Source organism: Meles meles, chromosome 14 (assembly GCF_922984935.1).
Source record: "Meles meles chromosome 14, mMelMel3.1 paternal haplotype, whole genome shotgun sequence".
NCBI classification, from domain to species: Eukaryota; Metazoa; Chordata; class Mammalia; order Carnivora; family Mustelidae; genus Meles; species Meles meles.
This window is the reverse complement of record NC_060079.1, coordinates 53868825-53930350: the sequence shown is the minus strand read 5'-3', so window position 1 is coordinate 53930350 and position 61526 is coordinate 53868825. Positions and strand designations below refer to the sequence as shown.

General features: G+C 36.8%; 1 protein-coding gene across 3 annotated transcripts; it reads right to left on the bottom strand.

Annotated features, from left to right (window-relative positions):
• Positions 1-7123: 7123 nt before the first annotated feature.
• On the bottom strand, positions 7124-60857 carry UCHL3 (ubiquitin C-terminal hydrolase L3). Of its 3 annotated transcripts, XM_045978375.1 has the most exons (10): positions 60571-60855; positions 60445-60456; positions 51120-51248; positions 48126-48282; positions 47687-47772; positions 45641-45688; positions 23331-23522; positions 18591-18666; positions 11569-11627; positions 7124-10729 (listed from the first exon to the last, which is right to left on the bottom strand). In XM_045978375.1, exons 1-10 carry the CDS (start codon positions 60610-60612, stop codon positions 10646-10648), a joined length of 885 nt encoding a protein of 294 aa, XP_045834331.1. In that variant the 5' UTR covers positions 60613-60855; the 3' UTR covers positions 7124-10645. The 3 variants fall into 3 exon arrangements, with proteins under 3 accessions (XP_045834331.1, XP_045834332.1, XP_045834333.1); XM_045978376.1 differs by lacking the exon at positions 60445-60456 and having other exon boundaries at positions 60571-60857; XM_045978377.1 differs by lacking the exon at positions 23331-23522 and having other exon boundaries at positions 60571-60845.
• Positions 60858-61526: the final 669 nt, after the last annotated feature.

The window sequence follows — 61526 nt, the reverse complement described above, 5'->3', positions numbered from 1 at the left end:
GGGAACCTGATGTGGGTCTCGATCTGAGGACCCTGAACCACAGCTCTGAGCCAAGGGCAGCCACCCTAACCAATTGAGCCACCCAGGCACCTCAGATGACAAATTTCTAACAAAGCTCATTCTTACTTTCATGCACTTTGAAGAAACCTTACAAAGAGCTGTGAAAAGAAGCCCTTGGCTGTTCTTCAGAGCTCCAGGATGGCCACGAAATCACGCCAAGACAGGTCTGGTGCTCCCTCAAGGATTGGAGATTATCACAGAAGAGGTCAGCCTCGGACCCAGCTCAGCCAGAAGCTTCCATATGAAAAGAGGTAAAGGGGTTTCCTTGAATGGGGGGGAGGGGTCACTTGAGAATGCTCCCAAGGATCATGAATGAAACCAGATGGTCTGTGATGTAAATCACCGAAGACCCTGGGAGTTCTTGCAGGAAGAATGCTCCATCCATGACTCTGCTGTCAACCTCTTTGGTCCCTGTGGACAAAACAGACCAGTCAGGCCAAACCATTCCAATCCTACATGACTGAATTCAAAAACAAAAACAAAAACATGACCTTGGGGCTTTCTCAGGACAGAGAAGACACCTACCTATCCCATTTCTGCTAACTAAGACAGTTACACTATGTTATGGCTCAAGGCTACACCCACATGCACACACACAAGAGCACTCCTCCACGGATTGTCCACACACGTGTCTCCTGCTGGATCTTTGAATAATTAAAGGTAGTGATTAGGGCTATGTGGCTTTGTTAACTTCAGGAAGTGTTATAATGGACTCCATTGTATTTTTGCAGAGATAGACCTCTGGGCATGGTATAGATAAGCAAAATATTATAGGGAAAGGCCTAACACTATGCTGTGTAAAATGTAAAGGGCTATTTATTGTAGACAGGAAAAATTCTTTACAAGATATATTAGCAATGCAAAATTAGCCTTTTCTAAAATTTGTACAATAAAATAATTATACGGTGATATTTCATCCCAGAAAAATTCCTTGCCAAAGAGGTGCTCTATTCATTGAAGAACGCTCATGGCCAGAGAAAAGTTTATTGGATGCTACATCCAAAGAGCAGGAGTTACTAATTTTTAGATCTGTTTTTAATTGGTATCCTGATATATTCAGCCAATACCATGAGAGAAAACAAGATTCTTCTCATGCATAACTGGATTTTTCAGAATCAGACATTAGTATTGTCTATGTTTACTGCCCTACCTGTCGACTAGATCTAATGTCAGGTTAGGGTAGTGGTCATAAATCAACATGTCACCCGCCATTAAGTATCCACTTCTAGTTTGGTCCCTTTGAAAGAAGTACTGGGCTTACAATTCTTAAAACTCTCAAAAGCATGGCTAGAGTAAGAGCATCAATTATGAAGGTAGTACTTACAGACAATTATAAGATTTAGAAAAAGAATGAGAAGAACTTTTCAAAGCTAAGTCCAGAAGGATCTTAATAACACTGGGCTCACAAACCTAAACTGAAAGTGGCTTTGAGCAGCTTGGTTGACATTTCTGCACGTCCTTAACACCGTGTATGTGGTAGCACCTTGCAAACTACAACATGCCTTATGCTACCTTAATGTCCTCCATCACCCAGACATATCCTGCCAGTACAAGAGGTCAGTAATGATTATAAAATTGCTAGGAGGGTGCTAGATATTTGCAGTAGTGTGGCTATGGGCAATAAAAGTTCAGATTGAATATGCCTGGAATAGTCCGTAAGATTGACTTAACTTTTTTTTTTTTAAGACTTTTACTTATTTATTATACAGAAAGAGAGACAGCGAGAAAGGGAACACAAGCAGGGGGTGCTGGGAGAGGGAGAAGCAGGCTTCCTACTGAGCAGGGAGCCAGATGCGGGGCTCTGTAGGACCCAGGGATCACCACCCAAGCTGAAGGCAGATGCTAAACGACTGAGCCACCCGGGTGCTCTGAGATTGATTTAACTTTATCTCAGTTGTAGTATTTACTTTCTAATCTCCTTCTGACTTCCTCTTTTCCAACTGTATGTGTTCCAGAAGAAAACCAGACAGAGGCATTACGCCTTAGAGCTTTCAAAGCAGCCATGGAGATGTAGTCAAAGAACTATTGATATGTCCTGTGCTGTGGACCCCTCTGTGGATCAGAGCCAGCCCACACCTACCCAGACGTGGGCACTCATCAGTTGCCTCCAAATTTCCAGCTCTCAGAGGTCTATTCTCAGCATAGAAAGCCCAACCGTAAAAAGTGGAAATTTTGAATATCCGAATTTTCTTTACAGGAGTTGTAATAAAAATTAACATAGGTTTATATCACAAACCCCATAGTGAACTTATCTGATCTCGTTTTGTTGCTCTAGCACCATACTGGAATTCATCAAAATTCAAATAGCTTGTAAATGAAGCGTAAGCAGTTATAATACCTTGAAATGTTGAAATAATTATTCAGGGTGATTTAGATTCTGTAAACATAGCTATCAAAAAGAAAAACAGCATTCTTGGCCCTCAAGAGTAAAAGATTCAGATAAAAATGTTTTCCTAATGAGCAGTATGCTTTGGTATAGTATTATTACAGGAAAGACCAAAATTCCAATCATCCTTGCTAAATTGCATGTCTGCTAACTTCAGCTATTTTGAGATTTTTTTTAAAGTCAAACCATTTCTGAGTTACAGAAGAAGTATGCACAGTTCCCTTGTGCATGGAAACGAAACGTGATCTATTCATTCCATCTTCTTATTCAAATTCTCCTGAAAATTAGGTGAGTCTCATGATTCATGACACAAACTTTAAAAATATGTTCAATACAGGTTATTGCACTCGTTGGGGGTGATTGTGATAATAATAACTATCTTTTTTGAGTAGGCTTTTATGTACTACAGTTACAATTCTCACAAAAAACCACATAAGGGTACTTTTATCTAATGTATTAATAATTTTCCTAAGACCAACCACACAGAGACAGAACTCAGAATCAAACCATGTCTGAAACCAGAGCCTGAGCTCTGTTCCTGAATCAATGACATTTCGGTGGGTTTTTGGTAGAACCAGTATATTTGTTGCCGCAACGTCAGTATCATGCTGTCAATCAAGCATTGTGAAAACACTGACATTCAACCTTAGTTTCATTTTAGAGAGGGAGTGGGGAGAGCAGCGGGAAAGGAAGGGAGAGAATCTCAAGCAGGTTCTAAACCCATCACAGTGCCCCTCACGCTGGGCTTTGTCTTAGGACCTCAAGATCATGACCTGAACCGAAATCAAGAGTCCAACACTTAACCGATTGAGCCACCCACAAGCCCCAAGAACACTGAGATTCTAAATTACCAAGGTCAGAAATTTTTTAGTGAAGCATTTCTCATAAAATAGCCATTTAGTGGGAAAGGGTACTAATTGGATATTAGGGGGAAAATTCTCCCTTAAAAAGTTCCATCAGGGGGCACCTGGGTGGCTCAGTGGATTAAAGCCTCTGCCTTCAGCTCAGGTCATGATCCTGGGGTCCTGGGATCGAGCCCCGCGTCGGGCTCTCTGCTCCACGGGGAGCCTGCTTCCTCCTCTCTCTCTGCCTGCCTCTCTGCCTAGTTGTGATTTCTCTCTGTCAAATAAATAAAATATTAAAAAAAAAAAGTTCCATCAGCTAGAATCTCCAAATTCCATAGGTATTTAATTCTCCTGCCCATGGTTTATCTCTTCAGCTGGGTTCTAGAATCACCCAACTCCAAGTGGGAGTCCTCAGACCGGCAGTTTGAGTGCTTGTTAGAAGTGCATAATATCAGGCCTTATATCTAATGGCTGAATCAGAATCTGCATTTTGGCAAGATCTGGCGTCTCCGATGCTCATTCAAGTTCAAAATGTTCTGCTAGATGACACATATCTTATCCCTGCCTCCCTGCCCACAGTTAGATCCCTCAAGCATCCCACTTCTTACCTGTGTTCTCAACTTGTCTCTGCTATTTTTTGTTTAGTATTGCTTACCTTCACATAGAAATACTCTTTTAAAAGTCCTCTGCTGGGCACCTGGTGGGTGAGTCAGCTGGGCATCTGCGTTCAGCTCCAGTTGTGATCCCAAAGTCCTGGGATCAATTTCTGTGCAGAGAGCTGGGGGTGTCCCTGCTAAGCGGGGAGCCTGCTTCTGCTCATGTGTTCTTTCTTTCTCAAGAAAATAAACAAAATCATTTAAAAAATTTTTTTTAAATAAAAAAACCTAAAAGTCCTCCACTGATCCTGATTCCACACACCTAAGACCTCATTTCTCTTTTCTCAGCCATGTGCCTTGAAGGAGGTGCCTATATTCCTTGAATCTACATCTTTGCCTCCTGTTTGTGTCTCAACCTACTGCAGTAGAGTCTAATAGAGTTTAGCTAAATGTCATCTAGTCCTCTTCTATTTGCCAAACACTGTGCCAGACTCTGAGGATAACCTGGTGTGTAAGAGACATGGTCCTTGTCTTCAAACGAGCATCTCTGAAATTGTTTTGACATGGGTAACCAACTGACTCTCTAAGTTACCAACTCCACTTTTCATTCATTATCAGATAGGAGGATTCGACCGTCTTCCACAAGTCAGAGACTAAAGAGATTTTGCAAAAATGTAAAATACTGACTGCTACTCTTCTTTTTTTTTTTAAGATTTTATTTATTTATTTGACAGACAGATCACAAGTAGGCAGAGAAGCAGGCAGAGAGAGAGGGGGGAGAAAGCAGGCTCCCCGCTGAGCAGACAGTCTGCTGTGGGGCTCGATCCCAGGACCCTGGGATCATGACCTGAGCTGAAGGCAGAGGCTTAACCCTCTGAGCCACCCAGGTGCCCCCTCTTCTAACTTTTTAAAGAAAATAGTTATTTTTAGAATATTGTTGTTTATGTTAACAGATGATGAGTGTATTTTTATTTGAAAATGAATTAATATTCTGAAAATGTGTTTTTATCTTTAATATTTGTGGGTCAACAGATATCATCCCTATAAAAGTTCTCTTTCTGGGCCCCACAATAATTTTTAAGAATGTGAAGGCGCTTCTGAGACTGCAAAGTTTGAGAGCAATTAGATCAATTTTGAAACCAGGTTCGTTGCTCAACAAATTGCTAAAATCTACATAGCTATCAACTCTACAGTTAATATCCGAAGGGTATGAACAAATTGGCGCAAGCATTTTCTATCCCGTGTTTTATTCATCTAGCTAAAGATGTCACTTTCTCTAGACATTTCATGCATATTAAGAAAACAGTAGTTGACTACTATCCCTGAAAAACAAAGCCTTCACAGGAATATTTTTAGTATCTGAGATATATGCTCTTGTCTCCTAAAAATGAAACAAGGTAAAAATTAAAACAGTAAGGTGAGCAGTTGGCTTAAAATATTCCTTTTCTTTCTTTTGCCTAAAGCAATATTTTCTAAAGGTCTTAGAATCAGTACCATTATGCTCTTATCTTGAATACTTCATGTGTCCCTGATTATCAAGCCATAGCAGACTATGGCTTTAAAAGCAATTCTATTTATCACATTAAAATAAAGAAATATTGGGGTGCCTGGGTGGCTCAGTGGGTTAAGCCTCTGCCTTTGGCTCAGGTCATGATCTCAGGGTCCTGGGATCGAGCCCCACATCGGGCTCTCTGCTCAGCGGGGAGCCTGCTTCCTCCTCTCTCTCTGCCTGCCTCCCTGCCTACTCTCTCTCTGTCAAATAAATAAAATCTTGGGGCACTTGGGTGGCTCAGTGGGTTAAGCCTCTGCCTTCAGCTCAGGTCATGGTCCCAGGGTCCTGGGATCAAGCCCCACATCGGGCTCTCTGCTCAGCGGGAAGCCTGCTTCCTCCTCTCTCCCTCTCTGCCTGCCTCTCCAACTACTTGAGATCTCTGAAATTTTTTTAAAAATTTAAAAAATAAATAAATAAAATCTTTAAAAGAAAAAATATTTAAGGCATTTGCATTTTGTTTATAAAAGAAATCAATTTCTTAGAAGAATGTGTCTTTTAAATTATGCCCAAACCATGAACTATGCTTTGGTCTCCACAGTAAAATATGAACAATGTAACATTCTCATCAACTGTGTACACTCTTATTAAATGCGTGTAGTCTTTTAGTATTGATGAAGGACAGGAGAAACTTCTGGTTCTAAATACTTCATGTTGGAGGCAGAATAAAGAAAAATAACTGTCTACTACTTCGCCCTAAAGGAAAATGCAAGTGTAACCTGTTGTCATCTTCTACTCCAGGCAGTTAAACTCTCAGTAGGCAGGATGATGTTTCAGCAGACAGGTTTTAGGACATTTTTAAATGGTCTGATTTACAACCTTTGCATGTGTTGCAAGTCTTTCATGTTTAGGATACAAATAAAACCTCAAGCAATTTTTCATCTTGTCCTCACAAAACATGTGCAGGTTGGAGACTTTTCCTTTCACTCTAAAGGGATACACTACTGAACATAACTGTTATTTAAGTACAGTTTTTAATTAAATTTAAAAATTTTAACTAAATTTAACTATACATGTTGATAAAGGGCAGACTTTGAATCAACTAAAATTTGGGATTTATTTGGGATTTATTCTTGACCATCCAGATTTTTATTCTAAATAATTCAATTTATACTCATAGCTGTCTTATGGATTAGAAAGGCTTTATTATATATCTCTAAGCCTTTTAAAGATTCTATGTTAGAGAGAGAGAAGAAGAGCTGGAGGAGGGAGGGAAAGAGAAAGATAACCTAGAGCAGACTGCTGAGTGTGGAGTCCAACATGGGGCTAGATCTCATGACCCCCGAGATCATGACCTGAGCTGAAATCAAGAGTTGGACACTTAACCGACTGAGCCACCCCAGGTTCCCTAAACTTTTTAAATAATTAATTTTGCAAAATAGCTCTTAGTATAGGTTATGTATATTCAAAGCCTCTAAACCAGGGAACCCAACTAGCCCATCAATTAGACAATGAGGTAATGCTCATAATATATAGCCTTTAGTGTCTATAGAACTTCCCACTATTATCTGGGTGTGGACAATGGAAATGTCATACTGGGGACTCTCATCTATCATGTAAGCGGAAGCAATAGAGAGGTTCAAAACCACTATCCTAAACAAAGAAGTCCAGAGAAAGACTTAGAATAACTTTTATTCAAAGGCAAAACAAGTAAAAATACACAGGAAACTAAGGCATGAGGATTGGTCTGATCCACGGGCACTGCTGGCACCAGGACACTAAATTTCTTCATTATACTGAATCATCTACAACAGGCCATACTCTGAAATCAAAAGAGGAAAAAAAAAAAAAAAGACAAAACTTACTTAATGGCTATGTAAAAACTCAGTATTTTCCACACTTGGTTTTTAGTGGTAATTTTGTTGAGAGTACAAGGAACCTCATTTTAAGATCTTACCAGAGAATCTTAATAAAGACATTAACTATTAAACTTCATACATGTGTGTGCAAATCCTTCTAAATTAGCTAAAAACCTTCCGTAATGATTACATACTTTTCAAAGTGATTTTACTTTAATTTCAGCCAAGGATTTAAAAAATCCACAGAGAATTCAGATCAAAGTTCTCTGCCTATTCTAGGTACGGATGTGTGAACCTGTGTGGATGTGTGCACACGTGCACTTGTGTATCTATATATTTGTTCCCAGATGATAGATACACAAAAATATAAACATATATGCAAATACATATATGTGTGTGTATATACACATATTTACGTATATGTGAGCTTTCTCTAAAGGAAATTTCTACAGATAGAAAAATGTTTTAGATGTGATGAAAATACTACTGTTTGCAATTTTCTCACAAGCACCAGTGTAAGAATCATAAGCCTAGAGATGCTACTCTGAAAGATATTACAGTAGACAGACAACAGCTGAAAATGTCTCTTAAACTATATTATTTTCAAAATGAGATAAACAGGTTATATGCTATACACAACCCAATTACAAAGCTTACCTAATAAGCACTGTCCACAAATCTAAGTTGGAATGAAACTACATTTAAATCATGTTTGAATAATTTTTATACAGTATTAAAGATGGTTTTCACTTAAGACATGTTAAAATTTGATTCACCACAGAATACAGATAACCTGTGTTTTAGTCACAAATGAACACGAAAAATATTAGAGGTTAAATATGGATATCATAAACTCTATTTCAGTACTTCAAAGTAAACCGTTATACCTGCTGAAAGGTGATGTTTAGTCAATTCCCAAAAGTCCAAGTAAAAACATTTAAAGTTTCAGTTCTCTTTAGTTCCATTTCCCCCAAATGTATTAATCATTAACAAGTTCCAGAAATGACCCATGACTTGACCACCCTGTCTCTCTATAAGTTTCTATACAAAATTAATCATCAATTTCTTCTGTAAGTGCTAAATTTTAAGAAAGTAGCTAAGCAAAGAATTATAGTTAATACAGTAGTAGGAACAAATCCTAGACATAAATCTAAGAAAAGAGAAAACTTTCAAATTTTGAGTTTCACAAGGGACTAGCATCCTAATGTGTGTGCAGAAGAATGCCAGTCCTCATGGTTGTTCCATAAAACATCTACAAAATGACATTCATAATACACAGATTTTTTTTAAAACTCTGAGGAATTCTGCAATGCTCCCACCCAAAAAAACTGTATTTTTGAAAATGACCCTTAACCCAATGTTTTCAACAGATACTTGACTTCGAACCCTTCTTGCCCGTTAAGTCTGAAAAATTAGTATTCATCACAGCAAACTTTGAGAAATGATGTAGATTTTTGGTAACAAATTAGATACTCGGAAAAAGTCAGCAAGGGAACCAAGAGCTGTTTAGGAATACTTGAAATTGTAAGATAATATACAAGACAGCTGGGAGCACAGAATGCAAAAAAATGATGGAACAGAAGAGTGGAACACTTGGTTTTACTAGCAGGACAGAAGCACCATTCCCATACACTACTGGTTGTTTCAGATGATTTCTTCATCCCTATTGCCATCACTTCATTCAAGCCTTATTCAACATAGAGAGTTTAAAGGTCGTCCAAAGGGACCCTCCACCTTATAGTCTATTTTTCTAATCCAGTGCCTCCCAAACTTAATATGCATATTCGTTACCCAAGGATCTTGTCGAAAACGCAAGTTCTGATTTGGTAGGTCTACGGTGGGGTCGGAAATAATTCTTCTTTAGCAAGTTCTCAGATAATGCTGATGTAACACTTCGAGTAACATAGATCTAATCCATTCTCTACGTCACTGCCCCATTACTCTTCCTGAAATACCACTTATCTCAGGTCACCGCCTCAGAAATCTAGGTTACCTCAGTGAATCAGGTATACACGTTTACACTCAATGATTGATCTAGATCGTCATTCCAGACCAATTTGGTCTTTCTCCTAACTGTTACAATCCTTCCAACCCAACTCTGGATTTTTTTTTTTTTAAGGTAAAATGAATATACAGTGAAGTACAGGTTTTAAATGAACAATTCACCGAGTCTTGATAATTACATACACCTGTGTAATTAATACTCCCCCCCCCCGGCCCCAAATATAGGGCATTGCCATCACACCAAACCTGTGTTTTGACCCAGCTCTATACTCTTCCACCTTTCCTCTGCCTTCCACTTCTCTTTTAAGACGCAGCTGAAGCCCTCCCTTATTCAGAACACACATTAAATTCACACACATAGCTGTCTTAATTATCACTTCTTTTAAGATTAAGCCATCACCATCTCTCATTGACCTCACAAATCTCTCTGCCTCCATTCTTACCTCCTCCCCAAAATATTATCCACAGAGGAGTCAAGATGATCTTCTGAGGTTATAAATCAAATCAGGCCACTCTCCTGCTTAAAACCTTCCATGGTCTACCATCACACTTGCAATAAATCCAAATTCCTTTTTCTGTTGTCCTGTATTACTCAGCCTCTCCTCCTACGACCTTATCTCTTGCCACCTTCCCCTTCACTTTCTATGCTCTGGTCTTATGAGCCCTTTTTCTGGCTCTACAACACAGTGAGATTCTCCTACTTGAGGGACTCTACATTAATTTTTCCTTTTGTTCTTCCCTACCACCTTTCTCGGGTTGGTTTTTTTTTTTTTTTTTTTTTTTTTTTGGCTATTCAGATCTCAACTTCACGTTACCTCCTCATAGGAGCTTACCTGACTACAGATTCTAAAGTAGCCACTCAGTCACTCTCTAACACAAATCTGACTTGGCCTAGCATCTATCATTGGTGTGTATCTTACTGATGTGTTCTTCATCTCTTCTCACAAGCACAAAGGCTCCAAGACTGAGGAACTTGTGGACTGTGTTCACAGCTTTAACTCCTGCACCTAGGAGCTGCACCATGTCCAGCTCATGACAAGTCAACACTCCACAACTGCTTGTTAAGGGAGTATGTCAAAATATGTGATATATCATATATTTACACTATGCAGATGGAAACTGTACCTGTGCCCAAGACAAAAATCTCCCATGAAATTTAAGAGAATAAGAAGCCTATCACTAGTCCCCAGACAAGGTAAGTCATTTACAAGAAACAAAGGGGAGAAAAGAATGACAGCTTTAATGTGGGACAAAAATAAAATGCAGATTAAGTCAAAGTTTAATTCACATAAAGTTTAATCAATCAAGTTAATGAAAATATCAAAATTTTTGAGTTAGTGTATGGCAGCAGAAATTTAATTTTTGTTGCAAATAATACAGTATTTGGTGTTTCCGTCACTGACAAGCTATGCTGCAGAGAGAGCAATTGCATTGAATCTCAGTTCATCAGGGTCACGTTCCATAAACTTCTTGCAAACTTCTATGGCATCCTATGGGGGGAAAAATGTGTAATTTTTCAGTTTATAAACTTGTGGGTTTTTTCAAATGATAAATGTTTCATATTTTCCCAATTCATACTAATCTAAGATACAGACATCTTTTTCCAAATGCAAAATTATTTAAAGCACAGACCAGAAAGAGTGAATGGTTGGTAGCCTAATTTCCTTAGTACAAAACTTGAAGATATAGTAAGTGTTCTTTCTTAAAATACTTAAAAAAAAAAAGAAATTTAACTTGAAAATTACTATCTCAGCCACACAATTTGTTCATAAATCTAAAAATCTCTAAAATCAGGATCAAGGGGCGCCTGGGTGGCTCAGTGGGTTAAAGCCTCTGCCTTTCGCTCAGGTCATGATCCCAGGGTCCTGGGATCAAGCCCCGCATCGGGTTCTCTGCTTGGCAGGGAGCCTGCTTCCTCCTCTCTCTCTCTCTCTCTGCCTGCCTCTCTCCCTACTTGTGATCTCTATCTGTCAAATGAATAAATAAAATCTTTAAAAAAATAAATAAATAAAATAAAATCAGGATCAAGATCAAGATGGTGGTATCTTGGAATCACTGAAATATGGGAAGAGATCTGCAACTCTTTCAATACTATTCTTATCTTTTTCACATTTGATACTTGTTCACAAAAAGAACTCTGAAACTCTCTTCATTTGGTGTAAATTTTTAACACTAACTCAGACTTTTCTTCTTGGATTTTCTCAAGAGGGTAAGGACATGGAAGCATTCAAATGCTGAGAAAATGTTATTCAAGTGATCTTTAGAAATATTTTAAAGATAACAAGAACACTGATAACACTTAAAGTAGGCCAACAAGTTTTGTTGTTACCTCTAATAAAGTTTCATCACTAGTTTCCCCATGGTTAATTGGAAATGGTTTCCGTCCATCTGTGGAAAATGAATAAACAGTTGAAGGTTTAGCTGCTTATACAGATTAATGTACTTCCAACTTCCATTTTCCTCTTCCCACAAGTGAGGCAAAAGTTAAAAGATACTGAAAATGATATATCCTAAAGTAAATATTTTAAACGTGCTACCTATCAGTACTCTTTATATTAAATGTTATTAGAACCTTGCTTCTATGTTTGAAAGCCTAAATTTTCTTCATAAACAGAATTTATAAGAAACATTGGCTTTAATTTCTTGAAAAGATGCAAAATTAATTAAGTCAGTTTTTAAAAACCAACAACCCTAGTTTCTACCTTCAGGAATATGAAAAATTTATTTCAAATCAGAAGGTACCCAAGACTGACATGCTTATACCAATGAAAGGGAACCACCACAAGATTTATATAGTAACATATTTTTAATATATATATATATAGTAATATATAATAATAATTGTGTACACCCAACGCAGTAGGCAGTATAGACCAACAATCTAAATAACCTAGGGTTATTTCACTGACCACCAATGTTAATTAGACACAATTATAAACATCTTGAATAAACTACTACTTTAATGAATGCTATGAAAAAAGGAAAAAGGAACAAGTCCAATATTATATAAACTCATCCTAACCCAAAATTAACTGATACTCTATATGCAAATCTTAATCTCCTGTATCTCATAAGTGGCACTTCGTGGGGCAGCTGCATGGCTCAGTTGGTTAAGTGTCTGCCTTCAGCTCGGGTCATGATCTCAGGTCCTGGGATCGAGCCCCTGCTCAGCGGGGAGACTTCTTCTCCCTCTCTCCACCCTGCTCCTGTTCTCTCTCTTGCTCTCTATATCTCTCAAATAAATAAACAAAATCTTTAGAAAAAAATAATAAAAGACATTTCAAGTTCAATCCATAAAATGCAATCCCTTCTATATTTCCATGGCTTCCAAATGTAATAAAAATGTCTGAATCCATACACATACACAGTGATAGAGCTGGACTGATACCACTGTGAAAGAAAAATATGAGGGAAGATTAACCAAACAAACCAAAAGGCAAAATGAGACAATTATTAAAACTGGAGAAATAAAAATTTATTTATTTTTATTTATTTGAGAGAGTGTGAGTGTGTGAGAGAGAGAGAGAGATCACAGAGGGAAAGGAAGAGGGAGAAGCAGACTCACCACTGAGCAGGGAGCCCAATGGCGAGGCTCAATCCCAGGATCCTGAGATCAGGACCTGAGCCATGACATTCAACCAACTGCGCCACCCAGGCACTTCAAGGTTTTTAAATAGTACATTAATTATATAATGTTTCTGTGGTCATAATACTATAACTCCAGCAGAACTGGGAGACTAGGAGAAAGGAAAGATTGGGAGGGTGGGTCAGGAACAAGTGTGACACCGGAAAGCTAAATTCTGATCTTCCTTGTGGGAAGTGAAGAAATAGCACTGAGGCTACTTCCATCTCCAGCCAGGCTGGAATAACTGGTACTGGGTGAGGCCTTCCACGAGAAATAGCTGGAAGAAATAGCTGAAACAGTTGTTCTTAGACATCTGGAAATTGGTAGTTTGTATGTGAGTTCAACAGTAATAGCTTTCTGCCAGTTCACAATGGGAAACCCACAGAGCACAACAGTCTTAATGAGGAGACTGAGGGGCACCTGGGTGGCTCAGTGGGTTAAAGCCTCTGCCTTCGGCTCAGATTATGATCCCAGGGTCCTGGGATCGAGCCCCATATCGGGCTCTCTGCTCTGCAGGGAGCCTGCTTCCTCCTCTCTCTCTGCCTGCCTCTCTGCCTAGTTGTGATTTCTCTCTGTCACATAAATAAAAAATTAAAAAAAAAAAGTAATTAATGAGGAGACTGAGGAGAAAGCGCAGGATTCAGGAATTTGCAAAACATCAGAAAGAAGGTGGCTCCCCACTTTGCAGAGCTGTTGCTCTTTGTCTGGACTGGGTCAGGCCAGGATCAGTGTGCTGGGGGAGGAGGGGAAAGCTCAGGGAGCACTGTATCTGGGTCTGATTTTTAGGCTGGGGTGGCTGAGAGCCTGTTTATATACAAGAGGAATGGGTAAATCAAGAAATACACAAAGGGTAATGGAGAACACTAGAATGAACTATATACTATTAGATTTAGAAATGCTACTGTAAGTGAATGCTCTTTAATATATAAACAGATAATTGTGGGTATGTTCATACTCATATTCATATGTATGTACGTGAGTGTATTTTTTTAATACATACAAACATTTCCTACCTCTGTCCTCTGAGAGGGCCTAGGAGCAATGATATCTTAGTAGCAATGAGCACACCTACCACCCAGATATTGGTTCTAAATACCATTTTCCACTAAAAGGAACCAGCGCTCTATGGAGAAGCAACTGAGTAACAGGGCCAGGGCACAGAAAATCAAAGATGAATCTAGAATATCTTTTTCTACCTGACAGAAAGCACTTGAAGAATGACAGAAACCTATCAAAAGGTCAAAAGGGCCAGCTTGAGGGGATTCCCTTCAAGGCCAAGTCTGGGAAAATTTAAGCATCAAAATAAATGATGATGATGAACTGCATGTACCCTCTTGTGTAAAATATGAATCCATGAGTCCATTTTCACCTGAATGAATGAATGAGGGGGAAAAGGAAAGCTTCTAATGTTGGAGGAACTTTTTTTTAAACACCATTTGGCAACCATCATAGTGACAATTAATTAAAAATCATCAATGGATGCTAAATCTGATAAAGGCTTAATGAGAAACAGTACATTTACATAGGCTCAAAGTATATCCCGATAAAATATCTATTCATTACTTATTAATTAAAAACTATAACATGTTGACATATTAATAAGTTTAACAAACTCATTAACTTTATAGTGGAGAAATGCAGATGAAACCTAGACCAAAGGATAGAGGTCACCATCACCAGCCATGGGACAAATCAACATGACGAGCCACCTGAAATGATGCCCTGAGAACACAGTGCCACTTCTGTGGTGTATGTGCCAGAAATAGATAAATAATGAGGAAATATCAGATAACCCAAACTGAAAAATAATCTCTCTTAAAAATAAATGTACACTTTAATGTACACTGTACACTTAAAAATAAATGTCAAAGACAGGGCGCCTGGGTGGCTCAGTGGGTTGAGCCTCTACCTTTGGCTCAGGTCATGATCTCAGGGTCCTGGGATCAAGCCCTGCACTGGGCTTTCTGCTCAACAGAGAGCCTGCTTCCCCCTCTCTCTCTGACTGCCTCTCTGCCTACTTGTGATCTCTCCTCTGTTAAATAAATAAATAAAATCCTTTTAAAAAATAAAATAAATGTCAAAGACATGAAAGAAAAGATTGAGGAACCATTCCAGATTCAAGGAGATAAATGTGACAACTGAATACAACACATAATCCTGGATTGGATTCTGAACCTACAGATATTGTAAAAATTAGAACAATTTGAATAGGGTCTGTGAATTCAATCATAATATGGATTGATATTAATTCCCTGATTTTGCCAGTCACTATAGTTATGTAGGAGAGTATCCACTGATTCTAAAGAAATATATACAGAAATATTAAAGAATAATGGGTCATTGTGTCTGCAACTTATTTTCAAATGGTTCAGACACATTAATTGAATCTGGGGAATCTTGAGTAAAAGGTTTATGGGAACTCTATAATACAATTTCTATGATTTCTCTAAAAATTTAAAATTATTTCAAAATAAAAAATTTTTTTAATGTTTCAGAGTATTCCTGTCCAGGTAGAAGATAAATTGTTAGTTATCAGTTTTCTAATCTGATGATGCAATCAGTTCTGAATTCACTACCAAATCAGTGTTCTAATTTATCCATAAAGAGTAATTATATCTATTTGAAAACATGTACTTTTCCTCCCCTACATATGCCATTAATGACATGAAGCCCTAATGAAAAGGAAGGGGTAATAACAAAAAGATGAATAACTCAGTTCTTTTCATCAGTTAACTTTACAATTTAGTAGGGAATAAATATATTAAAGATACCCAGTATCCTTTGTGGAATAATTGTCCTGTAGGAATTAACTTGCACATGTCTACAATCACATAGCCTTTTTAAACAAATAAGCTACTTCAAAATGATTTTTTTCCTTAAAAACCTATACTGTTCTCTTAGTCACTGTTTTCTACTGACTAACTCAATAGTCTTCTTGCTCAACATTCCTTTAGAATTTATTAGGGGCCGCCTGGGTGGCTCAGTGGATTAGGCCGCTGCCTTCGGCTCAGGTCATGATCTCAGGGTCCTGGGATCGAGCCCCACATCGGGCTCTCTGCTCCGTGGGGAGCCTGCTTCCTCCTCTCTCTCTGCCTGCCTCTCTGCCTACTTGTGATCTCTCTCTGTCAAATAAATAAATAAATAAATAAATAAATAAATAAAAAGAATTTATTAGGAATCTGTGTCAGTGTTTCTGCCAATCTCCCTTGCAGTGAATCAGCAACTGCCCCGCTTCATTTGTCTTGTACCTTGCTCTCTATAGCATCTAAAAGATTACTGCTATTCTTTAGAACTCTGAAATTCTTTAAACTCATTTAAAGAATGTAATCCCCCAAAGGCTCCGATTCTCTAGCAGCCATGTTGATTCTTCTTGCTAAAGAATACCTGACCAGCAAGACCTCAGTAGTTCTGTCTTTCTTTTCTGATGGTCTTCCTTTTCTGGTGTTCAAACCAATTTTAAAATCCTTTAGTACTGATCTTGGCATGGTACAAGAAAACCTTTCTTCATAGAAGGCTTCCTCTTGATATACATCTTCCCTTCTCACTGTCCTTTCTAGCCTCTGAGCTCAGGGAACTAGCTAACCAAATGGGTTAGTCAATGCCTTCCCATTAAGATGATCAGAGATTTCTTCTTTCTAAATATCTTTCAGATGTTACTGTTTGTTCTACTGATAAGTCTCTCATTCAGAAAGTCATCATCGTTTCCATAGTTTCCAGTTATGGCTCATATTTACCGTTTCTCTGGCCTTTCCTAACTGTACTTTCTTAAAGTCAACAAAGTGTGTCTGGCAAGTCTCAGCACTCCCTTTACTTCCCTTCCCACTAGTTATTCTTTATTATTCAAAATTCAGAGTAGGAACTCAGCTTCCTACAATCAGGCAGATGTGTGAAATTCCCATCACTATTATATCTAATCTCTAGATACAGACTTTTGTAGACTGAATTCACAGAGCCGGTCTTCCACACCGCCTTGCAGGTCTGTCATATGTGTCCATAACGATGTGTTCTTTTCATTTCAGTTTGATTCCAACTCAGATCACTCTACTAATGTACAAAGCCCGTGGGGTTGTAAATTTCACAAAATTGTGTTCTTTATTTTCCTTGTCCATTTAATAGAGCCATTTCTTTTTAATTAAGTGTATTATTCTGTTGTTATATTCCAAACATAAAATCTATCTAAATTTTATGGACCTCATTTACAGTCACAGAAGTTCTTTCAGAATTCTTTTTTTTTTTTTTTAAGATTTTATTTATTTATTTGACAGAGAGAGATCACAAGTAGATAGAGAGGCAGGCAGAGAGAGAGAGGGGGAAGCAGGCTCCCTGCTGAGCAGAGAGCCCGATGCGGCACTCGATCCCAGGACCCTGAGATCATGACCTGAGCCGAAGGCAGCAACTTAACCCACTGAGCCACCCAGGTGCCCATTCTTTCAGAATTCTTATGCTTTTAAATAACCTGAGGAAAATCAAAGTGGCAAGTGAATACAGAGACAGCAAGTAAGAAGAAAGAGAACTAAAAATCATGGTACATAGAAACTGAAAAAGACTTCTCTTTTTATTTGGCTTTTTAAAAATTTTTTAAATTGAATTAATTTCTCTTCTTTTCTTTCCTTTTATTTATTTTTCAAGTAGGCTCCATGCCCAGAATGGAGCCCAAAGCAGGGTTTGAATTCACAATCCTGATATCGAGATCTGAGCTGAAGACTGAGGAGCAGATGTTTAATTGACTCAACTACCTAGGCACCTCTTATTTGGCTTTTTTTTAAAGATTTTTCTTTTTTTTAATTTGATAGACAGAGATCACAAGTAGGCAGAGAGGCAGGCAGAGAGAGAGGGGGAAGCAGGCTCCCCGCTGAGCAGAGAGCCCGATGCTGGGCTCGATCCCAGGACCCTGAGACCATGACCCGAGCCGAAGGCAGAGGCCCAACCCACTGAGCCACCCAGGCGCCCCTATTTGGCTTTTTTTTAACCTAAGAAGAATGTCTCATGGAAAAGGACAAAAAGGACTCACAATACTCGCAATAAGTACCATATACCAGCCTTAAAGAATCATAATAAGTTTGTTATATCTGAATGGATCGATTAAAATTATGAGGATCTCCTCCAAACTCCCAAAATAGCCTACCTACAGTTAAATTTCTAAAAAATAGTGCAGGTTTAGGCCAAAATGCCAAATAATTAATCACAACTACTTTGACATATGCCTTAGGGAAGTGCTGCCAGAAAACACAGACTTCCGTAAAGTTAAAAAATCAGATGCAACACAGAGAGAGTACAAAAACCTAAAAACTAGTGATACTCATTAGTGATTACAAAAATTAGTCTTTATGAATATTATTTTATATTCATATTCATATATTAAAATATATATATTTTAAAAGTTGTTTCCAGATCAAGATAGTTCATCAGATGTTGATGATAACTAACTTAATAATTTAGTGAAGAATGCTGAAGTGATTTACAGGAGTTTCCTATGATTTTTACTTCCCTGCTTTGCTTGAAATACAAAGGAGGTATGCATACTTTCTTGAATTATAACTTCTTTAAACATCAAAAAAATTTTATTTTTTTTTAATAAAAAATCTTAAATGGAAAACTTTCATTATGTCTATTCAATGTTATAGGGCAATTAATATTAAACACAATAAACATCAACAGTCCTGTGAATCATAGAGACTTTCCCATTTATCATTTCCCTCCTCAGAGTAAATTTAAATAGTTCTTACCTAATTCATAGAGATGCCCATCTACATGAACTAATGCAATAAAATGAAGATCTACTTTTTCATCTATACTTGGTGCCTGAAACAGGAGGGAAAAATACATACGATGCACGTTAGTAGTCAAATCAATGAAGTTCATGTAAACACATACAAATATGAAATGATATGAGAGAACATTTAGCCAATATAATTCAAAGTTTATTAATCTTTGATATGGTAGACAAAGAATGAACACAACCACATTTATGACAATGTCCTCAGGACATCAACCAGGAAAACATTGACTAAATGCATATCTTTCTTAATCTCAACTGATCTACGAACCTTTAATATTGTTCAGCCTCAGAAGCCCTGGTGCCTAGCACAATGCCTGAAACATAGTAGATGCACAATGCATACTTGCTGAATGAAATGAATGCATGAATTCATTTGTCTAATTTTTGATATTTGAAATAACAAAGTTTAAAAAAACTAATAGTGTAGGGGCGCCTGGGTGGCTCAGTGGTTTAAGCCGCTGCCTTCGGCTCAGGTCATAATCTCAGGGTCCTGGGATCGAGTCCCATGTCCGGCTCTTTGCTCTGAAGGGAGCCTGCTTCCCTCTCACTCTCTCTGCCTGCCTCTCTGCCTACTTGTGATCTCTCTCTGTCAAATAAATAAATAAACTCTTTAAAAAAAAAAATTAATAATGTAAGGGCACCTGGGTGGCTCGGTTAAAGCCTCTGCCTTCAGCTCAGGTCATGATCCCAGAGTCCTGGGATCGAGCCCCGCATCGGGCTCCCTGCTCAGCAGGAAACCTGCTTCCTTCTCTCTCTCTCTTTTTGCCTGGCTCTCTGCCTACTTGTGATCTCTGTCAAATAAATAAATAAAATCTTTAAAAAAAAATTAATAGTGTAAGAGTTAAACTCTTTCCAAGCTAAATTTTAAGACATCAAGAAAGTGAATTCTTAATGATTTGAACTTGATAATCTCTTTTTTGAAAAATGTAATACAGTCTTAGAATAAAATAAGTCTCATTGTTCATCATAGATTCAAAAAATTTAAAAATGAATAAATGCAGGAAACTAGCCCAAAAGAGTAAAGGGGTGGAGATAAAAGCAAATTAAAATGCAATTAACTGTAACCTATGATTTTTTTGCCTGCTTTCTTAGTGAACTACTTAAAATTAAAATTACACCTAGTTTTTTTTTGTTGTTTTCTTTTTTTTTAGTTTACCAAATTCTATTTGCATTAAGCAATATCTGCTACATTTCTTAGAAATGTAAATAAGTTATCTAAAATCAATACATGATTAAATGGCACTATGGTATGCAGTAAACTGCGCAGTTAACACTGTGTGTTCACTATATATCAAATCTTAAATGGTCTGGAATAAAATACAATCACTGTTAAATGCAAGCAGAAATTTTAGAGGCAAATATTTTAAAAAGGCATAAGTCAAATCACATCTCATATTAACATCCTATAACACAATAGTGTCTAAAATGTAAAGTTCATACTTTTTTCACCTTCAGATAATTTTATAATTTTAAGTAGTTTTTTAACAATAGCTTTAAGAAGTGTTCAGATGCGAAAAATTGAAAGCGACAGAATAAACATTACTATTTTGGATTTACTGAATATTTCTAAAACATGTACAGATAGAGGGACTCATCTAATCTCATATTATTCTGCAGAGATGATTTCCTTCCATTTATGAATGGGAGAATCTCAATATAACATTAATGTGGCAAACTAGGTCTTCCTAACTTCAACTGAAAATGAAAGAATTCCACTGTTGGCAGGAATCAAAATGGTCTACTTTTGTTGCTGCTCCAGTAGTAGCCTCCTCCCCGGTGCAGCCCCATTTGCAGTGGCCCCTAGGAGAACAGGAGACTGCCACCAGGTTCTGAGGCAGTCCATTCCATCTTTGGACAGTTTTGCTGGAGTTATCCTTCATACTGAGGCTAATACATGTCTCCCAGTGTTTTCCATTATCTTAGAAAAAGCCTAATCCCTCTTGAACATGGCATTTCTTCAAATATTTAAAGATAGTGATAATGAGTTCCCTTACTCTCCTGGTCAGAGAATCAAAAAATATTACTGATCACTCAAATCCAATATCCTTATTTTACTAATGACCAGAAGAGAATCCAATTTTTCAAGGCTAAACCTAGGCAATTCTACAAACTATAAATTCAATCTGTACAAAAAAATACTAGAAATTATTTTTTACCCAACTAAAAAAGAGTTCTGTTTTACTCATTACTCATTTACTCAATTTAAGACAATTCTCCAAAAGGATATCAAGTATTTTAACTTTCAAAAATAATAAACTATTTTAACACCATCTCTTCTTAAAAAAAAATACATCTTATAGCTTCTATTTTTCATATTTTGTTAGTAAATACAACCATGCTAGAGGAAAAAGGAGTATAAGTGGGGTCAGAGACCTGAATATATATCAGACCCTGTGTACACTAGGTTTTTAAATCTGTTTTAAAGTTTAAATGAAATGTATGAAAGTATTTTGTAAATTGTCAAGTGCTATAAAAGCATTATGTAACGATGCAATATTAATACTACATTATCACAAATATAAGAAATCACTAACGCTAGTGACTCATAATGGTGAGTCATTATACCTTTTATTCAACAGTGCATACTAAAAATATACAGCTCTAAAGAGGGCATGAAAAACTTTCAAACTATTATTATAAAAGGTAAGTAAAGCTCAAAACTTCTAAGCCTTCCACAGAACCTTGGTACCTATTGTGAGCCTTTCCCTTTGATCAAATTCATTAGTCGGAGAGTCTGAAATCTGCAATTATCCAACTGCTTCAAAATTGTTCCACTTCATACAAGATCAATTAAGTCAAAGTCTTCCATTTCAAAACATGACCAAGAAGGCAGAATCCAGAAGCTATAGACTGGATCATGATGCCTATGCTTATTTTATATAATTTTTTTTTTTTTACAAAGGTCCCTAATACAATACATGTATTATTATCTCTGACAACTAAAAATAATATAACAAATCAATTAGAAATAAATTAAATACTAAATATAAATTTCAAATTGTTGAAAATAACATTTTAAATTTAATTTATACTTGTAGGCACTGGCACTGTTTTAAGTGCCTTCAAAGTACTGACCAACTCATCATCATATAAACTCTATGAGACAGGTAATATACTCATTTATTCTCAAGAAAACAGTTTAACAGCTAGTAAGTGATAGAATCTGGTTTCAAACTCAGGTGGGGTAGTTTAGAATCCATGCTATGCTACGAAAATACTTATGAAGCTATAAAGCAACAGAATTAATATGGAGAGCAAAGATCAAAATTATGTAAAATCATATAAAACTGGAAACACCAATTTTATGATATGTTCACTTATATTTAGAATATTTTAAAAGTACTAAGGAATCAATCATATTTAGAATCAATTTTGCCCAAAATAGAATTTACAAAATTGGGATTTTACTCTGATCAATTCACCTTTTATCTCCTATTATGCCAAACAGTGTATGGCACAGTAGGGAAGCAACAAATATTAAATCGATAAGTGAATAAAAATGGCAAATGCATGTTGTGATCCAATGAGGAAAATGAAATAGATAGCAGTTTATTGACTGATACTCAGCATAAATGAAAGGCTATTTTGATGACCATACTGACATTTGGTAGAAACAAATATTTAAGGAAACATGTCAAGACTACTTCAGTTTGAGTCTAGCTCTGGAAGAGTAAATAAAGGGAAAGAAAGAATGTTTGACACCTTTTAATTTTTTTAGCATTGAATGTACGAGGTATCAGACTTCCTCTGGCTTCAAAAGTTAGGATTTCCAGAAGCATCAAGTTTCTTATAAATGGATAGCATACATCAAATCTTTCAAACACAGCATTTCTAGGTAGACTCTGCCAAACCACAGTCATTGCTATTAACAATCTAAAACATCAGAAAGAAAAGAGCTGGAGTTGCCTAACCCTACAATTTATTTCAATCATGAGACTTATTAGAATTCCATCATCAACCTCAACATTTAAGATAATTGGCAAGATTTTAAGAACAAATGTACTTTTTAATAGTTTTTAATATTATCAACCTAAGAAGGAGAAATCATAAAATTTGTGGGAAGCAATTCTCAAGGAGAAAATCTTCACCTCCTACTTGGAAAAAGATCTTTAGAAACTGAATAGGTAGGGAAGATTGGATCAAGATTAAACCAAGTACCTGAGACACCTCAGGGAATAAAATAGCTTAGATGAAACACCCTACACCATGAAGGATTAGGTTAAGGATAGAGTAAGTAAAGTGACCCCAGAGCATGACAAAAGACTATAGTCATGTTTAGAAACATGAAAAAAATAAAGAGATGGCAAAGAACGCAGAAGGTACACAGCATTTGTTGACTTGGGTCAACTAAATGAAATCAGAGAGATGAAGGTTAAGAGAATACATATTCACTTTAACAACAGACAGGAACTTAAACATTGTCATGAATGTCGATCAGTATTCATCAAAAGGCAGGCATCCTAATGCTGGTGGGATATGGAGTGGGAAGATGAATGTTCCCCGAGGCACTGGTGAAAGGCAAGCTGGACTGCAAAGCATAGAGGTATGCTTGCAATCTTATTGGGGGAGAAAAAGCTAATGGTTGAGTGAACCAAGAGAAAAGCACTTTGAAGACTGAAGAAGTGTAAGGAAAAAAATGAACTATCCTTGTCACTGGAAGAAGAGATGGAAGATTGACTACACTTACAACAGAATGGAGACCCATAGATGGTAGGCGTAAGAAGGGTCGCCAGCGACGAAGACGGAGAGATGGACTGGTAGCTTTTGCAGGGCCTACATGGTTACGTTTGACCCAGGGCAGGGATGCATGGTGACACAATGATGAGGCCTTCGTTCTGCAGTGGCTAGAATGAGGCTGTGATGAGGATGGCGAGGAGGACTACATAATTAAAAAAGAGAACATTTTACTTAGACCACGTTACTGGGCGATCATTTTTTTTCTTAAAAGCAACGTATGGTCATACTTGTCTTTATATGGTCTAGTACTTTTAATCAACCATAATCTAGAAAAGGATCATATATGAATGTTGGTTAAAACTGGATAAAGTGGAAATATATAACTAAGGTATAAGGTTATATGCCATAGCTTCTGTAAGGATACATCTAATATATTTACCTACTCTCATTTGTGTAGCACAGTCTCATGGAATTATTTAAAAGCCACTAATAATGGAATTATCACAACAAATTGTTTAAAAAACAGAACACACACACAGAACACACAACATATAACACATACAAAACACAAAGAATACTGTGTAGAAGAAAACAATAGGGTGATAGGCAGTGATGAAAAGAATTCTTCAGTGGGAATAAGCTCTAACGGGGAAAAAAAACCTTTAAAATATAAAGAGGAGTAGAGCAATCCTCTGAAGCTGATAACCTGCATTTAAGTATTCTCTTACTTACACTGACAAGTTAAATGGAAACTATCATAGCCTATTAGCCATCTTTCACTAATCAATAGTGTTTCTTAAAATATGTACCATTTATTTTGTCCTGGGCACTCTTTTAAGCACTTTACACTATCAGTTCATTTAATTTCCCAGCAATCCATGAGATAGGTACCATATTCCCATTTTACAAATGAGGAATCAGAACACACAGAGGTTAAATAATATAACCCAGGCCATTACACTAGCAAGTGGCAGGGTTAGGATTCGGATACAGGAAATCTGATTGTTTCGGATACAGGAAATCTAGAATCCATTGTGTAGAATCACCTTGATGTGTACCCTCATTTTCCATGGGAAAGATTTTACAACTAACTTAATAGACCAGATTCTAATGAGGAGAGGTACAATCCTCTTAAAATTAGATATTTGGAGAATCATGCTTTCAAACATAATTACACCACAAAGGTTGAATCTGGCCTAACAGTTTTGCACAAAATGCACGTGCTTACAGTAAGTAACTTACTAATGGTAATCCAAATGATAATTTTATGATTGCTACCTCCAATAAATATTACCAATACATGAAATAAAAGTTTAAAGCAGTGTGAAAAAATTATAATCATTTATAACCATAGTGAGAAGCAGCAATAAGAATAGTGATATGAGTCCTTGGGAAGCAATAATGATCACTAAGCATGACTTATTCTCTTTAGGAAAATGAAGGGTTTTTCCCCGAATGATTTCTAGGACTCTTTCAACCCTGAAAATTCTGTGATCCTTCTTAGTATTTTCAATCTATGGAAACAGTACAGTAACGTAAAATAAAGCTATCACTGTGATAAGGGTTTAAAAAACTAGTGGCTCTTAATAAGAACCAGTCAACCAGAAATACATAAATAATCCTCTTGGCTCTATACAGGAGTAAATGGTCTGCTCCCACAGACACAGTCTAATCAGAAGTTTGACATATTCAATCTGATTTCATTAAAATAGGAGAAAGGGAAGGAGAGAATGGGAAAAAGAAGAAAAATGGGTGAAAAGAGAAAAGAAATGGAGGAAAGAAAGAAAGGGAAGGAGAGATGACTAATGAGCAGGGGAACAAAACAACAATCTTCTGAGCAAGAAGGAGAGATTACTAAGCTAGAAGTAGAACTGGAAGGTGAATACCGAAAGAATGTGGAAGGTTTGGGGGGGGGGGGTGAAATGGGAAAGGAATTCCTGGCCAAGATTCAGTGTCAGAAAAAGAACAGAAAATCGGGACAAGGAAGACATATTCACAGAACTAGACCGCCGGGTCTAGGATTTGATTTTACCCCTTCAATCAAAAGAGCTGGCCTGTTACTTTTCCAGGGATGCTGGAAGAAGACTTGGGATGCCTGGGTCAGAGAAAAGGGACTTGACTTCTAGCACAGCCAGGAGCACGATCATCTACAGGTCTGCATGCGCTCACGCTCACGGGAGGGCGACACAGAGGGCCTAGATGGATGGCTGCACACAAGGAGAGCTGCATTCCAGGAGAGGAACATTGAGTTTGCGGAATCATGTTTTATAGCAAAAAGCAAGCAAACATTTTCTTTCCTATAGGCAGACCTTACCTAATCCCTTACAATTTCCTACTGGGAGAAAAGCAGTTTCCCTTCAACTGTAATGGCCTTCTTCTTTTGTCATTTTTGAAAAACCTTTTAAGAACTTTTTTAAAAAAAATCAAGTTTATAAAGTTGCAAAAACAAAAATAGCACAGGAAGCACTGGACTCTGCCCACGACATCCTAGCCCCCATTCGCTTTGCCCTCTAGCATTTATGCTCTCTTTCTATGTAATTTTTTTCCTGAACCATTTGGGGGTTTAGGGTAAGTTACATATATCATGGTCCTTTACCCCTAAGGTATTTCCTATAGACTAAGAGAATTCTCTTACATAACAGCAGTGTAGTTACCACCTTCAGATTTTAGATTGCTGTAATATCTTGTCTAGTCTGCCCATATTTTAATTTGTTAGTTGACCTATTCATTTCTTTTAGAGCATTTTCCCTCGTGACCTAGGAACAGGCACACTGAATTTACTTGTCCTGTCTTTTCAGTATCCTTTAACTTGGAATATTTCCAAGTCTTTCCTTGTCCTTTATAACATTAACATTTCAACAGTCTCTATCCCCCATTTTTATTTTTTTATTTTATTTTTTTTTTATTTTTTTTATTTATTTGACAGAGAGAGATCACAAGTAGGCAGAGAGGCAGGCAGAGAGAGAGGAGGAAGCAGGCTCCCCACGGAGCAGAGAGCCTGATGTGGGGCTCGATCCCAGGACCCTGAGATCATGACCTGAGCCGAAGGCAGCGGCCTAATCCACTGAGCCACCCAGGCGCCCCTATCCCCCATTTTTAAATAAATAATTTTCTACATAAAAAAATCATGCTATGAATGCAGACACTTATTTCTTCCTTTCTAACCCATATGACCTTTCTTCTTCTTGCTTTCCTGCCAGGATCTTTAGTATAATAATGAACTTCATGGATTTCTGCTTTTTATCTTTATTATTTCTTCCTTCTGTTTGACTTGGGTTTAATTTGCTCTTCTTTTACTACGTTAAGATAAAATGTTAGATTACTGACTTGAAAAGATCTTTTCTTTTCTACTATAAGCGTTTAATACTATGAATTTATCTTGAATCCTTGCCTTTTCTACTGTAAGCATTTAGTGCTATTGATTTTTCTGTAACTCCTGTTTTTTTCTCTTCCATAAGCACTTAATGTTAAAGAGTTCCAGTTCCCGCTATACCTGAAACCTGTATATTTTGATTTTTTTTAAAATCTTATTCAATTTAAGATGTTTCCTAATTTCCTTTGTGACTTCCTCTTTGACCCATGAACTATTTAAAAGTATATTGTTTCACTTCTAAATATTTGGGAATTTGTCAGATATTTTTCGTTGCTGATTTCTAATTTAATTTCATTAATCTAGAAAGCATTCTTTGTATGATTTCAACTTTTTAAGAAAATTGTTAATTTCCTGATCTGGGGTATGGTGTATCCTGGTGCACATTCCATGTGTATTTGAAAAGACTGTATATTAAGCTGTTTTGGGATGGAATATTCATAAATGTTAATAGGGCCAAGTTGTTTAGTAACATTGTGAAGGTCTTCTATGTTAAGGTCTTACTAATTTTCTGGGTCTACTTGTTCTACTGATGACTGAGGAGACTGCCGAAATATCCAAATACTCTGCATTTGTTTATTTCTTCCTTCAGTTTTCTCAGTGTTTGCCTCATATATTTAGAGGTTCTATTTTCAGCTACATACACATACTTTATGTCTTATTGGTGAATTGATCTCTTTATCCTTAGAATGTCCTTTATCACTGTTAAATATTCCTGGTTCTGAAGTCTACATCATCTAATTTCAATATTATTCCAGCTTTCTTTTGATCCACTTTGCATTGTATATCTTTTCCCATTATTTTAATTTTAAGCTTTCCAAGTCTTTACATTTAAAGTGACTTTCTTGTGGACACATATAATTGAGTCTTGCTTTTTTACCAGTTATAATCTTTCTTTCAATTGATGGGTTTACATTAAGACCATTTATATATATATATATATATATATTTTTTTTTTTTTAATTTATTTGACAGAGAGAGATCACAAGTAGGCAGAGAGGCAGGCAGATAGAGGGGAAGGAAGCAGGCTCCCTGCTGAGCATAGAGCCCGATGCAGGGCTGGATCCCAGGATCCTGAGATCATGACCTGAGCCGAAGGCAGCGGCTTAACCACTGAGCCACCCAGGCGCCCCGACCATTTATATTTTATTAATTTCATTTATTCATTGATATGGCTGACTTAAAACCTATCATCTTGCCAGCTCCCTACTTTCACCATCTGTTCTTTGTTCTTTCTTTGCCTTTTTTTGGATTATTTCTATGACTCCATTTTATATGTACTATTGTCTTATTGTTTATATTTCTATCTTTTCGGTAATTGTCCTTGGGTTTAAAATATGTTTCTTTCATCACGGTGCACCTTCAAATAATATTACACCATATGTCATCTAAAAGCCTTATGTCAGTTTTCTGAATTCTTTCTCCCATCCTTTGTGCTAATGCCATATATTTTAATGTATGCTATAAATTTATAATACATGGCTACTACTTTATATTTAAATAATTAATTATCTTCTAAAGCAATTTTTTTTTTTTTTAGATTTTATTTGTTTATTTGACAGAGAGAGATCACAAGTAGACAGAGAGGCAGGCAGAGAAAGAGAGAGGGAAGCAGGCTCCCTGCCTAGCAGAGAGCCCGATGCGGGACTCGATCCCAGGACCCTGAGATCATGACCTGAGCCGAAGGCAGCGGCTTAACCCACTGAGCCACCCAGGCGCCCTAAAGCAATTTTTTAAAAGAACAAAATTTATTTTACATTTACCTTCCCTTGTTCCATTTCCAGCCCTCCTCAATTTTTTCTGTAGCTCCAAATTGTAGTACAGGTAAGCTGCTAATGAATTGTTTTGGGTTGTTTCAATGTGTCCTTTAGTTTTGAAAGATATTTTTGTTTTAATTCTTTCAACACTTTAAAAATATCATTCCATGGTGTTCTGGCTTGCATAATTTCTCATGAGAAGCCTGCTGTAATTCTTATCTTTGTTCCTCTGTATCTAACCTATCTTTTTCTTCTGGCTACCTTGAACATTTTCTACTTATCTTTTGTTTACAGTAGTTTGAGTATTATATACCTCAGTTTATATGTGTGTTTGGTTTTCAGAGGATAGAGGTATTATCCTACCTAGTGCTCTTTGAGATTCTTGAAGCTGTGATCTGAGGTCTTTAATTATTCTTTGAAAAGCAGCCATTAGATCTTGAAATATTTTTTCTGTCCCATGTCCCCATCTCACCCCCGCCTCTTCTTTCCTTCTAGGATTTTCTTTACATGTATTAGATCATTTGAAATGCCCTACAACTCTTAAGATGCCCTGGGTACACCCTACCACCAGCAGTATATTTTACTTTTGCGGTCCAGTATGAGTATGATGTGTCTTCACATTTACTGATTCTCCCCTCAATTTTGTGAAGTCTACTGGTTGGTGGACCCATGAAAGGAATTCTTCATCTCTGGTACCATATTTTTCATTACTAACATTTCCATTTGATTCTTATAGTTTCCAGAGACATTTACTGATTCTCCCCTCAATTTTGTGAAGTCTACTGGTTGGTGGACCCATGAAAGGAATTCTTCATTTCTGGTACCATATTTTTCATTACTAACATTTCCATTTGATTCTTATAGTTTCCAACTCTCTGCTGATATTCCCTCTTTGTTAGTACATGTCCACTTTGTTCTCACGAGTCTTTAACATATTATTTACAGTTCTTTCAAACTACATCTGACAGGTCCAATATTTGGATCATATCCGACTCTGATTCTATTGACTGGTTTGTCTAATAACAATGTACTGTTGTTTTTCTTGTTTCTTCTTTGTCTTGTAATTTTTGGTTAAAAGTTATACACCCTGTGTAAGAGCAGACTGAGGTAAATACTTTTTATGCCTGAGAATGGGCATACCTCTTCTGCTACACCTTTAGTGTGTGGAATTGAATCAGTCTAGTCAGGAATTGAGCTGTTTTTTGTTTTATTGTGCTACGGTTAACCTCAGCAACTTACCAGCTTAAAATTCGTCTAGCATTACCTTGTGCTTAGGGTAGCAGCTAGGCTGTTGGATGCTTTCTTTTTCAGTGTTCTTGTTCCACCCACAGCTTTAGGCTTTTTCTCAGAGCATGGGCTCAGAGGTCTCTCTCCTTGTTCTTGACTCACTCACACACTTTTGACACTTGTTTATTGGTGCTTACTGGTCTTTAATGGTGGGAAGGTAGAGATATTCTTTATTGTTCTGGTTTAGCCATTGCTTCTACCATTATAGCTAGGCCGTCTATCCCTGATATCAAGAACTAGACTTTCCTCCTTCGACTATTTCTCTCGTTGTTTTCTGCCCCTTCCCTAAAATGTTGTTTTATCTATTCCCTTACCCAAAGAAGGTGTTTTGTCCTAGCATCTTTAGGTTTTATTCTGTAGGGGAGAAGAACCAAGGCTTGGAGCCTTAAGCCAAAATAGAAACTGCTCCCTTCCTCAGGTTTGTACCTTAAGTCTCTCTCTAGTCTTGTCCTTAGTCTATCTTATAAGTACCAGTGAGGTTTGTGGAGTGAATGAGAGCTTCCCTTTTGGGGCCCCTTACAGCAATTTTATAATTTCATACTAGTCTATACTTGGCCTTTAGCAATTTGTTAAAATTTTTTAGCATTTTGGTTTTTTTTTTTCTCTTTACAAAAAGGGATCATACTCTTCATGCTGCTTTTTTCACTATCCATATAATTTTGGGCATCTATCCACCCCAATAAGTATGTATCTATATCATTTTTCCAAGGCGAGATATTATTTTTTAAATATGGTTAAACAGATGAACCATAAATATATATATATGTATATGTATACATATATATATAAATTGTATATTTAGGTTGTTTCTAGTTTCTACATTTATAGACTACATTTATAGACTATGCTATAAATATGTTCACACAAGTATCTTTAATATGGTCACCAATCAATAATAGTAATAGCTAACATTGTGTGACTATCGTTATATGCCAGATGTTCTAAACTATAGATGACATAGATCCTCACAATAACCCTATAACGGAAAAATTATGATCATTTCTATTTAAAAATGAAGATACAATTGTTGTCCAAGCTCTATCAGATTATCTATAGGTGATTTTAGCCTTTTTTACTCATCACATCTTCCAATGTAAACTTATATAGGAGAAAAGAATGAAAAAAGTACACCGTGCTGAATGAGTTCCACACTTTAAATTTATATGTGTGTGTGTCTATATCTGGCTATGTTTTTATGTTGTAGAACATAAAAAATAGGACGGAACAATACTATATTATGACTATTTTTTTTTTTTTTTAAAGATTTTATTTATTTATTTGACAGAGAGAGATCACAAGTAGATAGAGAGGCAGGCAGAGAGAGAGAGAGGGAAGCAGGCTCCCTGCTGAGCAGAGAGCCCGATGCGGGACTCGATCCCAGGACCCTGAGATCATGACCTGAGCCGAAGGCAGCGGCTTAACCCACTGAGCCACTTTTAACCACCTTGTAAAGGTCTTAGGCAGGAAAGCTGTTACTATTTTATAGTCCTAGTGCCAGTTTACTATTATTTTTAATAAATAAGTGAACATGTTAAGATGTTAAACGTTAGAAGCATTAATTCTAAATGTTTAGTCTAGTCATATTTATTTCTACCTAATGCTAAATGAATACAATATATACATATTTTCTCTAATAATCTAATTCATAATTTAGACATAACAGTATACATCATATATATTTTCAATTCTAATAAAAATTTATATAATTCAGGAAAAGGCTGTCAAGTGATATCATTTCAAGAGATGAAATACCTTTGACATGCAATTACGGATTCTTAAAACTCCTAGGCTTTCTTCGTAGAATTACAAAGAATTACACCAACTTTTAAATTTCATATTAACTGTCAACACAAATGCTTAAGAAGCCAAGATAGGCTTCCTTTCAAGATATGAAAATATAATCTGTAAACTGAATCTTGAGACTAAATATCCAATTTTTCATTTGTCTTCCATACTAATTGGAAAAGATCAAATATGTATAATTTATTCTTGAATCTTTCAAAGAGTCATAATACGGAGCTCATTCCCTCAGTTTTTCAGTTCTGGTAGAGGAATCCAAAATTGCTAAAAATTACGTATTTCACTAAAATTACTAAAAACATCAACATTTGCCAGGACTTTAACATTGAACCTGCATCCCCTCTGCTGTGTGGGTAATGCAACTGTATAATGTGCCTATATATAGAACACTTCACGTATACTATAAATCTATCTCTTTACTACATGATGTTTGGAAACATCTAGAATAGACTTTTCAGAACCCCAGGCATTTTAAAAGCAGAGTAAATGTTTTGCTCTTTACAAAACTCTTAGGAATTTAATAAATTAGAATTAGGTATAAACATTCATCTTAAGAGATTTTTAAGCATTCTCATTCTGACTTAAATCCTCAGAGTTAAAAATAAAACACCAAAATAATATAATAAAATACAGAGAGTGAGTTTATCATGACAATGTTCGGATTTTTTAATATTCAGAAGCAGAAGGACTTAATTGGCTTGCCGAAAGCATTCAACTAGTGACTGCCAAAGCCAGAGGCAGAACACATGACTCCTGGCTCTAAATTCAATGTTTTCATTACATACAAAGCCACTTACCCATCAACTGTCAACTAATTTATCTGATGCAGAGAGGGAAATCTACTACTATCTTTATCTGTATTTTCCAAACACAATTCAAGAATTTGTTTTCCAAAACTTATAACTAGTTCAGAAAAAAAAAACAAAAAAAACAAAGGAAAACCCCAGAACCAAAATTCCTGGGTCCTACAAAGCCAAATTACTTTCCTTCACAGGTAACATGCATGTTACCTTGTATATGAGAAAATGAGTCAACTGCTCCTTAAACTGTTTAATAACAATTAAAAAATAGAAATACCATGAAGACCAAAAAGAAATGATCTAAACCTTTAATAAAAAGGTGGAGAGTGTGTGTCCCTTTAAAAAGGAAAATTACCTTCTTTCAACTAACACCTGTCTCTGTGTGTAGGAAAAATGAAGACTATTCTTTAAACTGTTTAACATTAACCAAGGAATTAGAAATACTATAAAGGCTAAAAAGAAATGATAGAGACATTTTTTAAAAAGGGGGCAGAGGGTATGCCTAAAAGAACTTGTCTATTAAGAAATCAAGGTTTGGTAGGTTATTTAAGTGCTCAAATCTGAATTATTCTAAAATGCTAAAATAAACTAAGTAGATTTTGGCTTACGCCCAAAACATCTTCTCATTTTAATGGGCATCCTGTTATTAAGAAAAATATCATTATAACCATGTAATTTTCTGAACATGAAGGAATCATTAGCTGGTAGATACTTAAAATAATTACTGTTTTCTGAAATATACATAATATGATAATCAAAAGACTGTCTTGGTTTATGGGTGAGATTTTATGTTTAATATAAAGAAATATCTACTAAGAGCTAACTTAGATATAGGGGTAACAAGGAATAAAGTATTCGGCCAACTCTGGACAGTTATAATGCATTACATATTTGTATTAATTGGCAGTAGAAATAAGTCAATTAGAGAAAGACAATTATCATATGGTTTCACTCACATGTGGAATTTAAGAAATAAGACAGAGGAACAAAGGAGAAAGGAGGGAAAAGCAAAAGAAGAAATCAGAGAGGGAGACAAACCTCCAGGGTTGCCGGTGGGGAATGGGGTCATTTGGTGATGGACATTAGGAGGGCACATGATATAATAAGCACTGAGTGTTTAAAACTGATGAATCACTAAACTCTACCTCTGAAACAAATAATACACTATATGTTAATTAATTGAATTTAAATAAAAAAATATTTTTTAAGTTTAAATATACTTTAAGTTTGCTTTTAGGACAAAAATAAATATTTAAAATTTAAAATCCTCCCTTTCTTCTTTTTTGTGTTAGGATTTTGATTTACGTACACATTCTGTTGCCTTCAGAGCATGGTTACTTACTACCTACGTGACCCTGAACAAGTAATTTCTCAGATTTCCCACCAATAAAATGGGGTAACATATATAGATCTTAAGGAATTTAGAGGATTATTACAGTATAACTAAACTAATCATTAAAATAAGATGGCAAATATACTGTCGAAAGCAGTGAGAATTAAGATGATGAGAATATTTGGAAGCTACTAAGCACCTCAATTTCTATTTTTATTCACCCATAAATGACACTGAAGAGTTACAAAGAAACTTCCTCAATTGACACTGCAGCACCCAAAATGATGCCTAACTCCAAGCATCCCCAGTCACCTCACAGCGAGAATTTTCTGGCTTTAAAACCTATATCTGTGCTTGTCTAGTAGATAACAATGTGTACTCTGTTTTTTTTTTTTTTTAAAGATTTTATTTATTTATTTGACAGAAAGATCACAAGTAGGCAGACAGGCAGGCAGAGAGAGAGAGGAGGAAGCAGGCTCCCCGCCGAGCAGAGAGCCCGATGCGGGGCTTGATCCCAGGACCCTGAGACCATGACCTGAGCACAGTATCTCCTTCTCTTCACAGGGTAGAAAGTGGAATAAAATACTGAAAAAATAAATGAAATTCAACTTCTAAAAATAATTTTAGCTTCTCATTATATGATCATTAGAAATCATGATTCCTTTTATCGACCTGTTGATAAAATATGTACTTGATCACAATCAAATTTCATAGTTATTTCCCGAATGTATGTACATGTCCTTTCAGATGTATGACCTTTCAGATGTTAGAAATATCACTGAGTTTAAAAAAATGGCCCACGGACAGAAAAAGAATTAGGAACTTCCCTAGGGCTGCCAAATGCTATGAAAAGAAGTAAAAGATAAATGTGTGTGCATACAGGTATGAACACATGTGTGCACATGTATGAGAACATGTACGCATATATAAACCTGAGAAGTCTAAAATCAAAATTATAGGGGCGCCCGGGTGGCTCAGTGGGTTAAGCCTCTGCCTTCGGCTCGGGTCGTGATCTCAGGGTCCTGGGATCGAGTCCCGCATCAGGATCTCTGCTCGGCGGGGAGCCTGCTTCCACCTCTCTCTCTCTCTGCCTGCCTCTCTGCCTACTTGCGATCTCTCTCTGTCAAATAAATAAATAAAATCTTTTTAAAAAATAAATAAATAAAAATAAAATCAAAATTATAAATTAAATCTAAATGGAGTTCTGTAGATTTTTTTAGTAACTGTCATACGATACATTGGATTACACTAAATGTAAGGTCCAAATTTAAAATAGGAAAGTAAAACCAGATTCATGCAAAAGATGCAAACTTTCCTACAGAGTATCCATGTTTAGTTGGCAAAGCAGTCAAAGTGAAACATGGGCTAGATATCAAAATACACAAAATACCATCACATAGTCCATGGAAAATCTGCATGATGGCAAATGTATTCATTTTGCTCACCTAATAAATTAAGATGCCCACATTTAAGAATGTCTTAAAAGACCTTTCCTCTATTGGTTTCAACAACTGTGTTTTCTCATTTCAATTTACAATTCTCCACGGCAGAAATCTCTATTAATATAATGACTTATATCTGTACATGTCATGTTAAATTCAACCTTACCATTGTTAAGCTGGCCAAACAAATTCTCAGAAATTCTTTCTTTTTTTTTTTGGCAATGTGAGAATAGGTTTTCATTTATTACAAATGAAAAGAATCTTAAATCCTAGCATTATCCTCTGTTTGGAAAGCTATGGTTTAAAACAAAACAAACAGAAAAACCTCACCATCCCAAACCTAACCTTGGCTCTAATTTATTGCTGAAGACATTTTTACATAAAGGGTTACGGCCAGTCAGATCTGAAAGAGTACACTCCCGAGTTCAGTTTAAGAATTTTCCTTTAAAATAAGTAATAGCTTAGGGCACCTGGGTGGCTCAGTGGGTTAAAGCCTCTGCCTTTGGCTCATGTCATGATCCCAGGGTCCTGGGATCGAGCCCCGCATCGGGCTCTCTGCTCTGCAGGGAGCCTGCTTCCTCCTCTCTCTCTGCGTGCCTCTCTGCCTACTTGGGATCTCTGTCTGCCAAATAAATAAATAAATAAAATCTTTTAAAAAAATAAGTAATAGCTTAATATCTCGATTTCCAAAGCCCTCATATTGTCAAAAAACAATAAATAAATAAGAGGATGAAGAAGGAAAAGAATATTTTGATCCATTTTAGGACAAAGCACTTGTTAACCTAATAAGGGAGGAAGAAAAGCATAAACAGGATAGAGTAGTAATTACATTTCTTACCCTTCAACAACTAATTTAATCTATTTATAATCATTTTTTAGTGACAGTAAATAACTGATTACATGATTGGAGACATGGTGTTAGTGTTTGAATATTACTTAGCTATCAAAAAGAATGAAATCTACCAGGTGGTGGGTAATAGGGAGGGCACGTACTGCATGGAGCACTGGGTGTGATGCCAAAACAATGAACACTGTTATGCTGTAAATAAACAAATAAAAAAATAATTAAAAAAAAAAAAGAATGAAATCTTGCCATGTGCAATGACATGGATGGAATTAGAAGATTATGCTAAGTGAAGTAAGTCAGTCAGAGAAAGACAAATACCATATGATTTCACTCATATGTGGAACTTAAGAAATAAAACAGTTGGACATAGGGGAAGGGAAGGAAAAAAAAGATAAAAACAGAGAGGGAGGCAAACCATCAGAGACTCTTGACTACAGGGAGCAAACTGAGGGTGGCTGGAGGGGGTTGGGTGAGAGGATGGGGTAACTGGGTAATGGCATTAAGGAGGGCACTTTATGTAATAAGCACTGGGTGTTATATGCAACTGATGAATCCCTAAATTCTGCCCCTGAAACTAGCAATATACTTTATGTTAACTAAATTGAATTTAAATTAAAAAAAAAAAAAAAGATAACAGAGGAATGAAAAGAACCACTCCAATAACATTTTCCCAATTATGACTAAATCTAATTTGTACTCCCTCCCTCAAATTCAGCTCCTCCACTCAACTTTACATATACTTTTGAATCATGCCTCTATCTGGGTAATGATATGCAGAAGGAATGACAGCAATAAAAAAGATGGGAGATGGAGAAGAGAGATGGAGGCAGAAGTATAAGAAGTTAGGATAGGCATTCCATAGAATTTCTCAATTTTAAGAATTAAATAAAATGAAGTTGCCCAAAAGATTAACCTAAGTCTTGTTGGAATGGAATAAAGAAAATGAGGTGTGGAAAGTAAATGTAGAAAAAAGATCAGAAAGTGCCAATTTCAGATTTCTTAACAAAAGTGAACTACACAGCTTAAAAAGCATACTTTTCATCAGAGTTCCATTTGTTTCCATCTGATTCTTCCAAGAATATGAAGAACTTAAACTGTACATTATATAAGAACTAAGTTTCTTCCTAATTGGTTTAGCTTCTTTCAAAGACAGGAAAGAAAAAAAAAAAAAAAACCTTAAAGAAGAGAAATAAATGTGAATATCTTAAGTCACCTCAATTCTAAGAATCAAAATCACTCAAAACTGTACTGCAGTGCTCGCTTCGGCAGCACATATACTAAAATTGCAACAAAACTGTACTGCAGAGTAAAATGAAGTCATGGAAACCATACTTCTACAATAATGAAAATGAAACCTGACACTGTTTTCCTCCACTGACAGTCTGCACTGATTGGGCCAAAAAGCAAATTAAATACACACACACACACACACACATATTTTATTTTTAACTATGTATACATATATGAATACATACCTGAAATCACAAGTTACCCTTTGCTTACCTTACCTAACTTTAAACTTCCTCTTATAGAACAACAACACTAACCAGAATATATTATTACATATTTCATCATAAATAAATTATAATTTAATTTCACAATTTAAATTCATTCTATAAACTTTTTCTAAAGATCTCTGAACTGTCATTAGCAATCAAACTTATTATTTTCCTCTATCACAAATGATAAAATTTAAAAATAGAATTTAACCCTGGCAAGGGTTATTTTTGAGGCTATCTCCTCTGAAGTGAGAGATCCTTAAAGACACAAAATGTGTCTTATTCATCTTTGTACATATAGCTCCTAGAACAGTAACTGGCATTATAGGTGCTCAGACAGGTTATGTGGTTGATCAAATGAAAGAAAGACAATTTTATATTCTGTAACAAGAATCTTAAAAATGTTCATCCCGGGGCGCCTGGGTGGCTCAGTGGGTTAAGCCGCTGCCTTCGGCTCAGGTCATGATCTCAGGGTCCTGGGATCGAGTCCCGCATCGGGCTCTCTGCTCGGCAGGGAGCCTGCTTCCCTCTCACTCTCTCTGCCTGCCTCTCTGCCTACTTGTGATCTCTCTCTCTCGCTATCAAATAAATAAATAAATAAAATGTTTTAAAAAAAAAAATGTTCATCCCTTTGTCTCAATAATTCTACCTAAAAGTAACTTAAAGAAACTACAATGAGGGCGCCTGGGTGGCTTAGTGGTTTAAGCTGCTGCCTTCGGCTCAGGTCATGATCTCAGAGTCCTGGGATCGAGTCCCGCATCGGGCTCTCTGCTCGGCAGGGAGCCTGCTTCCCTCTCACTCTCTCTGCCTGCCTCTCTGCCTACTTGTGATCTCTCTCTGTCATAAATAAAAAAATAAAATCTTAAAAAAAAAAAAGAAACTACAATGAATACTTGAATAAATATATTTAATGAAATTATAGTTTTAACTTGAAAAACTGAAAACAAAACAAATATCAAAAGTTTAAAAAAATGCAAAGTAAATCATGATTCATTCACATGATAGTACACAGCCACCAAGAATTTTTTATGAGGCGGTCTTGAAGAGACAAGAAAATGCTCAAGATAAAATATAAAGGAAAAAAATCCCACAAAATTCTTTTTTTTTTTTTTAAAGATTGTATTTATTTATTTGACAAACAGAGATCACAAGTAGGCAGAGGCAGGCAGAGAGAGGGGGGGAAGCAGGCTCCCTGCTGAGCAGAGAACCCCATGTGGGGCTCGATCCCAGGACCCTGGGATCATGACCTGAGCCGAAGGCAGAGGCTTTAACCCACTGAGCCACCCAGGCGCCCCACCACACAAAATTCTTTGATCTTAATTATTTTATTATTCTTTTTGGAGATTAATTACATTTATTTATTTATTTATTTGACACGGGGGCGCAGAGAGAGAGAGAGAGCGTGTGCGCGCGCACACACGCATGCACAAGCAGGGGAAACGGCAAGAGGGAGCTGCAGAGAAAAAGGGAGAAGCTAACTCCCCACTGTGCAGGCTCCATCCCAGAACCCTGGGGTCATGACCTGAGCCGAAGGCAGACACCCAATCGACTGAGCCATCCAGCTGCCCCTTAACTGTTTTAAAGATAAATTTAAAAGGGGAGTACCTGAGAGGCATCTGACTCTTGGTTTCAGCTCAGGTTATGATCTCGTGTGTCATGAGTCAAGCCCTAGAATGGGTTCTGCACTCAGTATGGAATCCACTTGGGATTCTTTCCTTCCATTCTCCCTCCACCTTTTCCCCTACCCCCACTTGTACACACACACTCTCTCTCTAATAAATAAATCTTACCAAAAAAAAAAAGGATAAATTTTAAAGGGGCGCCCGGGTGACTCCCTTAGTTAAGCATCCAATTCTTAATTTCAGCTCAGGTCATGATCTCAGGGTTGTGAGATCAAGCCACAAGTCAGGTTCCATGCTAGGCATGAAGCCTGCTTAAGATTCTCTCTCCCCCTCTCCCGTTGACTCTCCCCACTGCCTCTGGGGCACCTGGGTGGCTCAATCAGTTGGGTGTCTGCCTTCAGCTCAGGTCATGATCCCAGAGTCCTGGGATCGAGCCCTATATTAGGCTCCCTGATCAGCAGAGAGCCTGCTTCTCCCTCTGCCGGCTGCTCCCCCTGCTTGTGCTCTTTCTCGCTATTTCTGTCGCTCAAATAAAATCTTTTAAAAAAGATATATCTTAAAGAAAAGATTGGAAGTAAAGCATTTTTTGCTATACATTCCATATTGGCATGCTTATTTAAAACCATAAATAAAACAACAGTGCCACCTTCTATTACTTTTCTTTATCATTGTAAACTTGAATGGAGGGTTCTGAGCAGTAAAATAAATTTATTCTTTTGTAAAAAGTTAAATAAACAATAAATTATCAGAAGATCTCTACTTTGATCTGGACTGGCTCCCAGACTAATATGGACAAATGACAAACTTTAGAAAGTGCTTTTTAGATAAGCAGCAACAAAATAAAAGTACAGTTTAAAGGCAAATTAAATACCTTTTTGGATTTTTTTCTTTTCTTCACATTGGACTTGCAGATTGCTTCCATTATTGTATCACTGATACTTGTTCACAATTTTAAAAACACATAATTTAAGTTCCTCATAGCTCATTGTTCTTTTATCTTAAGTGAAAAATGAAAGCAATAATTTTCAGTATAGGTTAGTGAAACATAAGTGAGGTGGGGCTACTGTCTAAACTTCTGGATTAGCCAAAGTATGCCTAAGTATCACAGTGGGATGGTGCGATGGGGAAAACCATACAAGAAAACAGACAACTGGTCAATAGTATCATATTAAGGCCAATCTTCTGAAAACATTATTGCATCTGGGTGGTTTGACTTACTGATCTCTCATTTAGTCTACAAATCTCTACATGCACTAAGGCTCCTGCCTGTCCTACTTCCATGAACATGTTCTGACAGAGTACCAACGATGTCAATGACGACTACCATTGCAATTACATATTATTACTGGCTCCTATTCCTCTAACCACTTCCTTTAACACCAACATGCCCTGGGGATTTATTGTGGTCCACCACTATTCTCCCTCTATAGAATTCTCAAGGTTCTAACTACTACCCAAATACAAAAGATTTCAGATATCTCCCCAAAGCTTTAGGTTCCATATCCAACTTCTACACAGATGACCCATAAATTCACCTTAAACTCGATATGCTGAAAACAATGCACCATCTTTGGTGGCTCCCCATTGCCTATAAAATCCAAGCCCCTACTTGATCTGGCTTCACCTTATTACTTCTTCCTCTGCCTCATCTGAACCATATTAGAGCCTCATCCTCCACTATCCATATTCATTTTTCTGAATGCCTAATAAAATACCTAATATTTCCTGAAGGTCCATTACATGCCAGGAACTATTCTAAACACTTTATCTGATTAACCCATCAATCTTCACAGAAATCCCATAAGAAAGATGCTACTGTTTCCACTTTACGCTGTGGAAAGTATCTTGTCTAAGCTACAAAGTAGTGGAGTCAGCATACAAACCTATGTCCTGTGTTCCTTACCTTTGTGTATGTAATTTCTCATAAATGCCTATACATGCCAAGCACTGTCCTGGGTATTCAAGGTGAATGGGACAAACAAGGCCCATGACCACATGGGGCTTATAGTCTAGTAAGCAAACAAAAAACAAATAAAATACCTTATTATAAATCACTTAAAAGTTCCATGAAGAAAATAAATAGGATTTTATGACAGAAAATTCAGAAGTGGATATACTTAACAGTGATAAAAGAAAAGCCTCTTTGAAAAAATGACTTTTAAGAAGCGACCTCATGGATAAGATTCTAACTACACAGATAGGAGGGATATTTCCAGAAGAGTACTGAGTCAATAGAAAGCACTAAGATAGTGTTATAGATGAACTGCATTCCCCCAAAATGCTCATGTTGAAGCGCTGACCCCCAGTTGGAGTTAGGGTCTTCAGGGGCATAATTAAGGTTAATAATGTGGGATTCCAACTGGATAGGACTTCCTTACAAGAAGAAGAGAAGATACCAGAGATCAGTCCATCGACAGATAGATCGATCAATCTCTCTCCCTCTCTCCATATGCACACAGAGGAAAAGCCAGGTAAGGACACAAAATACCCATCTACAAGCCAGGAAGAGAGGCTCACCAGAAACAAACCCTGATGGCACCATGATATTGACTTCTAGCCTCCAGAACAGTGAGAAAATAAATTTCTGTTGCTAAGGCCACCCAGTCTGTGATATTTTGTTATGGCAGCCCAAGAAAACAAATATGAATCAGAAAGACTTAGTTGTTTTCCAGGAACTGGCAAAAACCAGTGTGCTAGAATACAGAGACAATGGAGATAATAACATGTCAAAAACTCTTAAGCCCATAGATGGCAGATGAACCTGAAATGAGACAATCACAAAAATAGTATCTGGGGCAAAAGTTTTAAGCTGGTTCATACTGGATTTGAAAATGTATGCTGTGGGTTTTTGTTTTCTCAGTGACTAGGAGTGACTAAAATACAGTAATTTATTGTCTACCATGGAATGCACAAAACAGCCCCCCAACAACAAAGAACTAAAACCCTTCCAAAAATGAGAATAGTGCCCTATTGAAGAAAAATGGATAATGGGGTACGTCTTGTTTACACAGAGAACTATGGAAAAAACGAGGGGTGGTGTTGTTTAGTTCTTATATCACTAAAGATAGTTCTGAGGGAATTATGGTGAAATAATAAGTATGTGTGGTGGCCACGTGCAAGGAATGGTGTTGGATATTTTGGAGCATGTCCAAATGAACCAGATACCAATCCTAGGTCTAAGAGCCACAGTAATACGGTAGATATGACACTCCATTTCATCAAATGTAAGGTACCAGTCATTATATGATGTGTCATATTTTATGCACAGCTAGGCAAGTAAATTATGACATTAACTGTAAAATTACAACCTAATTTCAGGGCTGTTAAAATGTAGTGAAAAAGTTTACATCTTAAATAAATGAAAAAGAACATGAAAATAGTTAAATGCAAATAATAGAACTCACATAAAAGAGCCCATAGAAGGAATGGATTGTTTCATGCGGAAGGTAGTATTTAAGCAAAATCTTGAAGAATGGGTAAAAGAAGGAAAAGCAGAGATTGATGAAGGAATTTTTTTAGCAAGAGTAAACTGCAAGAGGTAAAGCATAGCAACAATTGAGTGAAGGATGGCTAGAGAGAAATATATAAAGAGAAAACACTGATGAAAAGTTAGAAGGATAGGGCTAGGAAAACCTTGAATAGAGCTAGGCTAAAGAGGCTGAAATGTATTATATATGCTTGGGGAATGGTTCTCAAATGCTTTTCGTTTTTTTACTCAATACACATTGGGGCTATAGTATACATTAAAAAAAAAATAAGGTCACTCTAGCAGTGATCCCCAACTATAGGAGATGCATAATGAGCAAAAGCAATTAATTCTTCTGAGAGTAAATTTAGAAAAAGCTGTCCAGAAAATCCTAACTTCTACCCCTACCTCACCTTGAAAATCACTGCTTTCTACACACTAAAAAAAAAAAAAAAAAAAAAAAAACAGAAAAATCTGAGTACCCATAGTAATCAAGTTACATTTCAGGAAAAGTAATCCCGGAGAACTGTGTAAAAATAAATGAGTATTAAAGATTAAAGATTGAGAATCTACATAAGAAGCTGATCTTCTGAGAAGAAATGAAATAAATTCATATTAGATTAGTGATAATGGAGAAAATGTATGATGCAACTATTATAAGAAACAGGAAAAATAATAGGAAGAAAAAGTTTAAAATACAACATAATAAGCTCAAACAAGGACTAATGCATTCTAAAATACTGGTGGCTATTCAGATCATTCAGGTGATGTCTAAAAGGTTAAGATTAAGATGAAGAAAAGTGGAGGGGTGCCTGGGTGGCTCAGTCATTAAGTGTCTGCCTTCGGTTCAGGTCATGATCCCAGGGTCCTGGCATCAAGACCCCTGCGCAGCAGGAAGCCAGCTTCTCCCTCCCCCACTCTCCCTGCTTGTGTTCCCTCTCTCCTATCTCTCTCTCTCTCTGTGTCAAATAAGTAAATAAAATCTTAAAAAAAAAAAAAAAAAAGAATGTGAATCCTTTAAAAAAAAATTAAGTTGAAGAAAAGTGGAATTTAGGTCTGGAAAAAAAACTGTGAACCTCATCTAAAAAGAGTTACTGAAGCATAATATGGATAAAGCCATGAAAAAGACAAGAGAAGGTATCGCAGAGAAAACTTTTTTTTTTTTTAAGATTTTATTTATTTATTTGACAGATGGAGATCACAAGTAGGCAGAGAAGCAGGCAGAGAGAGAGGAGGAAGCAGGCTCCCCGCTGAGCAGAGAGCCCGATGCGGGGCTCGACCCCAGGACTCTGGGATCATGACCTGAGCAGAAGGCAGAGGCTTTAGCCCACTGAGCCACCCAAGCGCCCCGAGAAACTTTTTGAAGTAAACATGTATTAAAGCATTTAATAGCTTTACTATAAATTACTGTCTTCATATTTTATAATAATCGTGTGCTGATCATCATCGTTGTTAATTTTAATACTATAAGTTTACCAACAAGAAAGGCAAGCATAGTGAAGATGAAGAACATGCTTAGGATCATACAAAGCAATTAAAAAAGGGAGCATTTCATTAATTTCCAATCTAGTGTTACAGTCATTTAGAGATGCCACGTGTTTGTGTGTGTGTGTGTGTGTGTGTGTGTGTGTGTGTGTGTAAACTTAGTCAAAAAACAATAGTCCAGGGGTGCCTGGGTGGCTCAGTGGGTTAAGCCTCTGCCTTCAGCTCAGGCCATGATCTCAGGGTCCTGGGATCGAGCCCCGCATCGGGCTCTCTGCTCAGCGGGGAGCCTGCTTCCCCCTCTCTCTCTGCCTACTTGTGACCTCTCTCTGTCAAATAAATAAATGAATTCTTTAAAAAAAAAACAATAGTCCACACCCCTGAAAACAGAACTTGAGAGCAACCAAGACGGTATAATATAACTATAGAGAGAATTAGTGTTTAAATTCCTAGACAGCTTTATTCTAAACTTTCAGTTATCCAGTCCAATCTATGAAAAACTGCAGTTATATCACAGTATTGAATTGTTTTCTCCTTAAAAAAAAAAAAAAAAACTTTCTGGAGATAGTGAATATATTTAAGAACAATATTTTTAGATCAGATATTTTTCAAGTATTTTTCCAAGTAATGTTAAAGCATAAAGGCAACATGAGCTCTGTATGTGAAAAAACCCGGTTTCAAGCCACACATGGATAAGAGAAAAGAAAATCTATAATTCTCTGGTGTTAGCACTTAAATGTGTTATAAATTTACCAAACAACTTTAATTAAACTCTATTTGTTTTGACTGAGACACATTTTTTTTTTTTAAGATTTTATTTATTTGACAGACAGAGATCACAAGTAGGCAGAGAAGCAGGCAGAGAGAGAGGAGGAAGCAGGCTCCCTGCTGAGCAGAGAGCCCGATGTGGGGCTCGATCCCAGGACCCTGGGATCATGACCTGAGCCGAAGGCAGAGGCTTTAACCTACTGAGCCACCCAGGTGCCCCTGACTGAAATACCTTTTGACAAACTTCCTCCAAGAGTAGGAACATGAGGCTTGGAGGGAAGGAAAAGAAATGGAGAGGGAATGAGAGCATGAGAGAAACCAAGAGAACAAAAAACAAGAAAAAAAAGAGAGAGAGAGACAGAATGAGAGAGACAAAATAAGGAGAGGAAAGGTGACCCAGGTAAGGAACTACTATCAGAATGAAGATAGCAGAAATCATTTTATTGCCCCCAAACAAATTTAGTGAATAAAGAGAATGATGGGGCTTTTTGCTGGAGGCTGGGCATGATTAAAAGTCTTGAAAATCCTACAGGTTCATCTGCTTGTAGTATCATGCAGGTATTTTTCTCAAAACACTTGCACAAGTCAGAAGAATCTAATAAGGAAGATGCAACCCGCCCACAGTCTGCAATCCTTCTAAATGATCAAACTGCGATGGCCAATATCAAAGTGCCTATTAATAGCTTATCGATACATGTTCTTGAGCTATTTCATGACTACTTTTACATAAGCAGATTCCCTCAAAGGGAAAAAAATGTCCAAGTGATTTTCTAAAACTACATGCCATACAACAACACCAGGGTTAAACTTACACAGGGCAAGAAAAGTTTTGAAAAATGTGAAATACCTCAGTCTGACCTTCATGGGCACTGGTCTCATGAGTGACTCGAATAGCCTGTAATAAGAACACAAGATATTAACTGGAAAAAATGATTATATCCAAATTTTTAAAAGAAAACAACAATGCTAAATTCTAACACCTAAAGCTTTATTAAGAGATAACAAATTGGAAGAAAATTAGGAAGAGTTTAATATTAAAGAATGATTTCTGGGCAACCAAATGAATTCTCTACTTTCCAACCCACAAATCCCTGAAGACTTAGGAAAGAGACAATCTGATTACTTGTAATTTCCAGATGTGAAGTGGGAGTCATTTAAATTATTTGTTAGAAATGACGTCCTGGGCACTAGGGTGCCTGGGTGGCTCAGTGGGCCACTGCCTTTGGCTCAGGTCATGATCCCAGGGTCCTGGGATCGAGCCCCGAATCGGGCTCTCTGCTCAACGGGGAGCCTTCTTCCCTCCCTCTCTCTGCCTAGCTCCCTGCCTACTTGTGATCTCTATCAAATAAATAAATAAAATCTTTAAAAAAAAAAAAAAGAACTGACACCTTAACACTTTATTCAACTGGGACTAGAATAAAGTAAGCATCTCACAGATAGAGATGGAAAAAGCTTATCTCATCTGTTTCTCCAGGTTACATGCTCCTCTGCAGCTCTGGCTGTAGTTATGCTTAATCATGCAGCTTCAGTCAGCAGTTTCAAATGGGGAGCAAAAAGCATGCACTTATTAGAAACTAGAGATTTTAGCTTTCTGAACTTTAAAAAAAAATGCCCTTACAATACCCACTATTAGCAAAGATGAAGAAAATAGGTAAAAGTAGTAAATTTGGGGTGAAAGTACCTTTATGAATGGCAATTTGGCAGTAAGTGTCAAAGCCTTAAAAACATGCAAACTGTTGGATCCAGCAATTTCTGTTCTAGGGGTTGATTTACACATAACTGTACATAAGTATATATAATTAAGGATATTTGCAAAGATTTCGCTATAATAATATACCTTGTAGTATTTTTTAAATGGTGAATAAAGAGGAAAAATATTAAATTTCCAACAATAATTTATTGGTGAAATAAAATACTGCACAATGGAAAGCTATGCAGCCATTAAATGATGATGTCAAATATATACTTACTGGTATGTAATACGTTTGTGATAAGTTAAGTGAAAAAAGCAAGTTATAAAACAATATTACAGTGTGATCAAATTTTTGTTTTAAAAAATTGTGTATATACATATATACTCCCTATAAAAAATATGACTAATGGTGGCTACCTCTCATTGGTGGGATTACTGGTGATTTTTATGTTGTTTATTTTACTTTTGTGGAAAATAAAGATATTTTATGAGATCTGCAGGTTTTTTAAGAAAAAAATTAAGATAATTGAAGTATATAAAAGTGCTAAAACAACATAATCAAATCAATGAATTTATTGGGCACAAGCTCTGTTCAAGTCATTTTTCTAGCCAAATAATCTGTATACTACACTGCTTCTAATTTTAAAGAACTTACCATCTACATAATAGTGTTACTAAAAGGTAAAAAGAACCTCGAAAGAAAAATAGATTTCAAAGCCAAAGAAATTTAAATGCCACTCTAAAACAATTCTATGAAATGGTACCATTATTTAAAAGTAGATTATGTGCCTTGTGTCTTCACACATGCAAAAATATTAATAAGAGGATAAAAGAGCTAAAGTGTGGTCTAGAATCTACCATTAAACTTTTGCTTTTTCCATTGGTCTTCAGTCTTGTTTCAAATTCCCAGTGAAAGACACATAGAATATTGGCAGGCATATACATATTATAGGTTGGGAATAGTAAGCAACCACCAATCATAAAACATTTTTAAAATTTGTCAATAAAACTTTTTTCTCTCATTCAGCTCTGGATGTAGAAAAGTGGCAATTTATCAATATTTATGGATATTTCAGGTAATGACACAACAAAATCTGTAAGTGCTCAAAACTACAGTTTTAAGACAAACCCCAAAACAGAATCTACAATCCCACAAAACTTTGCCCATAACTGAGATTGAGACAGAAAGAAGGTACCGACGTCATAGTTCTCTAGGTATCTGGCTCGTTCTTCAGGACTCATTGACACAGACTCCTCGAGGAATTTTTTCAAGGTTGATCCAGATTCTGAGAATGTTAAAGAAGATCAAATTGAGAAGGTTTGCTATCTCACAGATACATGAAAATACTAGAAGCATGTTAACTTTTTCAGGTAAAAACATTTTCACTGGTAAACTTGGAATGTAAGAAAATGTGGATAAATGATAAGCTTTAAGTTGTTCGTTCATTGGTCATATAAAAGAATGGGAAAGATTAGTATTTCTTCTACACAATATATATTCCCATTATAAAAGAAAGGAGAGGAAAAGGTTTCCTTAAACACTTTAAAAGAAAGAACTATAGCACCACCTACTGTTCAATAAGTTAACTTTGAACTTGGGTGGGGGTGAGAGGACAAGCAGTAATACAAAATCATTTACCAAAGTGCATCTTGTCTTTATTGTTGGCAATAGCATGGATCAGTCCAATTGTTCCACAGGCATTGCTGATTGTTTGCTTCATGAAATATACTGACGATGTAACATCTTGTCCCTGAGATTTTATTTTTTCCTCCTCCTCTGTTCTGAATACTTCATACTATTAAAAAAAAAAAGTCAGTAGTCTAAATATGAAAATAATACATTAAAAAGAAATCAAATATAGGGGCTCCTGGGTGGCTCAGTTGGTTAAGCGGCTGCCTTTGCCTCAGGTCATAATCCCAGGGTCCTGGAATCGAGTCCCATATCAGGCTCCCTGCTCTGTGGAGAGCCTGCTTCTCCCTCTCCCTCTGCCTGCCATTCTGCCTACTTGTGCTCTCTATCTCTCTGTCAAATAAATAAATAAAATCTTAAAAAAAAAAAAGGAAATCAAACATAAAACTGGGAAACTTCTAACTATTCATCAATAGGGTTTGGTTAACATACTATGGCATATCTTAATGGAATACTATAAAGCACTTAAAAAAGAACAAAATAGATTTACATATTCCAACTCAGAAATTTGTCCATGATTATAGGGTGGTTCTAGGTCAATAGATATTAATATAATTCTCATTTATGTTTTTAAAATATCTACTTCATAAGGGCACCTGGATGGCTCAGTGGGTTAAGCCTCTGCCTCCTGATTTTGACTCAACTCATGGTCTCAAGGTCCGTGAGAGGGAGCCCGGGGATAGGCTCTGCACTAGGCATGAAGCCTGGTTAGATTCTCTCTCCCTCTGCCCTTCCCCATCCACTCATGTGCATATGAGCGTTCTCTCTCTCTCTGATAGATTTTTTAAAAAAGGTTTAAGGGGCGCCTGGGTGGCTCAGCCAATTAAGCACCTGCTTTGGGCACAGGTCATGATCCTCTTGAGGTCCTGGGATAGAGCCCTGCGTCAGACTCCCTGCTTACTGGGGAGTCTGTTTCTCTCTCCTTCAGCCCCTCCCCTCTGCTCATACTCTCTCTTTCACTCTCTCTCTCTCCCTCTCACTCAAATAAATATTAAAAAGAAAAAAGAAAACAGAAGCCTGAAACACTTCATATTCCTCAAATATCCACTAGATATCTTTTTATTTTATTTTATTTTATTTATTTGACAGTGAGAGAGAAAGATCACAAGTAGGCAGAGAGGCAGGCAGAGAGAGAGGAGGAAGCAGGCTCCCTGCGGAGCAGAGAGCCCGATGCGGGGCTCGATCCCAGGACCCTGAGATCATGACCTGAGCCGAAGGCAGCGGCCCAATCCACTGAGCCACCCAGGCGCCCCTCCACTAGATATCTTTTGAGTGACTTTAATATATCACTTACGAATGGAATGAGAATATACCAAATTTTAAGAGAGATCCTGAAGTGGTAGGTGTCATTATATTCTCCACTTCAGTATTTGAGAATTTGTGTTCTTTCTAGCAGTAGGCACAATGAGCTTTTCAGTACTGGTGATCTACTAAATGAAGAGTCCAGTTGATAAGAACATCAGGCTTTTTTAAAAATACTAAAGACTCAATAAAGGAAGGAGACCAAATCCAATTTATTCTTTAACTTAAAAAAGTGAATAAAAAAATTTTAAAAATAAGAAGAAACTTTTAAAAAAAGATAGATCATTAAACTCAATGTTTTGGGAAATTTCCAATTCAGACCATAAACTCACATTTGTATCACACCAACTAAGAAATCCTAAGCTTTAAGCTGCTGTTTTCTTTTCTTTTCTTTTTATTGTTCCTTACAATTGGAGTAAGGGATAGCTATCCTGGAACAGCTATCTACTGGCTTATTTTAGTAATTAAAAAAATCAATTAATTAATTACAATAAAGCTGGACTAAGAGTAAACTTAAGTGTCCTAACGCCTTTTCAAATTTCAGAATAATTACAGCCTCACCATTAAAACTAGTTTAGTCTAATAATGGATAATCAACAATAATTTCTAACTTTGAGTTCCTATACTATAAACAGCAAATATGAATAAACAACCCTTCCTTAATTAGTTTTATAGAACCTTAAGTAGAAAAGAGAAGTATTTCAGTTAATTTATACTGAATTGAGGTTAATTAGCTATAGCATAAAGAAAATTATCCAGGAATTTCTAGGACTGAACAAAGCCTAATTCTTATTGACTGTGAGACTTGGCTCCATTCATTCCTGAAAAATAAGATGACCTGAGCATGTATTTATCAAGTCATCAATACTTCACTTCTCCCACAGCTTTCCATTTACTTCCTCACTTTTCACAACTACTGACTTCATCCTGTTGTTTCTAAGTTTAAAATAAAAATCAGAAGGATATGGACTCAAAAGCCATTTTAAAATGAACTTAAAAAGTTCTGCCTCCATAATACATATATCTAGACATTCTAGAAGAAAGGCCTGAAATATGGAGATATAAAATTAAATACAGAACCCTAAGAACAGCTAATTATAATCCCCAACACATCCTAAATCTGCCAATTAAGCTGTATTTAAACTCAATGATTTCCAAACATACTGAGTTTATTCTGAAAATAACGTAACCCCTTGTCATTAGTTATACCTACCTCCTTAAAGACTTCTTTTTTATATATATTGGAAACAATTACATATTTTATATACTGAAATTGTGAATATTCTTTATTTATGCCTTCTCTAAGACAGATTTAAGATTATTCCAGCACCTAACATTTCTAAAGTAGATACAACGAAATGTGATTAAATGTGACATCGAAACATGCTGAGGCAAACTAATCATATTTTATAAAAGAAGAAAACCAGTCAAGTTAAAATCTAACTCAGAGCTTTATTGTCAATCTATAAATCAAAATCTAAATATCATCTCTTTAATAAAACTAGGCCTTTAAGATGTCTTTTAGATTTCCTTATTTTATGTAAGAGAGTCATCTGTTCTTAAAGAGGAGCATGTTTTTAATTCAACATCGAAAGAGAACATTACATTACCAGCAACTTTATTATCTTAGTCAACAATTACCTTTTCTGTAATAGGGAAGAGAAGCAACACTGCACACACCGGTCTTGGTACCATGCTAAGGAGTTCAGGATCCATTCCATATACATCAACAAACTGCCAGTTAGGATGTAGACCTAATTGTTTGAGAAACTGGTAAAAGTTGAAAATAAACAAACAAAAATTGTAGTGTTAAAAGGGAAATAATAAACACGTATTACTGAGTATCCAATACATAAAAGAGAATGAAAGGTACAATTATTAATGATGTTTGGTAAGAATGAAGTAAAGCAGGTTTTCCATGAACAGGGTGGGAGGAAACAGCAATATATTTATACCAATTAAGAAACATTAAAATTTTGGGGCGCCTGGGTGGCTCAGTGGGTTAAAGCCTCTGCCTTCAGCTCAGGTCATAATCCCAGGGTCCTGGGATAGAGCCCCACATCGGGCTCTCTGCTCAGTAGGGAGCCTGCTTCCTCCTCCCTCTCTCACTCTCTCTGCCTGCCTCTCTGCCTACTTGTGATCTCTGTCAAATAAATAAATAAAAATCTTTTTAAAAAAAAGAAACATTAAAATTTTATAATATATTAAGCAAAATTCCTTTTTAAAAAATCTATTACTTTGGGATTGAACATAATAAACCAGGTCTTCACCAAACACATACAAATTAGTTTGGTTGATATGGTAAATTCACTCCCAATACATGATTTTTAAGAAGGTATATTGAAGTCCTAGCAAATAAAGAATTATATTAGATGATCAACACAGTTTATTCCTACTTACCAAAGATGATGCTTGAGGTTTAAAGACAGACATATATCACAAATTATATCAAGGAGCAAAAAGTACATAAAGCCAAAAAAGTCCAGTGATTATATGAACACCAGAAAATCCTTGATATAAGAAGTAAACTATGGGCTTCCTGACCCCTACTATACAGTGAAACCTATTCAACTTCATTATCTCTCATACTTAGCAAAACAACTGTAACAAAAGATTAGTGGTTTTTTAAACTCTTAAGATTTCATAGGAGAATAAAATGTCAGACCCTAATCATTGCAGAGAGAAAAAATAATGAGAATGATGTCAATTTCACAGTGAAGTCTTAATAAATATTTGTGTTGAATGAAGCTATTGATTTATAAAAGTAAACCATCACTGGGGCGCCTGGGTGGCTCAGTGGACTAAAGCCTCTGCCTTCGGCTCAGGTCATGATCCCAGGGTCCTGGGATCAAGCCCCGCATTGGGCGCTCTGCTCAGCGGGGAGCCTGCTTCCTCCTCTCTCTCTGCCTGCCTCTCTGCCTACTTGTGATCTCTGTCTGTCAAGTAAATAAAATCTTAAAAATAAATAAATAAATAAAAGTAAACCATTACAAAATAAGGTTTAGACGACAGAAAAAAAAGCAGACAGGAAAAAAAAATCATATTAAAAATGCATCACGGGACACCTCGTGGCTCAGTTGTTTGACATCGACGCTTCATTTCAGCTCATGATCTCAGGGTTATGAGACTGAACCCTAATTTGGGCTCCCCACTGGGCGTGAAGACTGTTTAAGATTCTCCTTCTCTCTCTGACCCTCCCCCTCCAAAAAAAAAAGTGGATCATTCTATTTCACTTCAGGAATATAAATTAGTGGGGTGCCTGAGTGGCTCAGTTCAGTTAAGTGTCCAACTCTTGATTTCAGCTCAGGTCATGATCTCAACATTGTAAGATCAAGCCCCATGTTGGGCTTTGTGCTGAGCATGGAATCTGCTTAGGAGTCTCTCTCTCCCTTGCCCTCTGCCCCTTCCTCTCCTCTCTGAGCACTCTATTTCTCTAAAAAGAAATATATATATATATATATATATTTTTTTTTTTTAAACAATGTTAGGTCAGTAGGTAACACATGTATATATATGTGTATATATATTAAAAAACATATATTGTTAGGTCAATAGGTAACATATTGTCAATAACATATTGACAATGTCAGGTTAGTACATATATATATATAATATATATAATATATATATGTTACCTATTAACCTAACATTGTCTAAAATTTGAAAATAAGGCAGTGCCTTGGGTATTTCTCCCTGAAGAATGATGGCATGTACCCGGACCATCAGCTGAGATCTTGCAAAACCAACAGAAACAATGCCATGTTACATAAACAGTGCCATTCGTCTCATACAGTCAGGTTCTATAAGAAAAGACCTTCCTAATTAAATAGCTAGTCAGTCTCCTTCTCTGCCTGGTGAAGAAACTCTAATTAATGATAATATGGTTGGTCAAAAATAAGGGCCTAGATACATTTAATAAGAAATATATGGAATTAAAAAAACTTCTCTTGGTGGAATGTGCTCAACACCTAATTAAGTTAATCAAGTCACATGCCCTCCAACAGTCTGGGGTCACAGAAATCAATGGACTCCTTTATATTATACCTATTCTTCATCTGATTCCCACTCAATCCAAACTACTTTTCTCTCCATTCTCCACTTTCTCCAAAATCCTTAGTTAATGCCCTTCTCAATATTCAGTTTTATCTAGAAACCAAAAAGAATTAAAACTGACAAAGTCGGGGCGTCTGGGTGGCTCAGTGGATTAAGCCGCTGCCTTCAGTTCAGGTCATGATCTCAGGGTCCTGGGATCGAGCCCCGCATCGGGCTCTCTGCTCTGCAGGGAGCCTGCTTCCTCCTCTCTCTCTGCCTGCCTCTCTGCCTACTTGTGATCTCTCTCTGTCAAATAAATAAATAAAATCTTTAAAAAAAAACAAAAAACTGACAAAGTCAAGGGAAGGAACTGTGTCTTATTCATTTTTTTAATCCCATCCCCTAGCATTGTACCTGGCTAAACCAAAGACTCTAAAGTTTTACTTGTTGAACTGAAGATTATATCCCTATTTTAACAGATAATCTTGCCATCTCTATGTCTATATATGTCCATTAAGCTCTGGACATGTATTTAAAATATGTTCATTTTTATTTGTGTCATATTAAATAGATAGGAAAAATATATCTGCCTAATCTAAAACCAGGCATTCATTTAATCAACTCAGAATACTACCTGCCCAATCTACGACCATACCACCCTGAACGCACCCCGATCTTGTCTGATCTCAGAAGCTAAGCAGCGTCATGCCTGGTTAGTACTTGGTTGGGAGAATACTATGTGCCCAGTCGGGCTCTCTGCTCCACGGGGAGCCTGCTTCCTCCTCTATCTCTGCCTGCCTCTCTGCCTACTTGTGATCTCTCTCTCTGGCAAATAAATAAATAAAATCTTTAAAAAAAAAAAAAAAAGGATTGAGACCTCTAAAAGAAAAAGTATCATGAATCCCGATGAGAGGATTTAAATTATTTGTTAATTTTATATACCCCAGAAAGTCATGCTGTCATAAAATTATAAAACAAGATGGTACACATAACAGAGTAATTTCACATCTGTGCCACAAACAGCAAGTAAGGCTTAAATATTTTAGTGACAGTCTGGACAAGACTGGCCAATTTCTGTGAAGTAGAAGCCTTTTTCTTAACTGACTCCACAGCAGCCAAAGTTGTTAAGTATGAAAAGTACCAAGATCCAGGGCAGCAACTCTAGTGAGACTGGTAAGTAACAAACTGAGGAATGAATGACTAAATTAACATATAAAGGGCTAAATTTTAACTGGAATCACACTTTTTTAAACTTTTTACTCATATTACTAATCAAAAGAGATTGATACAAAAAAATTCAGTCATTATCAAGTACATTAGTTGCATCCTCTCACCAGATTTCTGTAAGATTCACACAGGAAGTCATCATAGGAATAAAAAGAACAAAGGCAGCTATTAATAGTAACTACCTCTGGGAAGTTGAGAAAGGGTGAGGAAGAAGGCTTTTAACTTTCACCTCTTACTTCTTTTTTTTAAATCATGAAGCTGTCCTACATTGATTATTAAAACAAAAACAAAACCTGTGTTTAAAATTACCCTATGCAAATAGAGAAAGACTGAATGGAAATTCTCTAAAATACTGACTGCAGTTAGCTTGGGTGGTGTGAACTCAACTTTTTTATTTTCCAGTTTTTAAAAATGTGTTATTTTTACAATAGGTATATATAGTTTGTAAGTTACAACAAGCTATAGAACTGACACACATATGTATTCTAGTTAAATTTACAAAACTGGGAGAAAACTCAAAATAATAATCTTAAAACTACTCCAAAAAAATCTCTTCAGACTACCCACAGAGTATTCTTTATATGCATTTGCAAAGCCATCTCTACACAATTAGAGGCATTCAGTTTGCATCAAGCAGATTAAATGGTATTATAAACTCGAATACCATATTTTTGGCTTTTCTTTTTTCTTTTTTTTAAAGATTTTATTTATTTATTTATTTGACAGTGAGAGAGGGAGATCACAATTAGGCAGAGAGAGAGAGAGAGAGAGAGAGGGAAGCAGGCTCCCCGCCGAGCAGAGAGCCCAATGTGGGACTGGATCCCAGGACCCCTGAGATCATGACCTGAGCCGAAGACAGTGGCTTAACCCACTGAGCCACCCAGGCACCCTATTTTTGGCTTTTCTAAACACTGGATAATAAAATAACAAAATTCTGACTGATTAGCTCACTAAACTATCACAGTGCCATTAAAATTTTGGCCAGTCAAGAAAAATCAGTAGGGGCACTTTAGGGGCACGTGGGTGGCTCAGTCAGTTAAGTGTCTGACTTCAGCTCAGGTCATGATCTCAGGATCCTGGGATGGAGCCCTGTGTCTGGCTCCCTGCTAACAGGGAGTCTGCTTGTCTCTCTCACTCTGTCCCTCCCCCTGCTCCTCGTGCATGCTCCCTTACAATCCTTAAGTCACTTATTTTTTTAATTCTGTGGTCCAATGATAAAATTTTCCACCAAATAAATTTAAAATTATTTTTAAATATTTTTAAAAACTATCATGTATCAGAAACCATGCTATAGGCTTTAAGTACTTCACCATTATTGCAACTGGCAAGGTAGCTTTTATTAAATCCTTTTACCAGTTGAGAACACAGAGTCTGAGAGTTTACATGATTTTTTAAGCGTACACTGCCAGAACCCACATGCAGAGCTCTGGATGCTCTCATCCCTATTTACTTTTCTAGCCTCATTTTTCACTGTCTGAAGTCTCTTTATTTGTATCTTGTTCTCTAACTTTAGCTACAAAGTCTACATTCTCAAAGGGTCTATAACCACCTCTACCCTCTAGGTTTTTGCACACAAGTTAGATTTCTCTACATGAAAAACTGTTACCTTCTACCCCTAATTTATAGTGAATTCTTCCCCCTTTAAGGTGACAAATAACAAAAACTCTTAAATTTTACAAATTTAAGAAAATAGAAAAATAATATTCACTTTCCTCTTAAATTTGTTCTAAAGCCACTTTCTCCAGTCTTTAATGGCCTACTCACGGCAACAGACTCTGCCTTATTACTAAATTGTTAATGATTTAGGTTCTAATGGAAATTATACTTATTTAATACTTGCTTGATATTACTAATAAACATATATTAGTAATAATGGCTAGATGCAGAAATAGGAAAAATGAGTTAAATGAGAATAATTTTTTCTATCACTTAACTGATTTTATTCCAGGTAAGTCTTACCTGCAACATGACAAATATCCTTAGAAGGGACTGACAGCATATTAATCAATAAGAAAAATCATTGCTTACCACATCTACAGAGACACATGGTTACTAGTTAATATCTGACAGTTAATAATGTTCTCCATATAGTAAATACGGATTGATCATTCTTCTACAAACTAGGTACCATTAGAACATAAAATAGTACTTGCTCAAACTAAGAGTACAATAATAATATATGCAACTCTCAAACTGTAACAAGTAAAAGGCCTAAGATTCCTTTAAGATAGGGAAATAGAGTGTGGGGATAGATGCTGTGGGGGGTTATCTATGGTTTAATTTATTAATTCTCCAAATTCTAAGTCAGTTATTAAATTTCTTCTTCTTTCCTTTTCTACCCTCAGTTTTGTCACTAATATATAGACAATAAAGAAAAAAAAAACATGAAAATTTGGTTAAAACTAATCACTTAGATATTTGGCCATTCTTCCCTAAAAGCATATGACTTCTTTAGAACAAACTGAACCATGCCAAAGCAAGCCAGAAATAGGAAAGAATCATACACTAAAATAACATCTTTGGGGCACCTGGGTGGCTCAGTGGGTTGGGCCTCTGCCTTCGGCTCAGGTCATGATCTCAGGTCATGATCTCAGGTCCTTGGATCGAGCCCCGCATCGGGCTCTCTGCTCAGCAGGGAGCCTGCTTCCTCCTCTCTCTCTCTGCCTGCCTCTCTGCCTGCTTATGATCTCTCTGTCAAATAAATAAATAAAATCTTAAAAAAAATTAAAAAAATAAAATAACATCTTTTCCCGGTTTATGTCACCTCAGAATGGCCTCCTGTCACCATCCAACCTATTATGTTTCTCCTAATGGAGAAACAGAATCCTATTAATTTTTTTCATTGTACTTAAAACAATTGCTAATTGTGTGCTTACTTGTTTATTGTCTATCTTCACAATGAAATGAAAAGCAGAAAACCATGAATATTTTAATCACCAAAGAATAACCAGCTCCTTCTTATAAAAGTTTTTTATATTATATTATGTGAATAATATTATTAATTAATTGAAAAAGTACATTTTGGGGGTTTTCAGGTTTTTTTAGTGAATGCACTTTATAGTTTATTACAATTACCTAGGAGAAGTCCAATAACAGCTGGATCACATCACAGCTGAATAAATTTGTATCTTATTAACAAATAACAATATAATCTAAAAAATAGTTTTGTTCATTAGTCTGTTCTATGGTTAATTACACCGACTGACTTTGGAATGATGAACTAGCTTTGCAATACCTGCATAAACTGCTTAGTCTTGAAATATTAACCTTTTCACACATTGCTACATTCTCTTTGCTAAAATTTTGTTGAAGATTTTTAGATCCCATGAGGGATCCTGGTCTGCAGTTACTCATATTATAGCTTATCCAGTAATACTGGCCATTAAAATAAATTTGTAAGTGTCCCTCTTTCTTCTATGTTTATGTAGAATTGGTATTATTTCTTCCTTAAATAATCATCTCAAGGGATGCAGAAAAGTCATCTGAGAAAATTGAACACGGATTCATGGTAAAAACTCTCAGCAAACTAGGAAAAAAAGTAAATTTCTTTATCTGAGAAAAAGTATTTACTGAAACCCTACAATTAATATACCAAATGATGAAAAATCAAATGTTTTCCACCCAAGGTCTGGTACAAGACAAGGATGTCCTCTTTCCATTCTATTCAACTTTGTATTGAAGGTCCCAACCAGCGGAATAAGAAATATTAAAGCAGACAGACTGAAAAGGAAGAAATAAAAAAGTCTATTGACAGAGAATATGATGGTCTATAGAATGCCCCAAAACATACATAAAAAAGCCACCAGAATAAGTGAATTTAGCAAGGTAGTAGGATATAAGTCAACATACATAAACCAACTGCATCTCTATACATAACAATGGACAATTAGAAATTAAAATTTTAAAACAGTATCATTTACAACAGTACTGAAAATCATTAATATTCAAGTATATATCTTATAAAATATATGCAAGACTTAAATTCTAAAAATATAAAACACTGTTGAATGAAATTAAAGACTCAAGTAAATGATGAGATATATACTATCTTAATAGATTACAAGACTCAATATTTTTAGGGTGTTAATTTTCCCCAAATTAAATCTATATACTTAGACACACATTCACCATCAAAATCACAATTTTTTTGTAGAACTTGACAAGGTGATTCTAAAATTTATATGCCAAGGCAAAGGAACTAAAATAACCTAACACAATTTAAAAAATGAACAAAGTAGGAGGATCCATGCCATTTGAGTTCAAGATTTAAACAAAGCTACAGTAATCAAAACAGTGTGGCATTGAGAAAAGAACAGACACACAGATAAATGGAAAAGAACAGAGTCCACATGTATGGTAAATTAATTTTTCACATAAGGTGTAAATATCGTTTTGGATTAAGTCTGAGAAAAATACCTCCTTCCTCTTGCACTAAATCAGAAGTTGCAAATACTGATTTTTTTTTTTTTGGCCCCCCAATTTTTTTTTCTCTTTTTACAAAAGGGTCAAAATGTTTCAAGGAAAAAATGAACAGCAAATTTCAAAGGTGGAAAACAAAAGAAAATGTACATGATAATGGGCAGGGAATGCCACCTAAAGAGTAATATAAAAGATATATGCTGGTTTTCAGTTTTGTATGTTTCTAGGTTACTAAAGACACAAGAGTTTGGAGTCATTCCAAAAGCATAAAATAAACTGCATAAGATGAAGGATTTGCTCTCAACATTAATATAATTTAACATTATATATATATATAATATATATAACATTTATATATAATCTTATATACCTACTTTTGGTATATAAGAAATTTTCTACAAGGTTTGAAAACCAAAAATCAATTAAGTACATGATGAATCGTTATTCTTTGGTGGTGAAAAGGAAGATTATGGTGGGGGGGGAGTATATCATATAATAAAGTAAGAGGGCAGTCAATGAGCTGTTGAGAATGAAAAACAGGTTAAGACAAAATACACCTGAGTAAATCAAAATTTTGTACCTGGTAGCACTTATTGTTCTTTTTTTTTTTTTTTTTTTTACTTATTGTTCTTTTAAGGAGCGGCTGGGAGATGCTCCCTTTTCCCTCCCCAAACCTGAACCTTCCATACCCAGAGGACTGTTAAAGTGTTGGTAGGTGGGCAAAGAATGGCGTGGGTTTCTATTAGTGCGCTTTCTGTGGTATCAAAGCAAAACTGAATTCCAGTTTTAAGAGACTGGAAGAGAAAGGGGGCGTGGCGGGGAAGTGAAGCGACTTGATGGAGCAAGAGAAGATGATTGGAAGATGATTTCATAGTGCAGGCGGTGGATGAAATTACAAGGACTGGGTGGGCGAGTTTACAAAGCTTGGAGTCAGGTAGTGTAGACAAATTAGTCACCCAGAAGGTCCACGGGTTGGGAAATTATGGAATCGGCACTAGTAAAACGAAGAGGGAAGAGGTATGGGAATACAGGGTCAACACGCCACAAGCCTCAGACCTGGAGACCCCAGGAAACGCGATGAGTGGGCAAGGGGACCAGAGGAGGGGCTGAGACAGCTGGGAGCATCTCCAGGAGCCAGGTGGAGGCACACGGCCGTAAAGGGGGCACACCCGTCAGAAGCAGAGCAAGAGGGGCCCTCACGGAATCTAATTTCAGATTCCTAGTGAGCGCAGAGCCGCAGGCGGGCCGGGAGGGCTCCGGGGTCGCGAGCGACAGACACCTCACTCACCTGGTTGGTGACCTGAAAACGAAACAGAACACAATTTATAGAACAAACTGCTCTCGACTAGCCGCGGCAGCCCGCTTCCCTCGACCCCTGCCCGCGGCCTCAGGCCCAGATCCGAACCGCGCTCACCTCGGGATTGGCCTCCAGCGGCAGCCAGCGCTGACCCTCCATCGTCGATCCGCCCGGCCCCTCTCCAGGTCTGACAGCAGCCGCGGTCGCAGCCGCCACCGCTTCCGCCCCCGCGCTTCTTGACCTGGGACCGTCTAACCCTCCGCCCCCACCCCGGGAGGGGGGCTGAAGAACGAAGCAGAGCTCGACAACACTGTAGCCCCTTTCTTGCTCTCTGCAGAGCCGCACTTAAGTCTTACAAATTAAGATATAACCGGAGAGGAGAAGAGAAGCCACCTCCCTACTGCACAAGGAAAAAGAACCTGAATCCACAGCCAGCTCCCCTCTCACTTGGACTGTTCCTATCCAAGGCAGGCGCTCGCGCGCTACGCATGCGCCATGCAAGGGCCAAGGACCGCATGTTCGCCCGCGCCCTCCCATGCCTGCAGCTTCATCTGGAGGCGCTAGGGGGCGCACGAGAGGTGAGACGGGACTGCCACCCACACATCAAGACCACTGAAGGCCAGGATGCCCAGGAGTCGTGTCCCAAAAGCTCTTTTGTCACGGTGCATTTGATATATTGGCCTTTTCTAATGTTGTAGGATGGGGCGGGGATAAGGGACGGAGGGTAGGGGTTGGGGAGGGAGTGTGCCCTCTATATACCTATTCAGTTACGTCTGAAAAAAAAAAAAAAATGCCGAGCATCAATTAAGAATCAGACTCTGCATTCACCATAGGGTAAAAGAGGTGGACAGAAGAATGAAAAATCACAGTGAAGTATGATACATATGTGAAAGTAGTAGCGTGAGGCGTAGAACTGCAGAGATGTGCAGCTAAATGGAGGAGGGTGTGTCCGGAGGCTTCCAGCAGAAAGTAAACAGCTGGAGTGAACTTTTTTTAAAAGATTTTATTTATTTATTTTACAGACAGAGATCACAAGTAGGCAGAGAGGCAGGCAGAGGGGTAAGGGGGAAAGC

What these genes read in the sequence shown, in the direction of transcription:
- UCHL3 (XM_045978375.1), bottom strand. Translation starts at nt 60,612, where the DNA reads ATGGAGGGTCAGCGCTGGCTGCCGCTGGAGGCCAATCCCGAG. An exon ending in GATACCTAGAGAACTATGAC is followed by an intron (nt 45,689 to 47,686) that starts GTCGGTACCTTC and finishes TTCTTATTACAG; the next exon opens with GCTATTCGAGTCACTCATGA. An exon ending in CCCATGAAGGTCAGACTGAG is followed by an intron (nt 23,523 to 45,640) that starts GTATTTCACATT and finishes TTAATTATGTAG; the next exon opens with TCCTCCTCGCCATCCTCATC.